The 72089-nt window shown below is 39.0% G+C and overlaps 3 protein-coding genes and 2 pseudogenes across 3 annotated transcripts; 4 read left to right on the top strand and 1 right to left on the bottom strand.

The window, feature by feature from the left end:
- The first annotated feature begins 25664 nt into the window (after window positions 1-25664).
- On the top strand, window positions 25665-26537 carry OR8H15 (olfactory receptor family 8 subfamily H member 15). The gene has a single exon (NM_001390442.1). The coding sequence runs from the start codon at window positions 25665-25667 to the stop codon at window positions 26535-26537; it is 873 nt and encodes a 290-aa protein (NP_001377371.1).
- OR5AS1BP (olfactory receptor family 5 subfamily AS member 1B, pseudogene) lies at window positions 31802-32652 on the bottom strand (annotated as a pseudogene).
- Window positions 39756-41703, top strand: LOC104974340 (endogenous retrovirus group K member 7 Gag polyprotein-like; annotated as a pseudogene).
- Window positions 41704-46772: 5069 nt separating this feature from the next.
- Window positions 46773-47729, top strand: OR5F2B (olfactory receptor family 5 subfamily F member 2B). The gene has a single exon (NM_001390451.1). The coding sequence runs from the start codon at window positions 46773-46775 to the stop codon at window positions 47727-47729; it is 957 nt and encodes a 318-aa protein (NP_001377380.1).
- A 22231-nt stretch (window positions 47730-69960) lies between these two features.
- Window positions 69961-70905, top strand: OR10AG63 (olfactory receptor family 10 subfamily AG member 63). Its single transcript, NM_001390191.1, has one exon. The coding sequence runs from the start codon at window positions 69961-69963 to the stop codon at window positions 70903-70905; it is 945 nt and encodes a 314-aa protein (NP_001377120.1).
- Window positions 70906-72089: the final 1184 nt, after the last annotated feature.

Below are 72089 nucleotides of genomic sequence, written 5' to 3'. Positions count from 1 at the left end.
AAGAGAAGAGAAAAGCAAAGGAGAAAAGGAAAGACATAAGTATCCGAATGCAGAGTTCCAAAGACTAGCAAGAAGAGATAAGAAAGCCTTCTTCAGCGATCAATGCAAAGAAATAGAGGAAAACAACAAAATGGGAAAGACTAGAGATCTCTTCAAGAAAATCAGAGATATCAAAGGAACATTTCATGCAAAGATGAGCTCGATAAAGGACAGAAATGGTATGGACCTAACAAAAGGAGAATATATTAAGAAGAGATGGCAAGAATACATAGAAGAACTGTACAAAAAAGATCTTCACGATCCAGATAATCACAATGGTGTGACCACTGACCTAGAGCCAGACATCCTGGAATGTGAAGTCAAGTGGGCCTTAGAAAGCATCACTATGAACAAAGCTAGTGGAGGTGAGGGAATTCCAGTTGAACTATTCCAAATCCTGAAATATGATGCTGTGAAAGTGCTGCACTCAATATGCCAGCAAATTTGGAAAACTCAGCAGTGGCCACAGGACTGGAAAAGGTCAGTTTTCATTCCAATCCCAAAGAAAGGCAATGCCAAACAATGCTCAAACTACTGCACAATTGCACTCATCTCACATGATAGTAAAGTAATTCTCAAAATTCTCCAAGCCAGGCTTCAGCAATATGTGAATTGTGAACTTTCTGATGTTCAAGCTGGTTTTAGAAAAGGCAGAGGAACCAGAGATCAAATTGTCAACATCCTCTGGATCATAGAAAAAGCAAGAGAGTTCCAGAAAAAACATCTATTTCTGCTTTATTGACTATGCCAAAGCCTTTGACTGTGTGGATCACAATAAACTGTGGAAAATTCTGAAAGAGATAGGAATACCAAACAACCTGATCTGCCTCTTGAGAAATTTGTATGCAGGTCAGGAAGCAACAGTTAGAACTGGACATGGAACAACAGACTGGTTTCAAATAGGAAAGGAGTTCATTAAGGCTGTATATTGTCATCCTGCTTATTTAACTTATATGCAGAGTACATCATGAGAAACGCTGGACTGGAAGAAACACAAGCTGGAATCAAGATTGCCGGGAGAAATATCAATCACCTCAGATATGCAGATGACACCACCCTTATGGCAGAAAGTGAAGAGGAACTCAAAAGCCTCTTGATAAAAGTGAAAGTGGAGAGTGAAAAAGTTGACTTACAGCTCAACATTCAGAAAACGAAGATCATGGCATCTGGTCCCATCACTTCATGGGAAATGGATGGGGAAACAGTGGAAATAGTGTCAGACTTTATTTTTCTGGGCTCCAAAATCACTACAGATGGTGACTGCAGCCATGAAATTAAAATGCGCTTACTCCTTGGAAGGAAAGTTATGACCAACTTAGATAGCATATTCAAAAGCAGAGACATTAGTTTGCCAACAAAGATCTGTCTAGTCAAGGCTATGGTTTTTCCTGTGGTCATGTATGGATGTGAGAGTTGGACTGTGAAGAAGACTGAGCACCGAAGAATTGATGCTTTTGAACTGTGGTGTTGGAGAAGACACTTGAGAGTCCCTTGAATTGCAAGGAGATCCAACCAGTCCATTCTGAAGGAGATCAGCCCTGGGATGGCTTTGGAAGGAATGATGCTAAAGCTGAAACTCCAGTACTTTGGCCACCTCATGCGAAGAGTTAACTCATTGGAAAAGACTCTGATTCTGGGAGAGATTGGGGGCAAGAGGAGAAGGGGACGACAGAAGATGAGATGGCTGGATGGCATCACTGACTCAATGGACGTGAGTCTCAGTGAACTCCAGGAGTTGGTGATGGACAGGGAGGCCTGGCGTGCTGTGATTCATGGGGTCGCAAAGAATTGGAAACAACTCAGTGACTGATCTGATCTGATGATATAATCCTTAAGCCCCCAAACCCCAAAGTATCTAAGAGGTTCAGGAACTTTCCCACATTCACTAGGTCAATGGCTAGCAAAGCTAGGCTTTGGGCACAGGCAGAATGTCTCTGAGTGTTCTTACTTTTAAAATTCATGTGTCATACAGCCTACCACCTTGCCCTACCACCTAGGTAAAAGATGAATACAGCCATTTAATCCTGGAGATTACCAAGTATAAGAAGAGGAGGAAATAAAATATGAATTTATAAGAACTTTTAATTGTTCAGCCAGAGTCCCTGCCAGGCATCTAATGCCTGGAGGAGAAAGGATTTAAATTCTGTAGAATCACTAATTAGGTGAGCTCAAGAACATGAAAAGAGCTCGCTAAAATGAGTTTGAATTTTATTCCCAAAGAATAAGGATTCATGGAAGGAATTCAGTGAAAGAGGATTAAGCTGTTGTCTGAATATCTGCCAAGTAGGCAGACCCTGTAGTAGTTGTAATTTGAGTGGCCAAATCTTCACTGTACTTAACAAATAATCTACACTGAACCTGTGAGTGGTGACCAGCATTACTTACCATGCTTCACCCTCTTCAGTGAATCTAGAACCATAGGGTAATGCTTGTGACCTTTCTTCTAAAGACCACCACACAAATAATGTTGCAGCCAAAATAGAAATGAATAAACGGGCTTAAGCACAAACCAGTCAAACAGGTCTGCAAGAGTTAAACAATCTGGGTTGTTATTTGGCTGTTGCTACTAACAGACATTTGTAGGTAAGACAAGTCTTTCACAAAGCTAATTACTCTCTGACTCCGTATGAATTATATTCTGCACCTGACATTCTTCTCCCCCAAGCTCCCTTGTAACAGTCTTGTGTTTTAAAACAGAAAGGTCACAGGTAGATAACCTCAGAGGCACTAGACTGTTAGTGAGCCACCTGATGCTGGCTTGACCATAGATTTTGCAGAAAAAAGGAAAAATGCAAGTCTTTCATCCCTCTGATCCTTTTCACCTGCCCCAGAGCATGAGCCCTGACTATAAAATCTCTCCCTACTTCCCTGAGAGGAAGGCACAGTTTTTGAGGTGCTAACCTTTTATGTCCCTTCTTTGCCTGGCAAAGAAATAAAGTTACTCGATGTCTTTTCTCCAAAACCCTGTCTCCATATTTCTATTCAGAAGCAGTGCCAAGATTTTGGCAACATTAATAAAGTGAGACAGGGAGTTAATCATGTTAATAAACTGAGGCATGTGAATCTCTCTCATGATGGGAACAGAGTTCAAATTGAGGATCCTGGCTGTGTAAGACCCCAAGAGTCATTCAAGTAGGTGACAGTGAGAACAGATTCAGGGAAAGAAGAAAGAAGGGCACCCAGATTTGGAGACGTCTTCTAACAGGAATAATTCTGATAATCCTTTCATGGCAATACCCTCCACAGTTCAAAGATGTATACATGTATGTGAGCATTCTTTGGCACTGCCTTTCTTTGGGATTGGAATGAAAACTGACCTTTTCCAGTCCTGTAGCCACTGCTGAGTTTTCCAAATTTGCTGGCATATTGAGTGCAGCACTTTCACAACATGATCTTTCAGGATTTGAAATAGCTCAACTGGAATTCCATCACCTCCACTAGCTTTGTTCGTAGTGATGCTTTCTAAGGCCCACTTGACTTTACATTCCAGGATGTCTGGCCTAGGTGAGTGATCACACCATCATGATTATCTGGGTCGTGAAGATCTTTTTTGTACAGTTCTTCTGTGTATTCTTGCCGTCTCTTCTTAATATCTTCTGCTTCTGTTAGGTCCATACCATTTCTGTCCTTTATCGAGCTCATCTTTGCATGAAATGTTCCTTTGGTATCTCTGATTTTCTTGAAGAGATCTCTAGTCTTTCCCATTTTGTTGTTTTCCTCTATTTCTTTGCATTGATCGCTGAAGAAGGCTTTCTTATCTCTTCTTGCTAGTCTTTGGAACTCTGCATTCGGATACTTATGTCTTTCCTTTTCTCCTTTGCTTTTCTCTTCTCTTCTTTTCACAGCTATTTGTAAGGCCTCCCCAGACAGCCATTTTGCTTTTTTGCATTTCTTTTCCATGGGGATGGTCTTGATCCCTGTCTCCTGTACAATGTCACAGACCTCATTCCATAGTTCATCAGACACTCTATCTATCAGATCTAGGCCCTTAAATCTATTTCTCACTTCCACTGTATAATCCTAAGGGATTTGATTTAGATCATACATGAATGGTCCAGTGGTTTTCCTACTTTCTTCAATTTAAGTCTGAATTTGGCAATAAGGAGCTCATGATTTGAGCCACAGTCAGCTCCTGGTCTTGTTTTTTCTGACTGTATAGAGCTTCTCCATCTTTGGCTGCAAAAAATATAATCAATCTGATTTCGGTGTTGACCATCTGGTGATGTCCATGTATAGAATCTTCTCTTGTGTTGCTGGAAGAGGGTGTTTGTTATGACCAGTGCATTTTCTTGGCAAAACTCTATTAGTCTTTGCCCTGCTTCATTCCGTATTCCAAGGCCAAATCTGCCTGTTACTTCAGGTGTTTCTTGACTTCCTACTTTTGCGTTCCAGTCCCCTATAATGAAAAGGACATCTTTTTTGAGTGTTAGTTCTAAAAGGTCTTGTAGGTCTTCATAGAACAGTTCAACTTCAGCTTCTTCAGCATTACTGGTTGGGGCATAGACTTGGATTACTGTGATACTGAATGGTTTGCCTTGGAAATGAACAGAGATTATTCTGTCGTTTTTGAGATTGCATCCAAGTACTGCATTTAGGACTCTTTCATTGACCATGATGGCTACTCCATTTCTTCTGAGGGATTCCTGCCCACAGTAATAAATATAATGGTCATCTGAGTTAAATTCATCCATTCCAGTCCATTTCAGTTCGCTGATTCCTAGAATGTTGACATTCACTCTTGCCATCTCTTGTTTGACCACTTCCAATTTGCCTTGATTTATGGACCTGACATTCCAGGTTTCTATGCAATATTGCTCTTTACAGCAACGGACCTTGCTTCTATTACCAGTCACATCCACAACTGGGTATTGTTTTTGCTTTGGCTCCATCCCTTCATTCTTTCTGGAGTTATTTCTCCACCGATCTCCAGTAGCATTTTGGGCAGCTACTGACCTGGGGAGTTTCTCTTTCAGTTTCTCTTTCCAATCCCAAAGAAAGGCAATGCCAAAGAATGCTCAAACTACTGCACAATTGCACTCATCTCACACGCTAGTAAAGTAATGCTCAAAATTCTCCAAGCCAGGCTGCAGCAATATGTGAACCGTGAACTTCCCGATGTTCAAGCTGGGTTTAGAAAAGGCAGAGGAACCAGAGATCAAATTGCCAACATCTGCTGGATCATAGAAAAATCAAGAGAGTTCCAGAAAAACATCTATTTCTGCTTTATTGACTATGCCAAAGCCTTTGACTCTGTGGATCACAATAAACTGTGGGAGATTCTGAAAGAGATGGGAATACCAGACCACCTGACCTGCCTCTTGAATATCTGTATGCAGGTCAGGAAGCAACAGTTAGAATTGGACATGGAACAACAAACTGGTTCCAAATAGGAAAAGGAGTACGTCAAGGCTGTATATTGTCACCCTGCTTATTTAACTTTTATGCAGAGTACATCATGAGAAACGTTGGACTGGAAGAAGCACAAACTGGAATCAAGATTGCCGGGAGAAATATCAAAAACTTCAGATATGCAGATGATACCAGCTTTATGGAAGAAAGTGAAGAGGAATTAAAAAGCCTCTTGATGAACGTGAAAGTGGAGAGTGAAAAAGTTGGCTTAAAGCTCAACATTCAGGAAACGAAGATCATGGAATCCGGACCCATCACTTCATGGGAAATAGATGGGGAAATAGTGGAAACAGTGTCAGACTTTATTTTTCTTGGCTCCAAAATCACTACAGATAGTGACTGCAGCCATGAAATTAAAATGCGCTTACTCCTTGGAAGGAAAGTTATGACCAACCTAGATAGCATATTCAAAAGCAGAGACATTACTTTGCCAACAAAGATCTGTCTAGTCAAGGCTATGGTTTTTCCTGTGGTCATGTATGGATGTGAGAGTTGGACTGTGAAGAAAACTGAGCACCGAAGAATTGATGCTTTTGAACTGTGGTGTTGGAGAAGACACTTGAGAGTCCCTTGGACTACAAGGTGATCCAACCAGTCCATTCTGAGCGAGATCAGCCCTTGGGATGGCTTTGGAAGGAATGATGCTAAAGCTGAAACTCCAGTACTTTGGCCACCTCATGCGAAGAGTTGACATTGGAAAAGACTCTGATACTTGGAGGGATTGGGGACAAGAGGAGACGGGGACGACAGAGGATGAGATAGCTGGATGGCATCACTGACTCGATGGACATGAGTCTGAGTGAACTCCGGGAGTTGGTGATGGACAGGGAGGCCTCGCCTGCTGCAATTCATGGGGTCTCAAAGAGTCGGACATGACTCAGTGACTGATCTGATACATGTATGTGCATTTCACAATCGCCTTCCAGCAACAGCAAGGCAGCGATTTCTGATGTCATTAGCTCTATTGCATAACGGGAGAAACTGAGATTTAGAGTAAGTGCAAAATCCAGTATGCAGAGCCAAGTTTTCAAAATCCAAGATCAGCTACATGTTAGAACAGATGACCCCCAAACTCTTGGAAGTAAAGGAGTGCAAAGTTCCTAATGGACAGACTTTGAAAAAAAATAATAAATAGTCTCAACTGGAAAGCTCAATACTGTACGTTCAATTTAGTCCCCAGTGTTTAGGATTCTCTTTAGAATTATCCTTAATCCAACAGCCCTTAAAAATAAATCCCCCATTTGTAAAAAAAGCAAAATGTCACTTTGCCACACATATAGAGAGGGATATTCTAACATAAATGGGACTTCCTAAAAAAATAATTCTTGTTGAATTTTTCTAAGCAGACACATGCTATATGTCTTGGAGGGAAAATCTAATCCTATATATCAGAAAAATACACCAGGAATTTTATCTTTGATTCTTTGCAGACTCCAGAAGAATCCTATTCCAGAAAATCAGGAGTGGAAATGAGTAGCAGAATCTGCTGACCAGGAGAGTTGGGAACACTTTGAACATTAGTATTTAAAACAATACCTCAGATATTGCCAATACTCTGAAATTTTTGCAACTGAAATAATTCACCTTAGTTACCAGTTAACACTTTGGGGAAAGGGGAAGTCATGTCTAGAACCATAATTTACCTTACTTAAGAATATCTTTGAGTAGAACAGTGGTTGCCAGGGAACAAAGGGTGGAGGAAATGTTGGTCACAGGGCACAAACTTCTAGTCATAAGAGGAATGATTTCTGAGGATCTAATGTACAGCATAGTGACTGCAGTTAACCATGTACTTGAAAGTTGTTGTAAAAGTTGATTTTGTACCTTCTCACCATAAAAAAGAAAACATGGCAGTTGTGTGAGGTGAAGGATGTGTCAACTAATCTTACTATAAATATTTGGCAATATATTTGGGTGTCAAATCATCACATTATGCACCTTAGACTTACATGTTATATGTCAGTTATATATCAGTAGATCTGGGGTAACAAAGAATATCATTGAAAGAGATATAAGAAAAGTCTGTTATATACCAATACAGAAATTACTGCTAATTAGAACAACACTCCATAGTTATGTATGTGAGTGCCTGTGCCTCTTGCCCTTACTTTGTGGGACAGCAGTCCTGTGCATCCTGTTTGGAGTTACCATCACTCATTGTTCACATCTCTAGTTTATATAATCCCAAATATGTTTTAGTACCAACTTGTCTTTTAATCTTGAAAATGGTAATGCTTTTTAATGTCTAGCAAAGATGTGACTTTGATTTAGTAAAACTGGCAGCATTTTGACTTGCTGAGAGAGGTGGTATGTCTGAAACTTGTGCTTTAAAGGCAATTTGGGGGTGTAAATAATACTTTATATTACAAAAGACATGTAGAATATACAACCAACACATATAACCACCAAATATAAAGCATCACCAGTACCAGTAAAGCTTCAGTATTATACTGTGCTATAATTAGTAAGCTCTTCACCTCAATATTTTTTTTTTTAATTTTGGTTGAAAAGTGTAGCTCTTGTGAATTCATGTTCATTAATGCATGATGTTCTTCTCTATGACATTGTTGATTTAATTATTACTTGTTTTATTTCTTTTTCATCTTTGTCTATTATATCAAATGGCTTGATTTATATTTATAAAATCCACATTCACAACCTTTGAATTTTAATGATGAGCTCAGTCCATTTTTATTTCCTTACTAATTCATTTGGACTTATTTATACATTCTCAGACTTCTATTTATCTTAATTTTTCCTATTATTATTTTTACCTTCTTTATTTTTATTTAGATTGATTGATTTTAAAAGGCCATTTATTCCCCTAAACTTTAAAAAAGTTTCACTGTTATCTTTTGTAATTTTTGAAAATACATCAGTTCAGTTCAGTTCAGTCGCTCAGTCGTGTCCGACTCTTTGTGACCCCATGAATTGCAGCACGCCAGGCCTCCCTGTCCATCACCAATTCCTGGAGTTCACTCAAACTCATGTCCATTGAGTCAGTGATGCCATCCAGCCATCTCATCCTCTGTTGTCCCCTTCTCCTCCTTCCCCCAATCCCTCCCAGCATCAGAGTCTTTTCCAATGAGTAAACTCTTCGCACTAGGTGGCCAAAGTATTGGAGTTTCAGCTTCAGCATCAGTCTTTCCAATGAACACCCAGGACTGATCTCCTTTAGGATGGACTGGTTGGATCTCCTTGCAGTCCAAGGGACTCTCAAGAGTCTTCTCCAACACCACAGTTCAAAAGCATCAATATTTTGGTGCTTTGCTTTCTTCACAGTCCAACTCTCACATCTGTACATGGCCACTGGAAGAACCATAGCCTTGACTAGATGGACCTTTGTTACCAAAGTAATGTCTCTGCTTTTAAATATGCTATCCAGGTTGGTCATAACTTTTCTTCCATGGAGTAAGCATCTTTTAGCCAGAATGTTTTCAGGCAGGAGAGACTATCCTCAATCAGGATACATTGTTGTTATATAATCCTTAGTACAGAGTTTAAACTGAGTTGTTTGTTGTGTAATCATCAGTTCAGGCTTTAAGATTAAAAACAAAACAAAACTTTTATGTGACTCAGACTAAGGAATGTAGAAAGAAAACCAGACTCCTCTCTTTTGGGGACCCCTAGACTTCATATCAACCTGCTTAGGAATTGACTCTCAACTTCCAAACTGGGTTCCCTCTTTTTCTTTTGGCTTCTTCTGATTGCAAGTCTCTTCAGTGTCTAATTTCCACCCTGACACAAGGGGGTGTAGGTGGTGGCCACTTATTTAGGCTCACTTGTTCAGTTGTGCTTTGGGGAGGGAGGAGCACTGCAAACAAATATCACTTGTGTGTGGGGGGAGTGCTCCCAGTGTCTGAGCCACACTGGGTTTGCCCCTGGTCATGGCATGTGAGCAGGTCTACACTGCTCAAGCTCCAGGTTGCTCTGCAGGGGAACTGTTTAAAGCAGGTCCTGGGTTGTGTGCACTTCCCAGGTCTAAGCCATTCAGGTTCAGGTTCTCGGGTACTCCACAAAGGCACAGACTCGGTTAGGCCTGCGTTTTTGTGCCCTTCCCAGGTCCAAGCAGCTCAGGCAACCAGATGCTTGGCGAGTGCACTATCCCAGGTTTGTGATGAGACTTATCACCTCCCCGGTCCCAGCTGCTTGGTTTCCCGGGTGCACAGCAAGAGCACTGTCTCAGGTGTGCTGTGTGTCTTCTCTGGGGAGGTGATCCTTGGCTGTGACCCTCCCAGCAGATGTCAACCGTCCAGGATCCCAGGAAGACTTGGTTAGCACAGTTTGGTGGAGGGTGGCATCTCAGGGGCCGAGATTGCCCCTCGCCTTTCAGCTCTGGCTGTCGCCCACCTGCCTCTCTGCCTCCAAGAGGGGGATGGGCTGGTCTTCAGCCAGCTAGCTCTCCTCTGATATTCACTCAGTCCTTTGTTCTGTGAGTGGACCAGGTTGTGCCTTAGGTTAGAGCTTTTTCCAGGAAAGTTCTCTCTCTCTCTCTCTCTCTCATTTTTTTTCTTTTTTTTCCCTCTCTCTGGCTATCCCACAGTTTGGGCTGCTATCTTATGTTACCTTCCTCAGATTGTCTTCAGGGAATTCAGTTCTGGTCCTTACCCTAAGCAGTGCAGCCTGTGACTCCCTGTTTAGCCCCTGCACACTGCTGACAGATGTGAGCATTTGGGCTACTTCTCCACTGGGAGTTGAGGTTTGGTGGATATTCTGTGTGTGTGTGTGTGTGTGTGTGTGTGTGTGTGTGTGTGTGTGTGTGTGTGTGTTTCCCCTCCCAGTTACGTTGCCCTCTGAGATTCCAAAACTCCCCACACACCCGTCTATGAGAGGGTTTCCTGCTGTTTGGAAATTATCCTCCTTCATGACTCCCTCCCCAGGATGGGTATCCATCCCTAACTCTTTTGTCTCTCTTTTTCTCTTTTATATTTTGTCCTACCTCCTTTCGAAGGGAATGGGCTGCCTTTCTGAGTGTCTGGTATCCTCCACCAGCATTCAGAAGTTGTTCTGTGGAAGTTGCTCAGAGTTCAAATGATCATTTGCTGAATTCGTGGGGGAGAAACTGATCTCCCCATCCTATCCCTCCACCATCTTAGGACCTCTGGGGGTTGGTTTTTAAAAATACATTTAGATTAATAAAGAGTGAATGCTGTAAAATTTATGATTGCTGGGCAGTGGGTGAGGATGGGGGAAGGGATAGTTAGGGTGTTTGGGATGGATATGCACACTCAATTATAAAAAATGTGTAGCCCATAAGGATCTACTGTATAGCACATGGAAGTCTGCTCAATATTATGTGGCAGCCTGAATGGGAGGACTGTTTGTGGGAGAAAGGATACATGTATATATATGGCTGAGTCTCTTCCCTGGTCACCTGAAACTATCACAACATTGTTTGTATCCAAATACAAAATAAATTTTAAAAAATATTAATGCTGTAAAATTGAAGAACATGAATTTTGGATCAAAGACACTAAACTTGACACTGTCTCTTACTGGGAAAAAAATAACAATCTCTCAATTTTTCAATTTTTCATCTAAAAATCTCAGGCAAAATAACTGTGTTAGATAGGTTAAAATATAATATAGATATAATGTGGTGTATCTTGTGTAACTTAATAAATTTGATTTCATCTTTCTTTTTTATACCAAGAAAAACTAGGCTTTCAATTAGCACATGCATTTCTCTTCAGTTCAGTCAGTTCAGTCGCTCAGTCGTGTCTGACTCTTTGTGATCCCATGGACATGACTGAGTGACTGAACTGAACTGAACTGACTGGACGAGTGGCTTGTCAAGGATTCCTGGTTAGGGAAGCTGGTGTTGATGTTCTAGTGGGTGGAGCTGTGACACTTCTGTCTGGAGTGCAATGAGGTGTCCAGTAGTGAGTTTTGAGGTGTCTATGGGTTTGGTGTGACTTTGGGTAGCCTGTATATTAATACTCAGGGCTATGTTCCTGCATTGCTGGAGAATTAGTGTGGTAAATCTTGCTCTGGAACTTATTGGCTCTTGGATGTAGCAGGGTTTCAGTGGAGGTATGGGGGCTTTTAGATGAGTTCTGTTGATTAATGTTCCCTGGAGTCAGGAGTTTTCTGGTGTTTTCAAGTTTTGGATTTAAGCTTCCTGCCTCTGGTTTTCAGTCTTATTCTTACAGTAACCTCAAGACTTCTCCATCCATATGGCACAAATAATGAAACATCTAGGTCAAAGGAGAAAAGATTCTCAACAGTGAAGCACACCCAGAGAGTTTTGCAGAGTTACATGGGGAAGAGAAGAAGGAGGAGGGAGATAGAGGTGAGCAGGAGGAGAAGAGGGGGAATCAAAAGGGGCAAGAGCAATCTAGCTAGTAATCAGTTCCCTATGTGCTCTCCACAGTCTGGACCCCTCAGAGAGGCTCACAGAGTTACATAGAGAAGAGGGAGGAAGGAGATAGAGGTGACCAGGAGGAGAAGAGAAGGAGTCTAAAGGAGAGAGCCAGATCTAGCCAATAATCAGTTCCTGAAGTATTCTCTACAGCCTGGGATCCCCAAAAAGATTCACAGAGTTGGGTAGAGAAGATAAGGGAGAGGGAGGAGATAGAGTTGACCTTGGGGAAAAAAAGAGGGTCAAAAGGGGGAGAGGGCAATCAAGCCAGTAATCACATTCCCAAGTAAAAATGGGTACTGATGATTGGATTCTTAAAGGTACAAAATTAATAACAAATGCCAAAAAACAAAGATTAAAAATTTAGAGTAGAGTAAATCTAGACTCTCAAAAATACAATATTAAAAAACAAAATCACAAAAATTCTTAAAAATATATATGGAATTTGCTTTAAAATAGGGTCTTTTAAAAAATAAGGTAATAGATTATAAAAATGAAAATTAAAGAAATAATAAAGGACTTAAAATTTAAAAATGATAATAGTAAAATATATCTATGAATTTCTCTTGAGCTGTTGTGTGCAGTGTGGGGTCAGTTCAGTTTCAGATAGTTCCTTGTTCTAGCTTATACTTATTCTCAAGGTCTATAGGCCCCCCTTCCAGTGTAGGCGGTGCTAATTATAGGGTTTTAGTATGTTTCACTTGTCACCTCCAAAGCAGATCCCTCTATTTTGGCTTCTTCTGTTTGCAAGTCTCTTCAGTGTCTAATTTCCACCCTGACACAAGGGTGCAAAGGTGGTCACTTATTTAGGTTCACTTGTTTAGTTGTGCTGTAAGGAGGGAGGAACATTGAGAACAAATATCACTGGCATGTGTGGGGAGTGCTCACAGTGTCTGGGCCACACTGGGTTTGCCCCCTCTCATGGCATGTGTGCTTTTCCAGTCTACACTGCTCATGCTCCAGGTTGCTTTTCAGGGGAACTGTCTAAAGCGGGCCCTGGGTTGTGTGCACTTCCCAGGACTAAGCTGCTCAGGTTTAGGTTCTTGGATACTCCACAAAGGCACAGACTCAGGTGGGCATGCATTTTGTGTCCTTTGCAGGTAGGTGCAAGCAGCTCAGGTGACCATGTGCTTGGCGAGCACTCTCCCCAGGTGGGTGGTTCATCTTATCACCTCCCCTGTCCCAGCCGCTTGTTTCCTGGATGTGCAGCTGGAGCTCTGTCTCAGGTGTGCCATGTGTCTCCTCTGGGGAGCTGATCTCTGGCTGCAACCCTCCTGGTGGATGTCAACTGTTCAGGATCCCAGGAAGACTTGGTTAGCAACTGGGAGCCTGCTCACAGTTTGGTGTAGGATCTCTGGGGCCGAGATTGCCCCTCGCGTTCTGGCTCTGGCTGTTGCCAGCCTGCCTCTCTGCCTCCAGCTGGTAATGGGCCAGTCCGCAGTTGGCTAGCTCTCTTCTGGTATTGCTCAGTCCTTTGTTCTGTGAGTGGGACAGGCTGTGCCTCAAGTTAGAGCTTTTCATGGGAAAGTTCTCTCTCTCTCTCTTTTTCCTTTTTTTCCGTCTCTCTCTCTGGCTATCCCACAGTTTGAGTTGCTATCTCAGGTTAGCTCCTTCAGATTGTCCTCAGGGCATTCAGGCCTGGTCCTTACCCTAAGCATTCAGCCCGTGCCTCTTTGTTCAGCCCCTACTTGCTGGTGACAGACATGAGCATCTGGGCTACTTTTCCACTGGGAGTTGTGGTTAGGTGGATATTCTGCAGGTTTTATTTATTTATTTTTCCCTCCCAGTTATGTTGCCCTCAGATATTCCAAAACTCCCCACAGACTGCCAGTGAGAGGGTCCTGCTGTTTGGAAACTTCTCCTCTTTCACGACTCACTTCCCTGGGTGGGTCTCTGTCCCTAACTCTTTTGTCTCTCTTTTTATATTTTATATTTTGTCCTGAAGACAATGGGCTGTCATTCTGGGTGGCTGGTGTCCTCCACCAGCATTCAGAGGTTGTTTTGTGGAATGTGCTCAGTGTTCAAATGATCTTAGATGAATTTGTAAGGGAGAAAGTGATCTCCCCATCCTATTCCTCCACCATTTTCTGTTTGTTTTTTATAACATACTTTCAAAATGTTAAAAATAAAGTTCAAACTCTTTTTTAGGAAATAAACATTTAAATTATTTTTACTAATTTAAAACCCTATACAAATTTATTTGTCTTGCATTATTTTCCCCTACTTGATTTTAAAAATTCCCTTCATATTTGAATGCCATGAAATTAATATTTTTGCTTATTTTTGCTCAGATATTCATCTTTTCTAAACTTTATATTTACAGCTATTGTTAATTTTTTTTTACTTGCATTTGATTAAGAATACACTTTTTGGTGCCTCTCTCCTCTTTTAAAAGCATATTCAGTCCAGTTCAGTCACTCAGTCATGCTCGACTCTTTGTGAGCACATAGACTACAGCACACCACGCCTCCCTGTCCAGCACCAACTCCTAGCGTTTGCTCAAACTCTTGTCCATTGAGTCGATGATGCCATCCAACAATCTCATGCTTTATCGTCCCCTTCTCCTCCCTCCTTCAATCTTTCCCAGCATCAGGGTCTTTTGCAATAAATCAGTTCTTTGCCTTAGGTGGCCACAGTATTGGAGTTTCAGTTTCAACACCAGTCCTTCCAAAGAATAATCAGGACTGATTTCCTTTAGAATTGACTGGTTGGAACTACTTGCAGTTGAAGGGACTCTCAAGAGTCGTCTCCAACAACACAGTTCAAAAGCATCAGTTCCTCAGCACTCAGCTTTCTTTATACTCCAACTCTCACATCCATGCATGACTACTGGAAAAACCATAGCTTTGACTAGATGTACAATCTTTGACAAAGTAATGTATCTGCTTCTTAATATGCTGTCTATGTTGGTCATAACTTTTCTTCCAAGGAGAAAGCATCTTTTAATATCCTGGCTGCAGTCACCATCTGCAGTGATTTGGGAGCCCCCCAAAATAAAGTCTGCCACTGTTTCCAACTTTTTCACTCTCTTCTTTTACTTTCATCAAGAGGTTCTTTAGTTCTTAACTTTCTGCCATAAGGGTGGTGTCATCTGCATATCTGATGTTACTGATATTTCTCCTGGCAATTTTGATCCAAGCTTGTGTTTCATGCAGCCCAGCGATTCTCATGATGTACACTGCATATAAGTTAAATAAGCAGGGTGACCATATACAGCCTTGATGTACTCCTAGTCCTATTTGGAACCAGTCTATTGTTCCATGTTCAGTTCTAACTGTTGCTTCCTGATCTGATTTCTCAAAAGGCAGGTCAGATGGTCTGGTATTTCCATCCCTTGAAGGATTTTCCACAGTTTATTGTGATCCACAACCAAAGGCCTTGACATAGCCAATAAAGCAGAAATAGATGTTTTTTAGGAACTCTTGCTTTTTCAATGATCCAGAGGATGTTGACAATTTGATCTCTGGTTCCTCTGCATTTTCTAAAACCAGTTGGAATATATGGAAGTTCATGGTTTTTGTATTGTCAAAGCCTGGCTTGGAGAATGTTGAACATTCTTTACTAGCATGTGAGATGAGTGCAATTGTGTGGTAGTTTGAGCATTATTTGGCTCAAAGAAATGCATTGCCTTTCTTTGTAATTGGAATGAAAACTGACCTTTTCCAGTCCTGTGGCCACTGCTGAGTTTTCCAAATTTGCTGGCACATTGAGTGTAGCACTTTCAAAGCATCATTTTTAGGATTTGAAATAGCTCAACTGGAATTCCATCACCTCCACTATCTTTGTTCATAGTGATGCTTTCTAAGGCCCATTTGACTTCACATTCCAGGATGTCTGGATCTAGGTGAATGTGAGTGACAACACCTTTGTGCCGGGGTCCAGCCCCAGTGGATCCAGGGAATTCGAAGCGGGGACGGCATTGGCGAGGATCAGGAAACAACTGCTTAATTAAACATTAATTAAGGATATAAAGAGTAATAGAATAAGGACAACTCAGTGAGGAAATTCAGTGGAGAAAAGAGGCTGAAATAAGGATAGCTCAGTGAGGAAATTCAGTGGAGAAAAGAGGCTGAATAATTCAGCCAGAAGGTGAGAGAAAGAACAACATGGGGAGACCAAGTTTTGGTGAACAAGGCCCACACTTTATTTTCCAAAGTAGTTTTTATACCTTAAGTTATGCATAGAGGATAATGGGGGAAGGGGTAGAGTCATGCAGTAAGCTAGGCTTTCTTCCTGCAAACTTATCATATGAAAAAGTTTAGGTGATTTGCATCATCTTCTGGCCCGGAGGCCTGTTAACATTTTAAGACCCTTTCTTCAGAAAACTTATTTTTCTCTAAAGCTGACTAGTCAGGCGCCACCCTCCAAAAGCATTAAAGTTGCATTCCTAAAGGGCAAAGGTGTGGTGGGCTACAACAAGAAAAAGAATTAACTCAAGGGTCCAAGGTTACAAACATTAAAACTACTACTTACACCAATCATATTAATCAATACACTGCCAGGGACACAGCAGGTAAGGGATATGGAAACTTAGCAGCAAACATTGGCCCAACAAGTGAAAAACCCTTCACCAATACAATTTCTAATCAATCTTTTAACTACTCAAAGGAATCTGTATTTAGACAGTTTAGAACATCTTATGCCTCTCACAGTTGGGAGGCTCTGAACAATCACATGTGGCCGGAAAAACCTATTCAGGCAGGCTAGAGGACTTCCAAAGGAGTTTGTAGGTTGAAACACTATCACACCCAGGAACTTTATTAATTGGAGCTGTAAGTTAACTCTGTTTTTTAGAGAGAGGTAATGGGGGACAGCCCCCCGTAAAGTTAGAAGGTGTAGGTGAAAGCACAAAGCAGAAAGTAGGCAGACTCTGGTTTTGGGGGTAGATGCTTGAGAATTTCCAGGGGGACTCCTGAGGCTTGATCCCGCCTTTGCGTATGCCGAACCCCCTTCCTCATGACATTTGCCACGGGCAGAGTTCCTCACGCTGGCTCCCTGCAGTGATAGAATTCCAGTTGAGCTATTCCAGATCCTGAAAGATGATGCTGTGGAAAGTGCTGCACTCAATATGCAATATGCAATATGCACTCAATATGCAATATGCCGGCTCCTGGCACCTTTGTGATTATCTGGGTCGTGAAGATCTTTTTTTTTTTTTTTTTTATAGTTCTGTGTGTTATTCCCACCTCTTCTTAATATCTTCTGCTTCTGTAAGGTTCTTCTCAGTTCTATGCTTTATTGAACCCATCTTTGCATGAAATATTCCCTTGGTATTTCCAATTTTCTTCAAGAGATTTCTAGTCTTTCCCATTCTAGTTTTCCTGTATTTCTTTACACTGATGGCTGAGGAATGCTTTCTTTTCTCTCCTTGCTATTCTGTGTAACTCTGCATTAAATGGGTATATCTTTCCTTTTCTCCTTTGCTTTTTGTTTCTCTTATTTTCATAGCTATTTGTAAGGCCTCCTCAAACAGCCATTTTGTTTTGTTTGTTTTTTTGTTTGTTTTTCTTTTTTTTATTTCTTTTTCTTGGGGATGGTCTTGATCCATGTCTTCTGTAAAATATTATGTAAAATGTTGATCCATATCTTCTGTAAAACTTCCACCCATAGTTCTCAGGCAGTCTGTCTATCAGATCTAGTCCCTTAAATCTATTTCTCACTTCCACTATATAATCATAAGGGATTTGATTTAGGTCATACCTGAATGGCCTAGTGGTTTTCCCTACTTTCTTCCATTTAAGCCTGAATTTGGCAATAAGGGGTTCATCACGTGAGTCACAGTCAGCTCCTAGTCTTGTTTTTGCTGAATGTATAGAGCCTGTCCAACTTTGGATGCAAAGAATGTAATCAATCTGATTTTGCTGTTGAACATCTGGTGATGTCCATGTGTAGTCTTCTCTTGTGTTGTTGGAAGAGGGTGCTTGCTATGAAGAGTGCATTCTCTTGGCAAAACTCTATTAGCCTTTGTCCTGCTTCATTTTGTACTCCAAGGCTAAATTTGCCTGTCACTCCAGGTGTTTCCTGAGCTCCTACTTTTGCATTCCAGTCCCCTATAATGAAAAGGATCTCTTTTGGGATGTTAGTTCTAGAAGGTCTTGTAGGTCTTCATAGAACCATTCAACTTCAGCTTCTTCAGCATTACTGGTTGGGGCATAGACTTGGATTACCATGATATTGAATGGTTTGCCTTGGAAATGAACAGAGATCATTCTGTCATTTTTGAGACTGGGTTTTGGACTCTTTTGTTGACTATGATGGCTACTCCATTCTTTCTAAGGGATTCTTGCCCAAAGCAGTAGATATAATGGTCATCTGAGTAAATTCACCCATTCCAGTCCATTTTTCACTTATTCCTAACGTTTCGCATTCACTCTTGCTATTACCTGTTTGACCACTTGCAATTTACCTTGATTCATGGATGTAACATTTCAGGTTCCTATGCAATATTTCTCTTTACAGCATTGGACCTTGCTTTCATCATCAGTCACATGCCCAGCTGGGTGTTGTTTTTGCTTTGGTTCTGTCTCTTCATTCTTTCTGGAGTTATTTATCCAGTAGCATATTGGGCACCTACCAACCTGGGGAGTTCACCTTTCAGTGTCCTAATTTTTTGCCTTTTTATAGTGATCATGGAGTTCTCAAGGTCAGAATACTAAAGTGGTTTGCCATTCCCTTCTCCAGTGGACCACATTTTGTCAGGACTCTCCACCATGACCCATTCATCTTGGGTGGCCCTACATGGATGGCTCATAGCTTCATCGAGTTAGACAAGGTTGTGGTCCACGTCATTAGATCGGTTAGTTTTCTTTTCTTGCAGTTTTCAGTCTGTCTGCCCTCTGATGGAGAAGGTAAGAGGCTTATGGAAGCTTCCTGATGGGAGAGACTGACTAAGGGGGAAACTGGGTGTTGTTCTGAGGGGCTGGGCCATGCTCTGTAAATCTTTAATCCATTTTTTTTTTTTTTTTTGTGATGGGTGTAGCTGTGTTCCTTCCCTGCTATTCACCTGGGGCCAAACTATGGAGGAGGTAATGAAGACAATGGCAAGCTCCTTCAAAAGATCCCCCTTCCCTGGTGGCTCAGAGCTTAAAGCGTTTGCCTCCAATGCGGGAGACCTGGGTTCAATCCCTGAGTCAAGAAGATCCCCTGGAGAAGGAAATGGTAACCCAATCCAGTTCTTGCCTGGAGAATCCCATGGATGGAGAAGCCTGGTAGGCTACAATCCATGGGGTCGCAAAGAATCAGACACGACTGAGCGACTTCACCTTCACCTTCAAAAGATCCCATGCACGTACTGCTCTACTCAGTGCCCCCAACCCTGCAGCAGGCCACCACTGACCCACAACTCTGCTGGAGACTCCTGGACACCCACAGGCAAGTCTGGGTCAGTCTCTTGTGGGGTCACTGCTCCTTTCTCCTGGGTCTTGGTGCACAAGGTTCTGTTTGTGCCCTCCAAGAGTCTATTTCCCAGTCCTGTGTAAGTTCTTGTGGCTCTATTGTGGGGTTAATGGGGATCTCCTCCAAAAAGACTTATGCCGTACCCAGGTCTGCTGCACCCAGAGCCCCAGTCCCTGCAGCAGTCCACTGCTGACCCGTACCTCCACAGGAGATGCTCAAACACAGTTCTGTCTCAGTCTCTGGGGGGTCTCTGGGTTCCTGATGCTCACGATGTTTGTTTGAGCCCTCCGAGTGTCTCTGGTGGGACTGGATTTGCCTGTGGGTGTCCAGGAGTCTCCAGCAGAGTGGAATTTGATTCTTAATGCAAATTCACCCCTCCTACAGTCTTTTTGGGACTTCTCCTTTTTCCCTTGTATGTGGGGTATCTCCTCCCAGCCACTCCAGCTCCTACTGTCTCACTGGGGTTTCTCTGACCTTAGACATGGGGTTCTCATCATGGCTGCTCCTCATTTTGGGTATGGAGTATCTCCCCTTCGCTACTTGCTTCAATGCTGCACAGCTGGTAAAAGCATATTACCTCTTCTTATATTTATGGGCATTTTTAATTTTTCTAGTCTATTTGACAAACTGTTATTTTACCTTGATATCAAGATAAAGGGATATATTTATACAGTGGCTTTTGTTCAGCTGCCAATTCGTATCAACTCTTGGTGACTCCATAGACTACAGTACATCAGGCTTCCCTGTCCCTCACCATCTCCCAGAGTTTGTCCAAGTTATGCTGTGAGGTACAGCATAAAACAGCAGAATTTTATTTCTTAATCACTATAATGTGCCTCTCTAAGTGCAAAGAGTTTATAACTTTTAAACATTAGAGATATCAAGAAAACACGTCATGCAAAGATGGGCACAATAGATAGAAACAGAAAGGACCAAACAGAAGTAAAAGAGAGTAAGAAGATGTGGCAAGAATCCACAGAAGAACTGTACAAAAAGTTCTTGATGACCAAGATAACCAAAATGCCATAGTCACTCACCTAGAGCCAGACATCCTGGAGTGTGAAGTCTAGTGGGCCTTAGGAAGCATCACTATGAATAAAGCAGTGGAGGTGATGGAATTCCAGCCAAGCCATTTAAAATCCTAAAACATGATGCTGTTAAAATGTTGCACTCAATATGTCAGCAAATTTGGAAAACTCAGCAGTGGCCACAGCAGTGGAAAAGTTCAGTTTTCATTCCAATGCCAAAGAAGGGCATGCCAAAGAAAGTTCAAACTACAGTACAGTTGTTCTCATTTCACATGCTAGTAAGGTGATACTCAAAATCCTTCAAGATATGCTTCAATAGTATGTGAACCAAGAACTTCCAGATGTACAAGCTGTATTTAGAAATGGCAGAGGAACCAGAGATCAAGTTGCCAGTATCCATTGTATCAGAAAAAAAGCAAGAGAATTCCAGAAAAACATCTACTACTGCTTCACTGACTATGCAAAAACTTTTGATTGTATGGATCACAACAAACTGTGGAAAATTCTTCAAGAGATGGGAATACCAGAACACTTTACCTGCCTCCTGAGAAACCTGTATGCTCGTCAAGAAGCAATGGTTACAACCAAACATGGAACAATGGATTGGGTCAAATTGGGAAAGGAGTATGTAAAGGTTATATATTTCACCCTGCTTATTTAACGTCTATGCAGAGGACATCATGTGAAAGGTACTGCTGGATGAAGCACAAGCTGGAATCAAGATTTCCAGGAGAAGCATCAACAATTTCAGTATGGAGATGATACTATCCTAAAAGCAGAAAGCAAAGAGGAACTTAAGATCCTCTTGATGAAGTTGAAAGAGGAGAGTGAGAGGCCTGGCTTAAAACTCAACATTCAAAAAACTAAGATCATGGCATCTGGTCCCATCACTTCATGGCAAATAGATGGGGAAAAATGCACACAGTAACAGATTTTATTTTCTTGGGCTCCAAAATCACTGTGGATGATGACAGCTGCTATGAAATTAAAAGACACTTGTTCCATGGAAGAAAAGCTAAGACTTGGAAGAAAATATAGGACAAACATAGTTAGCATATTAAAAGGTGAAAGATTTATATGATCTGAAGAGCAACCAGAGTATAGACAGTGTATTAAAAAGCAGAGACATCATTCTGTGGACACATGTCCATATAGTTAAATCTATGGTTTCTCCAGTAGTCATGCATGGATCTGAGAGTTGAACCATAAAGAATTATGAGCACTGGGAAATGATGTTTTCAACTGTGTGCTAGAAAAGACTCTTAAGAGTCCCCTTGGCAGCAAGAAGATCAAACCAGTCACTCCTAAAGGAAATCAATTCTGAATATTCATTGGAAGGACTGATACTGAAAGTGAAGCTCCACTGTTTTGGCCACCTGATGTGATGAACCAGCTCATTAGAAAAGACCCTGATGCTGGGAAAGATTGAAGACAAGAGGAGAAGGGGGTGATAGAGGATGAGATGGTCGGATGGCATCACCAACTCAGTGGACTTGAGTTTGAGCAAACTCCAGGAGATAGTGAAGACAGGGAAGCTGCTTTATTGCCATCCACATGGTTGCAAAGAGTTGGACACGACTTAGCAATTGAACAACAAGAATATGCATGTTTGTGTGTATGTGTATAAACATGAAGTACTAGGTGTAAAATATTCCTGAGGCTATTTGGGGTATATTTAGAGATTCTCATTCCTTCAGATTGGGCAGAAATTTTTCATTAAATCTATATTATTAAAAATAGAAACTGTGTTTTCCTTTTATTATTCCTTGACAAGAGACTTGAACATAAACCTTGTTTAATGTACTCTCCCCAGTATTGATACAAAATGACCCCTGGAAAAGATGAAATCCTCAGTACTGCCTTCACTGTGCATGAATCATTGAGAAGTAATGAAAGTTGAGTAATCCTATTTAAATATTTATTGAAAAGAACTGAAGGTAATCCATAAAGTACTTTTAGGAAAAAATATGTGTGCTTATATTTCTCTCTCTCAGACAAGATTGTAAGTTTTTTGAGAGATGAGTCTGTTTAGTCATAGTTTGACTATTGCTCTCCACAGCATGGAGCAAACACATATGCAATATTTATAATATTTTAATAAGTAAATATTTTCTTTGCTCTTTTTGGCTTATAGAAGCAAAGTGATGAATTTATTAAGATCAGTGATTCTACATTATTCGTGTTTATATCTTGCCTTGGAATTTGGACATTCCTGTGCATATTAGCAATCAAAAAACATTAGTTCAGTTGAAAATTCTATCTAGAATTCTTTCAAAAGCATTCAGTTCAGTTCACTCAGTCATGTCTGACTCAAAAGCATTGCTTACTGGTATGTTAAAAATGGCATAGGGATTAATGGACTTCTTTTCAAATGATATTTTTCTTTAATGGTTAGGATACAGAAATCAGTGTGCATAGATCTGTACTTGTTCATATGATTTTAGATCATTGGAGTCAACTGCTTAAGATTTCTTATGTATCATACATCAAAAAGAAACTTCCTGTAGTGATAATTGATCTTTAGTCTTGGGATAGTTGAAGATAATTCATGTGAAGTGTCCTGGGTGTGCACATATATACATTTGGTTTAAATTTTTAATTTTCTTCTCATATATGTATAACTAGTGCCTGATACCAGCAAACTTCATTTTACAATGAAATATTTTACATTACAAAGTATTATAAGTGACAACTGATGAAACATACTATGAATTATTTTAGGGATTTATTGATACTGTCTTAACTCATCACTCATTCCCTTTATTAATTTTACAGCTTTTTACATTAATTTATCATTTTTTAAATTAATTTATCAGTTTTTTTCTTCTAAGCACAATGTCTGAGTCAGATTACTTGCCTTTATGATATATAATCTATCTGTATATATATGGAAGTGACAATTTAGGCACTAAGTCACGTCTGACTTTTTGTGACACCATGGAATATAGCCCTCGATACTCCTCTGTCCATTGAATTCCCAAGCAAGAATGCTGGAGAGGGTAGCCATTTCCTTCTCCAGGGGATCTTCCCGCCCCAGGGATCAAACCATATTCTTCAGTATTGCAGACATATTCTTTACCATCTGAGACAATAGGGAAGCCCATATGCATATATAAATATGTATATTGTGTAGTTAAAACAGTAATGAATTAGGGAATGAAACTATACCATCATTAAATTAAGAGATGTTTAAAATCTCTAATGATATGACACAATGAATGGTATAAGAATAGTTTGAAATCAGGAAAAACACTAGAATGAACAAAATGAGTTTCAATGTTAAAAAATATTAAATAAGAAAAACTTTCTCCTCATATTTTGCATTTATCATGGTTTTTGAGGTGGCTTTTAGTTATAAAATAGGAGTGAATACTGAATATACAGTATAATAATGCTTATGCAAATCTGGAGGTATACAGATTAATACTCCACAACAAAAATAATTGGGAGAAATTCATTAAATTATTACAACAGTTTTGAATTGTTTTCATGTCATTCTTTGAATTTTGTTATATTTTAGTTTTTTTTTTTAGCAAACATATTTACTCACTTAATAGTATTACGCATTTAAATATAAAAGTTTTATTGTCAAAATGTATCATTCTGCCTCTGATGATTTCAGTCATAGAGTAGATATTTCTCTATAAATAGTTTCTCTACCACCCTGGGCATAAATTTAGAGCATCACAAAGGTAGACCAAACCATTAGGTTTTCATTTTGTGGCTCCTAAGGAAAAAGACAATTAGCTTCTCAAATCCAATCCTATCACAGCCGCTTTTGGTCCTTGAACTTTTTCCCTGTAGACAGGCAAAGACATCTTTCTTGATAATTGATTCACGGGGATGAGCAAACGTTTCATTATTAACAATTCCCAGTATATGAAGTACTCTGGAAATATTAGGATGAGATGAAAAGCCTTCTCTTTGCTAATGTACCTGAAGAGTGGATTCCTGAATTTTTTTTCAGGCATAACTTCCCGGAAAATTTTACATTTGATCAGAAACTGAATAAAATTTCTAGTCTGATTTATTTTCCCCTCAGAATAAAACAAAATGACTACACTAAAACTTAAAAAAGAACTTATCTCAAAGAAAACAAGTGTATTACAGAAATTGTCAGCTGACATGTTTTCTTTCTTTTTCTTTTCTTTTTTTTTTTTTTTGTGAGCAAAATTCGAGGTTGACATACTTCTAGATAGATAACATTGGAAGAAGTTTATTATCACCAGTCTTGGCTGCCAGTGAGTATTATTCTCAAAATTAGAAACTTTAGGTAGAATCAAATAAAATGGAGATATTTTCAGAATACGTGCACTGATATCACTTAAACTTTTCTCTAAGAAATGCCAAAATTTGTGGAATCAGAAATACAGAGTTGATGAAATCAGGGTCTGCAATTAATTTGCATGCTTAGAAATAAAATTATGGAAGAAATTACATTTTGAGTGATTAATTTGAAAAATATCACTATGCTGCTACTGCTAATATACTTCAGTCGTGTCTGACTCTGTGCGACCCCATAGATGGCAGCCCACCAGGCTCCCCCGTCCCTGGGATCCTCCAGGCAAGAACACTGGAGTGGGTTGCCATTTCCTTCTCCAATGCAGGAAAGTGAAAAGTGAAAGTGAATTCGCTCAGTCATGTCCGACTCTTAGCGACCCCATGGACTGCAGCCCACCAGGCTCCTTCGTCCATGGGATCTTCCAGGCAAGAGTACTGGAGTGGGGTGCCAATGCCTTCTCCGAAATATCACTATATTTGAAGATTAATATTAATACTTGTTCTATAATTTTAACATAACCTACTGAAGTATACTAAGGTTGAAATTTATATTTCATATCAAGTATATTAGGAAACAAGAACAGTGCATGGTGCCCTAAGACCATTCTATCATTGTTTATTATATGTGTATATATATTATATCTAACATTTTTTCACAGGTTTGCTGAAATCAATATTAATAAGAATATAGTATTGTTGGCATTCCTTTTGAGGTCAATCTAGCTTGGTAGAATTACAGATCCAACATTTAGTAGCTCTGACTCAGGTTCAGTTACTTAAATTCACTGTGCTCTTTTTCTCATATGAAGAATGGGAGAAACGGTACTACCTATGTATAACCTCATGAGAATTAAATGCATTAATAATGAGAATCATTTAAAGCAGCATCAGCCATTCTAATTATCCAATATACTAGCTTTTACTATATTATATCCAAATATTTACTTACCTCTATTTCTACATTTGGCCATCAATTAAGATTTTTTTCTTCCTACTCTCTACATCCCTCATTATTATCACTTTCTAGAAACATTAAACTAAGCTAAATATATCATGATGTTTCTGGAAACACAATTTCTGGAAACAAAATTCGTAGTAATTCTTGCTATGTATCATTCTGATTTCTCAACATTTTGGAGCATTTGGACACTATGAGTAGAAGGAATATCACACAAGTGTCTGACTTCATCCTCATGGGACTGACAGATTCTGAAGAGATCCGGCTGGTCCTCTTCACCCTCTTTCTCCTGATATACCTGATCACTGTGCTGGGGACTGTGGGGATGATCCTGATAATCCGCCTGGACCCCCAGCTTCACACACCCATGTATTTTTTCCTTAGTCACTTGTCATTTCTTGACCTCAGTTACTCAAGTGTCATCACCCCTAAAACCTTAGACAACTTACTGACTTCCAGCAAGTATATTTCTTACCTGAACTGCTTCATGCAGTTGTCTTTCTTTGTCTTCTTGGGAGCCACTGAATGTGTCCTTCTCTCCTCCATGGCCTATGATCGCTATGCAGCCCTCTGCAACCCTCTGCGTTACCCCGTTGTTATGTCCACCAGACGCTGCTGCTCTCTTATCTTTGGATCCTATTTGATTGGTTTTACCTCTGTCAGTGTTCCTTGCATGAGTAGATTGCATTTCTGCAACCCAAATGAAATTTATCACTTTTACTGTGATGGAAGGGCAATTTTACCCCTGTCCTGCACTGACACACATGACATCGAAATCATCATATTCATTTTTGCTGGTTCCACCCTATTGGTGTCTCTTATCACAATATCTGTGTCTTATTTGGCCATCCTGTCCACTATTCTGAAAATCACTTCCACTTCAGGGAAGCGAAAAGCCGCCTCTACCTGTGCCTCCCATCTCCTGGCGGTCACCATCTTCTATGGCACTATGATTTTCACTTACTTAAAACCAAGTAAGTCCTACTCCTTGGGAAAGGTTCAAGTGGCTTCTGTTTTTTTATACTATTGTCATCCCCATGCTGAACCCCCTTATATACAGTCTTAGAAACAAGGAAGTGAAAAGTGCTCTCAATAGAGTTATGCAGAAAAGAAAGGACTCCAAACAACGAAAATAACAGTGATGTTAAATTTCAAAGCTCATTTTTTTTTCATTCCTACAGTGTATTTCCTTGCTGTCTCTCCAGAAGCAAATAGTTTTTATCTATTTATTCTGTTGAACCAGTGTTGCCCGACTAAATATAATCTCTCATATTTCTAAGAATATACTTTTATAAAACTATATTATAATTGGAAACCAATGAAGCATGTCAAACTGTGGTCTAAATATACACATTTTTAAGGGCAACTGATTTCATACATGAACAAGTATACCTGTCAGCTTTTAAACTATGTCACATATTCCAGTGCTCCAACTTCATTGAATTTTATGATGAAACAGAGTTCAGTTTTGGGGACAATGATACTGATCTCAGAAATAATTTCCTTTACTTTATAGAGAAGCATATAGCAGAGTCATTATGAGCACTTGCTTTGGAACCAAACGTTCCAGAATTTAGATTCTAGGTCTGCTGTTCTATAACTTATGTAACACTAAAAATCACTGAAAATATAAGCCTCAAGTTTTAAACTGCATTAGATAAAAACAATTCCAGGTCCATATAGTTACCATAAGGGGCTTCCTGGTGGCTCAGTGGTAAACAAGTGGCAATGCAGGAGACGACCTTCCAATCCCTGGGTCAGGAATATCTCCTGAACAGGAAACGGCAACCCACTTCCAGTGCTCTTGCTTAGAAAATTCCATGGATAGAGAAGCCTGGTGGGCTACAACTGAGCAACTAAACACACATGCACACACACATCGTTACTGTAAAGATCAAATCAGTTCATTATGTAAAGCATTTAAGGCAGTACTAATAAATCCTGGCCCTTATCATTAGAATACTGATATCCCTCCAGTTTTTAGTGCACAATGGCTTTTTTTAATGAACATTCAGCTGTGTTTTAAGAATTATTTTTGATTGATTTAATGGACAAACCCACAAACAATAAGAAAACACTCAGCACCTCAAAATTTTGGATTTAGAATGGACAGTGTTAAATATTGGAAAAAAATATTGAAACATTTAAGGAAATAGAAATGCCCTAGAAGTTATTAAGCACTTTGTATGTGTTCTTCTAGATTGACAGTTATGTATATATGTATGTTTATTATGTACATGAGCAATATTTCTGACATTTCCTATGTCCTTTTTGAGACTTTCTGTGTATATTTAAAAATATTATCTTTGATTATTCCTTTATCATTGAAATCTAAGATGGCTGTGTGTTTGATACATGAGAAAGATTCTCAGTTTGCAATTCTTTGGATACTAAATGTTAATGAATTCATCAAGTTAACATCTGCATGAAGTGCTATCATTTTGATAGCTCCCTTAAAATATTTGTTCATTTTTAAGATATGTATTTATTTATACCGTAGTGTAATTGCTTTACAATGTTGTGTTAATTTCTGTTGTACAACAGAGTGAATCACTTATTATATATATATATACATATATATATGTATATATATATATATATCCCCTCACTTTTGAGTCTCCCTACATGCCTTCATTGTGCATGAATTATTGAGTAGAAATGAGAGGAATTGGGCAGTCATATTTAAACGTTTATTGAAAGGAAGTGAAGATATATTTTATGAGGTAATTTTAAAATAATATGTGTGTTTATAATAATTCTCTCCAAAAATATTATAAACTCTTAGAGATAAGAATTTGCTTAGTCATTTTGTGCTCTCCACAATATGTAGCAAATGTATCACTTATTTAAAGTGTAAATAAATGTTTTCTTTGCTTTTGTTTGCTGGTGAAAGCACAGTGATGAATGCATTAAACTGAAGGACTCTACTTCATTCAAGTTTATACCACGCTTTGGTGTTTGCACACTCCTTTGGCTTCCCAGATGAGACACTAGTGGTAAAGAACCTGCCTGCCAATGCAGGAGACATAAGAGAAGTGGTTGGATCCCTGGGTCTGGAAGATTCCCTGGAGAAGGGATGGCAACTCACTCTAGTCTTCTTGCCTGGGGAATCCCGTGGACAGAAGTGCCTAGTGGGCTCTGATCCAAAGGGTCCCAAAGAGTCAGACACAACTGAAGAGATTTAGCATGCACACACATGCATATTAGTGCTCAAACGTATTAGCTTAGTTGAAAATTCTATTTCTGTAATTTTTTTCTTTTTCTAAAACGTCTCTGATTCATGTATAAAATATGGCCTGGTGATTAGCTGATAGATTTCTTTTCCAATTACCTTTTCCTTAGTAGTTAGGGTATGGAAATGAGTGTACACAGAATTTTATACTTTGTTCAGATGATTTTAAATCACTGGAGTCAACTGATTAGGACTTATACATCATACATCACACACACACACACACACACACAGACAAATTCCTATAGAAATAATCAGTCTTGAGAGTAGCTGAAGACAGTTCATGATAAAGGATCTGTATGGGCACAGTTACATGTTTGATTTTACATTTTTAATTTTCTTCTGATCTATATGACTGTGTCTGATTCCTACAAACTTCATTTTACAATTAAATTTTTTAGATTGTAAATTATTGTGACAACTGATGAAACAATAGTTGCATTACTTTAAGGACTTATTGAGGCTCCTGTCATTTTAAAATTAACATTTATTTACTATTCATTTATTTTTACTGTGATGGATACTATTGCTGCGCATGGACTTTCTTTAGCCCCTCCGCATGGTGAGTGGGGGCTCTTCCCTAGTTGTGGTGTGAGGGCTTCTGATTGCAGTGGCTTCTCTTGTTGAGGAGCACAGCCTCTAGGTGCGTGAGCTTCAGTAGGTGCAGCTCATGTGCTCCAGAGCCTGGGCTCATTAGCTGTGGCACACTCATGGGCTTAATTTCTCCATGGCATGTGAGGTCTTCCTGGACCAGGGATCAAACCAGTGTCCCCTGCATTGCAAAGCAGATTCTTAACCACTGGACCGCCAAGGAATGTGGTAGTTTTAACTCATCTTTGATTTTTTTTTTTTAACTCATCACTTATCCACTTTATTACTCCTATATATTTTATAGCATTAACTATACTACTGTTTTAACTACTGTTTTCACTCCTCACTTATCCACTTTATTAATCCTATATATGTTTTGTTTTTTTTTTTCCTTCTAAGCACAGCATCGGATTTAGTATCTGATTCAGTTCTGATTTAAGATTTTCATCATGGTCATTGAGAATAATTAAGCTAATTATATTCCCCTTTCTTTTTTTCTCTACCAGGGATTTTCATTCATTCATTTTAACTACAGTGTACATATTTTTTAAGTTGTATGAAACAAAATTACTGTTGAAGCTTATTTGTATTTACTGTGTCTCTAATTGTATTATTTTCATTTTCACTTGCATTAAATATATAGTCAACTGTAGAAAATTATAAAGATTTATATTTATTATCAATTAATCTCCATTTATGTGATTCAATATATCATTGATATGATCTCTCATAGAGCAGAAAACATGCCACAATTTTCTTGTTAATCATAAGAAGCAGAAATCTGTTTGTCCAGATTTATGATTAAATGCCCAAATACATTTTTAAAAATGCTATCTAGTGTAGTTTCCATCACTGTAGAATAAGGAGAGAAAGGAAAATATATGTGTATATATATTTTTTCTTCCTATATGAATATTACATACATATATTGCATAGTGAAATCTGTAATGACTTAGAGAATGAAATTATATCAATGAGTTAGAGAATGAAACTGTGTTAAATCAAGTTCAGTTAGTTCATTGCTGAGTCATGTCTGACTCTTTGAAACTCCATGGACTGTGCATGCCAGGCTTCCCTGTCCATCACCAACTCCAGAAGCTTGCTCAAACTCATATCCATCAAATCAGTGATCCCTTCCAAATATCACATCCTCTGCTGTCCTCTTCTCTTCCTGCTTTCAATCTTTACCAACATCAGGGTCTTTTCCAATGAGTCAGTTCTTCACATCAGGTGGCCAAAGTATTGGAATTTCGCTTTAGCATCAGTACTTCCAATGAATATTCAGAACTGATTTCCTTTTGGATGGACTGCTTGGATCTCCTTGCAGTCCAAGGGACATATTTGATCATTTGATTCTCAAATTATACATATACTAGGAAGATTACATATATTAGTTAATTTATATTTCAAACAAACCCATTTCAGTGGCAATATTTTATTGTCTTTATTTTCAGGATTATAATATTGTAATAAATCCAGTAATTTATAGCTCCACAATTACTACCAAATGCACAGTATTATATATTCATATTTACAAAGTATATTCCTTCAACTCTGTCAAGATAAAATAAAAAAGAAATTAGGACTCAAGGATTAAAAGCAACCCAAAAAAGGCTGATCATCAAAACTGAATCCAGAGAAAGAAGTATTCATACTTCAGTTGATTTACACTGTCAATTTACAGAAAACAGTGATCAAAGCAATTGTTGACCTCTTCCTGAAGATAGAGTCAGGAACATATGTGTAAAGAATTAGTAATGTATATAGTTAATAGTCTTTACGATCTTCACCAGGTATCCACAGTGAATATCTATTACAATAACCAATCTAGCCTAAACAGAAAATACATGCTATAATTTCACTCTCTCCTAATATAAATGTGACTATTGCTATATGTGTCTTCTATCTGATTTTCTGAGATCCATTGTAATCACCATTATCCATCATGAGTAATGTTAAATTTCCCTGACGGTAAATGTTCTGTAAGTGCTGAATCTAGGCTTATTTTCCCAAACACAGAAAACTGAATTTAATCACTTTTCTATCCATCCATTCATCTGATCCATTCATCCATTTATTCACTATACACACACACACACACACACACACACACGCCATACACCAAGCTGCATAGGTTTTGGAAAAATCAACCAAGATACATATCCCCAGCTGCTACGGACTTTCTCATATGGATATGTTAACAGACAAATCAACAAATTCCTTCAATATTACATGATAAAGAACATACCAAATCAATGTACAAAGAGAAATTATTATTTTAATTCAGAAATGTTTCACAGAGCAGAATTTTGGCAAGTAAATTTTTGTAAGAGAAGATAAAATCATTTTACAGTATGGAGGATGAAAAGTTATTTTTATTGCTGAAAGGCAGGAAAATGTTTAAAATATTTGACATATAGGGTGATGTACAGCTGATTATCAGATTGGAGGGGTAGGCTATGCCTTAAATATTCTCAAATAACTTTAAATCCTATTCATTTGAAAGTTCAGTTTCTGTCCAATAGCTTTCTGAGGGCATTTTTTACACCTTTGTTTCTGAAGTTGTAGATTACTGGATTAAACATGGGAAAGACAACCGTATAAAACACTGCAACTACTTTGTCAGTGTCTAGGGAGTAGCTGATACTGGGACGCAAGTACATAAACAGGAGTGTTCCATAGAATAAGGTGATTGCTATGAGATGGGAGGCACAGGTAGAGAAGGTTTTGCTTCTTGCACCTGAGGACTTGATGCTCAAAACAGTGAGGAGGATACAGACGTATGAGATAAAGATGACCACAAAAGCACTGGTCTAGATGAAGCTACACAAGGCAAAGAGCAGAAGCTCATTGAGGTAGGTGTCTGTGCAGGATAAAGCCAGGAGAGGTGGGATATCACAGAAAAAATGGTTGATGATATTGGAGCCACAATATGGCAGCCTGAATGTGAGGCAGACATGGACCTTTGAAGTCACACCCCCCTGAAGTACACCAACGCAATGCAGCAGACACAGACTCTCCCAGACACAAGAGCAGAATAGAGCAGTGGATTGCAGATGGCTGCATAGCGGTCATAGGCCATTGCTGCCAGGATAAGGCATTCAGCATCAGCAAAACAACCAAAGAAAAACATCAGTAGCACACAACCATAGAGGGAAATGCTTTGCTTGGATGCTAAGAAATTTGCCAGCATTTTAGGAGGGATTGCTGTTGAGTAGCTAATGTCTAAGAAAGACAAGTTGCTGAGAAAATAATACATGGGGGTTTGAAGGCTTGAATTGATATTAACTAAAATTATTAAACCTACATTTCCCACCACAGTTAGTGTATAGACTATGAGAAATACCAAGAATAGTGTAAAAAGCAAGAGAGTTCCAGAAAAACATCTATTTCTGCTTTACTGACTATGCCAAAGCTTTTGACTGTGTGGATCACAATAAACTGTGGGAAATTCTTAAAGAGATGGGAATACCAGACCACCTAACCTGCCGCTTGAGAAACCTGTATTCAGGTCAGGAGGTGACAGTTAGAACTGGACATGGAACAACAGACTGGTTCCAAATAGGAAAAGGAGTACGTCAAGGCTGTATATTGTCACCCTGGTTATTTAACTTATATGCAGAGTACATCATGAGAAACGCTGGACTGGAAGAAACACAAGCTGGAATCAAGATTGCCGGGAGAAACATCAATAACCTCAGATATGCAGATGACACCACCCTTATGGCAGAAAGTGAAGAGGAACTCAAAAGCCTCTTAATGAAAGTGAAAGTGGAGAGTGAAAAATTTGGCTTAAAGCTCAACATTCAGAAAACGAAGATCATGGCATCTGGTCCCATCACTTCATGGGAAATAGATGGGGAAACAGTGGAACCAGTGTCAAACTTTATTTTTCTGGGCTCCAAAATCACTGCAGGTGGTGACTGCAGCCATGAAATTATAAGATGCTTACTCCTTGGAAGGGAAGTTATGTCCAACCCAGATAGCATATTCAAAAGCAGAGACATTACTCTGCCAACAAAGGTCCGTCTAGTCAAGGCTGTAGTTTTTCCAGTGGTCGTGTATGGATGTGAGAGTTGGACTGTGAAGAAAGCTGAGTGCCAAAGAATTGATGCTTTTGAACTGTGGTGTTGGAGAAGACTCTTAAGAGTCCCTTGGACTGCAAGGAGATCCAACCAGTCTATTCTGAAGAAGATCAGCCCTGGGATTTCTTTGGAAGGAATGATGCTAAAGCTGAAACTCCAGTACTTTGGCCACCTCATGCAAAGATTTGACTCATTGGAAAAGACTCTGATGCTGGGAGGGATTGGGGGCAGGAGGAGAAGGGGACAACAGAGGATGAGATGGTTGGATGGCATCACTGACTCGATGGACGTGAATCTGAGTGAACTCCGGGAGTTGGTGATGGACAGGGAAGCCTGGTGTGCTGCGATTCATGGGGTCACAAAGTGTCGGACACGACTGAGTGACTAAACTGAACTGAACTGAACTGAGAGGTAGATAATCTGTGAATCCAACAAGTAGGAACTCAGTCTGCATGGTATAATTATTCTCCAACATCTTCTTGGTTATCTTGTCTTTCTCATCTGAAATAGATGGCATCAGAATACACGAATTGATTTGAGTGATTGATTAATAAAGGATACTTTTATTCTTCCTTCTAAAGAGGCAAAGATAAGGATAATAAAATCACCTTTAAGGCATTTTCTGTGATGTATTTGGCTTCTTTTCTTTTTTCTTTTTTTGTCACTTTATTTAAAAAATAATTAAAATCTTCATTGATGCTAGAGAATGTTATTCGGGTATGATGCTTTAAGAGGCAGTGACTTTAAAAACTGTGCACTTTAAGAGATGGTACTGAATCCTTTCAAGATGAAAAATAATTAATTTGGCTGAGTTGATAAGTCCTGGTAGAACCAGAAGAGCTGGCAAAGGCCTTATAGGTCAACCCCTATTTTTCAGATCCTAAAATCATATTCTTCCATGTACAGGAAAGTATAGTTGAGAAAAATTCTAGGGAGAATGCTCCCACAGATAAACTGGATAAATCTATAGATAACTGTGGTCTTGGGAGGTAGTTTAAAATAACAGATAAGAGCATATCAGTTATGTAAGAGATGACTGGGTTGAAATCTTAGCTTTGCTACATATAGAATATATACTAATTGGTTATGTGATCTTAATAAAGTCATTTAACTACTCTGTGATGATTAGAGGAAAAACAAGTAGATATTTGTAAAACACTTACATAACTGGTACATAATACACATTAACGTATCTTTACTTTTAATTGCTTATTCAGTAGGTTGAAATGCCCAAACAATTGTCTCAAAATTCATCTTATCTTTTTAAAATTTTATTTATTGAATTTAATTGGCAGATAATTACTTTACAATATTGTGATGGCTTTTGCCATACATCAGCATGACTCAGTCATAGGTATACATGTTTCCCCTCATCCTGAACCCCCCTCCCAACAAAATTCATGTTATCTTTGACATCATGGGTACAGGATCTGCCTTCTCTTAAAAATAAGACCCATTGTGTATGTGTGTGTGTTCTATACAAATAAACTGCTTGGTTTCAGTAAATCTTTTACACGTGCATATAATTGTTGCTTTCCTTTCCCTAGTTTATGTCTCTTTCTTGACTCTAGAGTGTGGATATAATGGTGTCTGGTGTGAGGTCACAGGAACATTCTTTTGAAGGACAACCGTGTCTCTGTACTTATTAATTAACTTCTAAACTGAGACTATAATGGGAAAATGTATTATATAGGCAGAAGGAGAAATTACCAAGTGAAAAAACCTTAGGATGAATGTCAGTGAAAAATACGGTGAGATGGAATATCTTGCAGGCAATTAAAGATATGTAATGTTGGCTTAAGTCAGTAACACTATGGTGAGTAAGAAGAGAAACAAATAATGGGGATCTATTCTCTGTTATGTGTGGGAACCCTGTAATTCTCCCTGCTCCAACAATATGACCTGCAATCTTCTAGAGGATCCAGTCTTCGTCGGGAACTAGATCTTTAAAAGCAAAAAGTTGATTGAAAAAAGATGAATTCAAACTCTTAAATGAGAAAAATAATAATGTATTTATGTTGCACAGATGTCATTTCTATGCTTATAATATTCAGATTCTTATCCCTAACTCTTTGTCTTCCTTTTTTTAATGAATCAATTCAATAATCATGAAAAGGACTTTCTTGAATTTTCTTATGTGTGCATGTGTGTGTGACTCTCTAACAGCCTGTGTCCTCTTTGATTTTATATCACTGGAACAAAAAGGCCCCAAAATAAAGAGAAAAAGCAAGTTTCTGGAGTCCTGGACTCTAATCCTGGTTCTACTACTTTATTTTATTTTTATTTATGTCATCATATCTTCATTTATAAAATCAGACCTGCTGTATTTACTTTTATGCTTGTCATCTAAAGCAATATATATATATATGTGTGTGTGTGTGTGTGTGTGTGTGTATATATATATTCAAGAACTTCATAATGGCTTACTAAACTTTTATACTTGTTTGCAGATTATTAGCAGGAATTGCTGATTCAGACAAGTTTGTTAAAACTGGAAACAACAAATGAACAGACATGCTGCAATAAAAATGTTGTAAACTCTAAACAAACATAAATCGAGTATAACTGCCACTATCAATAAAACAACCAAGGCAAACTATAACTTGTTTTCTTGAATGGTTTTAATTTGGGTTTTCTAAGAACTGTAGCCCTGATATATTCACTGTGATACCTAGTTACTTGCATTAAAGATGATACTGATAGTGGTGAAAGCAGTAAACAATAAATTTATCAATGCATTTTACAATCATTTGGCATGCATCATTTCATCAAATCCTCGTATTATTCTATGGATAGATATTTTTCTATCTTTACAAGTAATAAAACTGAAGCATAGAAATGTAATTAAATTTTCAGAGTGTACATTGACAGACGCCTATTCTCACTTCTTAACTGAAGTACTATGGTGGGTCTGATGTTGAAAGATTTTCTACTGCTGTAGGAATTTTATGATATATCATTTGAATATAGAATATCAGTGTGGTAAAGAACCTCAGCCATTATTTGACGTTCTTATATTTCAGATGCCACCACTACAAGATCATTCAACATGTGGCATGTCCACTAGTGACTTGAAAGAGTATATCATATCCAAAAACAGGTTATGAGATCAAAGTCTGATTTTTCTTCCTTAAGCCCCCATGAAAATTGAAAAACTGTCTAGAGAGTTTCTGTAGTCAGTTGTTGAATGGGAGACTGAGCATTCCACAACAATGTCACTTCTTTTGAAAGATTCCTCTCATATAACTTTGAACTGAGATCTTGATTAATCTAACATAAGCTGAGCCCCACTGATTCCCAAGGAGATCTTATGTGACAAAGCTACTTCTAAAAACTGCCCATGGGTGGATTTTCATTTTGCTCTCCTGCTTAAAGTATTAAATGTAAAGTTTGCCCTCTCTCTTCTTTTCAAATTGTGTTGTACTGTAGTAATTAAACACACACAGGATATGGACACACAGGATATGGAGTCAGGCAAAATTTAGTTTAACCTCAGATGTGACATTGAATGTTGTATAAGTCATTGAACTTCTCTATGTATAAACTTCTTTATTTCATTTAATTAGCGTAATACATGTGTGCTTTCTAAGTCCCTGCAGTTATGTCTGACTTTGCCCAACTCTGTGGACTATATAGCCCACCAGCCACCTCTATCCATGGGATTCCACAGGCAAGAATCCTGAAGGGGGTTGCTATTTCCTCCTCTAGGGGATCTTCCTGACCCAGGGATTGAACCCAAATATCTTATACCATAAAATTGAAATCAGGATTATGTTGGAAACCTTATGACACTTTACAGGGCTTGCTATATTATCAGTTCAGTTCAGTTCAGTCACTCAGTCGTGTCCGACTCTTTGTGACCCCATGAATCGCAGCACACCAGGCTTCCCTGTCCATCACCAACTCCTGGAGTTCACTGAGACTCACGTCCATCGAGTCAGTGATGCCATCCAGCCATCTCATCCTCTGTCGTCCCCTTCTCCTCCTGCCCCCAATCCCTCCCAGCATCAGAGTCTATTCCAATGAGTCCACTCCTTGCATGAGGTGGCCAAAGTACTGAAGTTTCAGCTTCAGCATCATTCCCCCCAAAGAAATCCCAGGGCTGATCTTCTTCAGAATAGACTGGTTGGATCTCCTTGCAGTCCAAGGGACTCTCAAGAGTCTTCTCCAATACCACAGTTCAAAAACATCAATTTTTCGGTGCTCAGCTTTTTTCACATTCCAACTCTCACATCCATACACAACCACTGGAAAAACCACAGCCTTGACTAGACGGACCTTTGTTGGCAAAGTAATGTCTCTGCTTTTGAATATGCTATCTAGATTGGTCATAACTTTCCTTCCAAGGAGTAAGCATCTTTTAATTTCATGGCTGCACTCACCATCTGCAGTGATTTTGGAGCCCCCAAAAATAAAGTCTGACACCGTTTCCACTGTTTCCCCATCTATTTCCCATGAAGTGATGGGACCAGATGCCATGATCTTCGTTTTCTGAATGTTGAGCTTTAAGCCAACTTTTTCCCTCTCCTCTTTCACTTTCATCAAGAGGCTTTTGAGTTCCTCTTCACTTTCTGCCATAAGGGTGGTGTCAACTGCATATCTGAGGTTATTGATATTTCTCCCAGAAAGCTTAATTCCAGCTTGTGCTTCTTCCAGCCCAGCTTTTCTCATGATGTACTCTTCATATAAGTTAAATAAGCAAGGTGACAATATACAGCCTTGACGTACTCCTTTTCCTATTTGGAAACAGTCTGTTGTTCCATGTTGAGTTCTAATTGTCACCTCCTGACCTGCATATAGGTTTCTCAAGAGGCAGGTCAGATGGTCTGGTATTCCCATCTCTTTCAGAATTTTCCACAGTTTATTGTGATCCACGCAGTCAAAGGCTTTGGCATAGTCAGTAAAGCAGAAATAGATGTTTTTCTGGAACTCTCTTGCTTTTTTGATGATCCAGCGGATGTTGGCAATTTGGTCTCTGGTTCCTCTGCCTTTTTTAAAACCAGCTTGAACATCAGGAAGTTCATGGTTCATGTACTATTGAAGCCTGGCTTGGAGAATTTTGAGCATTAGTTTACTAGCATGTGAGATGAGTGCAATTGTACGGTAGTTTGAGCATTCTTTGGCATTGCCCTTCTTTGGGATTGGAATGAAAACTGACCTTTTCCATTCTGTGGCCACTGCTGAGTTTTCCAAATTTGCTGGCATACTGAGTGCAGCACTTTCACAGCATCATCTTTCAGGATTTGAAATAGCTCAACTGGAATTGCATCACCTCCACTAGCCTTGTTAATAGTGATGCTTTCTAAGGCCCACTTGACTTCACATTCTAGGTTGTCTGGCTCTAGGTCAGTGATCACACCATCGTGATTCTCTTGGTTGTGAAGATCTTTTTTGTGCAATTCTTTGTATTTTTGCCACCTCTTCTTAATATCGTCTGCTTCTGTTAGGTCCATACCATTTCTTTCCTGTATCGAGCCCATCTTTGCATGAAAAGTTCCCTTGGTATCTCTAATTTTCTTGAAGGGATCTCTAGTCTTTCCCATTCCGTTGTTTTCTTCTATTTCTTTGCATTGATCACTGAGGAAGGCTTTCTTATCTCTCCTTGCTATTCGTTGGAACTCTGCATTCATATGTTTATATCTTTCCTTTTCACCTTTGCTTTTCGCTTCTCTTCTTTTCACAGCTATCTGTAAGGCCTCCTCAGGCAGCTATTTTGCTTTTTTGCATTTCTTTTCCATGGGGATGGTCTTGATCCCTGTCTCCTGTACAATGTCATGCGGGGAGCTGCCCGTGAAAACGGGGTCATTTGTCCGAAGGACACAGCTCTGGGAGCTGCCTCAGTCCTTGAGGGTTTGCTTGCAAACATAGCTCTCTGTCCCACCACCCCAGAGATTAGGCGCTTATTTACTACAAGCACCTGGAGTTCTGTGCAAACTTCTCATGCACAGGGAAATGTTACCTGGTGTAAGAAATAATAACAGGGAGCCATTCCCATGCTCTCAAGATTTCTTGTGACTGTTTGTAAGATGTATAGGCCAACCAAGAAAAAATGTCAACTGTCTTGTCTTTCTCACACTCTTCTGTATAAATATGAGGTGCTGAATAAAGTTGGTGTCAGACTGCGTCCCTTCGTGGAGACGTGTCTGAACCTCTCGACCCCATCTTTGTTGTAGTCTCTTGCTTTAGTTTCTTTCTTAGCCCCGCCGTGCACGTTCTCGGGACCTGATCGACTTTGCTGGCTGGCACCAGCAGGTGGCGCCCAAAACAGGGACTCAAGAATCGGAGGGCGACCACGGCCGCTGCCCGCCAAGATTGAGGTAAGTAAAAAGGAATTCCTAATTAATTAAAGTAAAGGGCAGGGAGGGTGATTGTCGAGAGTAATAAATCATGGGACAAGGCAATAACTGCCAGTTATTTGTACATATGTTGAAAACTATGTTAAAAGGTAGGGGAATTCATGTAAATAAGTTACAGCTAGAGAAGTTTTTACTTTTTATAGAGAAGTTTGTCCCTGGTTTCCAGAGGAAGGAACAGTTAGTCTGGAAACTTGGAAAAAGGTAGGAAAACAATTGCAGACATACTATTCCTTACATGGTCCCAATCGTGTTCCTGTGGATGCTTTTTCTTTGTGGACTCTCGTAAGAGACTGTCTGGATCCTGAACATGAGGGACATAAAATTCAAACAGCTCTCAGGGATTCCACAGAATCCGAAGTTGCAGAGCCTTCCGCCCCTCGGCCTGAGCTGCTTTATGCTGTGCCTGAGGGAGCAGCTTGTAAGGCTGGAGGGAGTGATGATGTGTTAAGGTCTGATGAACAGGAAGAGTTAAATGAACAAGCGGCTCAGTACCATAGAGAGGATATGCCTTGGGAGATGATGGTTAGCATTCAATCCCCCTCGGGAAAAGGGGAATTAAAGCATTCAGGGCTTTCAGAAGAACAGCTGGAGAATTTAATTCAGAGGATTGTTATAGCAGTAAAAAAGGATGCACAGGGAGACTCCCACTCCAACCAGCCTACTCCTCCAGCATATCCTCCCTCGGTTCTTGCTGGACTCGATCCACCTCTGCCTTTTGTAGAGCTGCGAGAGCTTATATCTATGCCTGCTTCTTGGCCCGGTGAAAACATAAAAATTAAAAGTGAGATATTATTATCTCCTCTTCAACAAGCGATTAAGCGAGCTAATGAAGAAGGAGAACATATTCCTGGGTTTTCAGGAATCTATCCAGTATTTGAAAATGCTCAACGGCAGAGGTATTATGAACCGCTGCCCTTTAAGCAACTGAAAGAGTTAAAAATGGCTTGTGCACAATACGGCCCAACTGCACCGTTTACTCAGGCTATTACAGAGGCTTTAGGAAATCAAAATCTGCCACCTAATGATTGGAAACAGGTTGCTCGAGCTTGTTTATCTGGAGGAGATTATTTACTATGGAAATCTGAGTTTGCTGAGCAGTGTGGGATCACAGCTGATATCAATCGGCGACAGGGACTGAACACCACTTATGAAATGATGGTGGGAGAGGGAGAATATCGAGACACTAATAGTCAACTTAATTATTTGCCTGGAGCCTACCCTCAGATTAGTGCTGCAGCTCTACGAGCATGGAAAAAACTTCCAAATTCTGATAAAAAGACTGAAGATTTATCTAAAATTCGCCAGGGGCCAGATAAACTATATGAAGATTTTGTTGCCCACCTGCTTGAGACAATTAATAAAATGATAGGAGATGAACAGGTGGGAATGGTGTTGGCTAAATTGGGTTATTGCCTTAGCTGGTTTTAGTGGACGGCTTGATAATCATTATCCCTCAGATAAAATTTTGCAATTTGCTCACTATCACCAATTTCTCTTCCCCAAAATCGTTGTTTCTCAGCCCCTTGCCAACGCCCTAACTGTATTTACTGATGGTTCTTCTAATGGAATAGCTAGTTTGATTATACAGGACAATACTACCACCTGGCGTACTAATTATAAGTCTGCTCAAGAAGTAGAACTATTTGCTGTTTTTCAGGCTCTATTACAAATTTCTGCTCCATTTAATTTATATTCTGACAGTCAATATATCATAAGAGCCTTAAACACTATTGAGACTGTTCCATTTATTGGTACCCTGAATTCTACTATCCAAACTCTTTTTCGTGATATACAACATTTAATTTGTTCCAAAGTTAATAAATGCTATTTTGGTCATATTCGTGCTCACTCTGGGCTTCCTGGACCTTTAGCACGAGGCAATGCTTTGGCTGATGAAGCTACACGTATGATATTTCCTTCATTGGAACAAATGGCAAAAACTTCCCACAGCTTACACCATCAAAACAGCAATAGTTTAAGACTTCAATTTGGCATTACTTGAGAAGCTGCCAGACAGATTGTTAAGCAATGTCAAACATGTCCTCAATTTTTTAGCGTCCCTCATTATGGAGTTAATCCTCGAGGATTGTTGCCAAACGATATATGGCAAATGGATGTTACCCATATTCCTGAATTTGGTAAACAAAAATTTGTTCGTGTTACTATTGACACCACTGGAAAAACCACAGCCTTGACTAGACGGACCTTTGTTGGCAAAGTAATGTCTCTGCTTTTGAATATGCTATCTAGATTGGTCATAACTTTCATTCCAAGGAGTAAGCGTCTTTTAATTTCATGGCTGCACTCACCATCTGCAGTGATTTTGGAGCCCCCAAAAATAAAGTCTGACACCATTTCCACTGTTTCCCCATCTATTTTCCATGAAGTGATGGGACCAGATGCCATGATCTTAGTTTTCAGAATGTTGAACTTTAAGCCAATTTTTTCACTCTCCACTTTCACTTTCAACAAGAGGCTCCTTAGTTCTTCAATCTCTGCCATAGGAGTGGAATCATCTGCATATTTGAGGTTATTGAAATTTCTCCTGGCAATCTTGATTCCAGTTTGTGCTTTATCCAGCCCAGCATTTCTCATGAAGTACTTTGCATATAAGTTAAATAAGCAGGGTGACAATATATACCCTGACATACTCCTTTTCCTATATAGAACCAGTCTGTAGTTTCATGTCCAGTTCTAACTGTTGCTTCCTGACCTGTATACAGATTTCTCAAGAGGCAGGTCAGGTGATCTATTATCCCAATCTCTTCCACAATTTTCCAAAATTTGTTGTGATCCACACAGTCAAAGGCTTTGGCATAGTCAATAAAAGAGAAATAGATGTTTTTCTGGAACTCTTTTGCTTTTTCAATGATCCAACAGATGTTAGCAATTTGATCTTTGGTTCCTCTGTATTTTCTAAATCCAGATTGAACATCTGGAAATTCATGGTTCACATATTGTTGAAGCCTTGCTTGGAGAATTTTGAGCATTACTTTACTAGCATGTGAGATGAGTGCAATTTGTAGTGCAGTAGTTTGAGCATTCTTTGTCATTGCCTTTCTTTGGGATTGGAATGAAAACTGACCTTTTCCAGTCCCGTGGTCACTGCTGAGTTTTTCAAATTTGCTGGCATATTGAGTGCAGCACTTTCCCAGCATCATCTTTTAGAATTTGATATAGCTCAACTGGAATTCCATCACCTCCACTAGCTTTGTTCGTAGTGATGCTTCCTAAGTCCTATTTGACTTCCCATTCCAAGATGTCTGGCTCTAGGTGAGTGTGAGTGATCACACCATCGTGATTATCTGAGTTGTGAAGATCTTGTTTTGTACAGTTCTTCTGTGTATTCTTGCCACCTCTTCTTAATATCTTCTGCTTCTGTTAGGTCCATACCATTTCTGTCCTTTATTGAGCCCATCTTTGCATGAAATGTTCCCTTGCTATCTCTATTTCTCTTGAAGAGATCTCTAGTCTTTCTCATTCCATTGTTTTCCTATACTTCTTTGCATTGATCATTGAGGAAGGCTTTCTTATCTCTCCTTGCTATTATTTGTAACTCTGCATTCAAATGGGTATATCTTTCCTCTTTTCCTTTGTTTTTTGCTTCTTTTTTTTTTTTTCACAGCTATTTTTAAGGCCTCCTCAGATAGCCATTTTGCTTTTTTGCATTCCTTTCTCTTGGGGATGGTCTTGATCCCTGTTTCCTGTATAATGTCATGAATCTCCATCCATAGTTCATCAGGCAGTCTATCAGATTGCATCCCTTAAATCTATTTCCCACTTTCACTGTATATTCTTAAGGGATTTAATTTAGGTCATACCTGAATGGTCTAGAGGTTTTCCCTACTTTCTTCAATTTCAGTCTGAATTTGGCAATAAGGAGTTAATGATCTTAGCCACACTCAGCTCCTGGTCTTATTTTTTGCTGACTGTATAGAGCTTCTCCATCTTTGGATGCAAAGAATATAATCAATCTGATTTCAGTGTTGACCATTTGGTGATGTGCATGTGTAGAGTCTTCTCTTGTGTTGTTGAAAGAGGGTGTTTGCTATGACCAGTGCATTCTGTTGGCAAAACTGTTTGAGCCTTTTACCTACTTCATTCTATATTCCAAGGCCAAATTTGCCTGTTACTCCAGGGATTTCTTGATTTTCTACTTTTGCATTCCACTCCCCTATAATGAAATGGACATCTTTTGGGGGGTGTTTGTTCTAAGAGGTCTTGTAGGTCTTCATAGAATCAGTCAACTTCAGCTTCTTCAGCATTACTGGTCAGGGCATAGACTTGGATTACCACGATATTGAATGATTTGCCTTGGAAACAAATGGAGATCATGCTGTCATTTTTGAGATTGCCTCCAAGTACTGCATTTCAGACTCTTGTTGACTATGATGGCTATTCCATTTTTTCTAAGGGATTCTTGCCCAAAGTAGTAGATATAATGGTCATCTGAGTTAAATTCACCCATTCCAGTCCATTTTAGTTCCCTGATTCCTAAAGTAGTGATGTTCACTCTTGCCATCTCCTGTTTGACCACTTCCAATTTTCTTTGACTCCTGGACCTAACATTCCAGGTTCCTATGCAATATTGCTCTTTACAGATCAGACTTTGCTTCTACAACCAGTCACATCCAAACCTGGATGTTGTTTTTGCTTTGGCTCCATCCCTTCATTCTTTCTGGAGTTATTTCTCCACTGATCTCCAGTAGCATATTGGGCACCTACTGACCTGGGGAGTTCATCTTTCAGTGTCCTATCTTTTTGCCTTTCCATACAGTTCATGGGGTTCTCAAGGTCATAATACTCAAGTGGTTTGCCATTCCCTTCTTCAGTGGAACACATTTTGTCATAACTCTCGACCATGATCCGTCTTTTGGTTGGCCCTACATGGCATAGCTCATAGTTTCATTGAGTTAGATAAGGCTGTGGTCCATGTGATTAGATTGGTTAGCTTTCTGTGATTGTGGTTTCTCTCTGTGTGCCCTCTGTTGCCTTCTGCCTGTTCCTAGCATCTTACTGTAATTTCTCTGATCTTGAACGTGGGGTATCTCCTTCCAGCTGCTTACCGCTCCAGCATGTCGCAGCCTAAGAGGGAGTTTAGGAGTATACAATTAAGAGGGACAAGCTACTGTGTGTTAAATAGATGACCTATAAGGATGTATTGTATAGCATAAGAAATTATACCCACTGTCTTGTAATTTTTTTAAATTTTGTTTATTTTTAATTGGTGGAAAATTTTTATTGGTTTCTTCTGTATAACACAAATCCATTATAATTATATATATATATATATATAATTATGTATGTAATTTATACTATATATAATTTATAATTATGCACATATTTATACATAGATATGTATATATAGGATAATTATATCTAATAAAATCAGGATATGTATATATGTCCCCTTCCCTCTTGAGCCTCCCTCCCCTTCCCCTACCGTACCCCTCTAGCTCTTTGAATAGAGTATAATCTGCCAAAATACTTAATCACTATGCTGTTCACTTGAAATTAGTACAATATTATAAATCAAGTATACCCAGATTTGTAAAGTTAAATGTTCTTAATCCATTGTCTTAATGCTCATGGTATAGTATTCTTTTAAGCAAACGGTGTAGTTAGTGTCCCCTTTGCATTTCACTCAAGAACAGAGTTAGAAGTTAAACTGACCCAGACCAAAGGAGGAGTACACACACATGCACACAAAGGGACATATAATAATTTTGTTGTGGGTTATGTACCTTTTTGATTAAGCTTAACTGATAAATAAAGAGGCAATTAAATATCCAATTAAAATTATTATATTTTACCTGGACAAAAATTTTTAAATAATATAGAGATCAGAAACCACTTTATGATCAAAGTGCCACATGCTTTATTTCATTTATTTTCATATGATCCAAGTGCCACTTAATGTTTTATACAGTTATCTGCATATGATCATATTTTAATTGCTTTGAGACTGAAGCTTGTGTCTTAAGAGGACTGACTCACAATTAAAACCTATAATCTAGTCCCCATGGTTACCCAACCCTCTTTAAAGAAAGCAAAATAAAAGGGCAGTCATGTGTACATTCTCAGAAGGTGGCTTGAAATTTTTGCAGAGATAATTCAAAGTTTTATGACTTTTCATTTCATTAAAAAAAATGTAAAGCTTTTTATTTTAAATTTCACCTGAGCGTATTAAGAATTCTAATAAGAAATAAAATAATGGACAGCACAACTGAGACTCTAAGCAGGAAGCTGTAAATACCTGGTGCTGCCATTCCCTGCTGTGGACAGGTACAGTATATGCAACTACGTGGAATTAATTTGATAGCATGCTTTGTAACGAGTGCAGTTGCTTTGGTCCACTTGAAAAAAACTACAAAAGCATTCTCAAGAATGTCATAGATGTCAAAATATTGGTTATTTGCAGTTGGCCCTGTGTTTGCTGCTTGAAGAACACCGGAGTGATTTCCGGATGGTGATGCATGAATTTTGCTGTTGAAGAATGTACAGAGAAGTCTTGATGAGAAAAGAAGACATTTGAGTTAACCATACATGCTTGTGCAGAGGATGAGAGAGAACTCAGCAAAAATAGCTCTATACTTTGCATTTTGGATGTGAGTGGGTTAGAAGAGAAAGAATAGAATGTATATGCTGCATTTTAGAACCTTAAATGGACTATACGGACTTTGACCAGCAAACAGGGAGTTCCACAACCCAGATTCAATACAGACAATTGGTTATTGAATTCCAGTGCTTGTTCATTTGCCCACTAATTTCCCCTTTACTACAGTCACTCCGGGAGTTGGTGATGGACAGGGAGGCCTGGCGTGCTGCAGTCCATGCAGTCTCAAAGAGCCAGACATGACTGAGCGACTGAACTGAACTGAACTGATAGTCACCCTGCTTACTCTACTATATTATCCCAGGATTTTATTTTTTCCATGTGTTAGTAACTTCATTAATATTCCTACTATTTCTTGTGAAATTTGGACAATGACATATTTACAAGGAATACAAGTTTAAGCATACAACATCTTTAGTAAATGGCTAGAAATAATTGTACTTTGCTGACAGAGTTCATCCTGTTGGGTTTAGCAGACACACTGGAGCTACAAGCTATCCTTTTTTCTCTTTTTTTGGTGATTTACACACTTACAGTTGTGGGAAATATTGGAATGATCCTTTTAATCAGGACTGATTCTCGACTTCATACACCTATGTATTTCTTCCTGGCAATTCTGTCTTTTGCAGATGTTAGTTATTCATCCACTATCACTCCAAAGATGCTGGTAGACTTTTTATCAGAGAAGAAAACCATCTCCTTTGCTGGCTGCTTTCTGCAGATGTACTTCTTTATAGCCTTTGCTACAATTGAATGCATCCTTTTTGGGTTAATGGCCCATGACCGCTATGTGGCCATATGCAACCCTCTCCTTTACTCCTTGATCATGTCCAGGACGGTCTGCCTAAAAATGGCAGCAGGGGCTTTTACAGCAGGACTGTTGAACTCTGTGGTTCACACAGGTTATGTGAGCAGCTTGTCATTCTGCAATTCCAATGTCATCCATCACTTCTTCTGTGACAGTCCTCCAATTTTTAAGCTCTCATGTTCTGACACACGCCTGTATGAAAGCATCTTGTCCACTTTTGCTGGTGTGAATATAGTTGGGACTCTGCTGGTGATCCTCACCTCCTACTGCTACATTCTCTTCTCCATCTTCTGTATGCATTCAGGGAAGGGGAGGCACAAAGCATTCTCCACATGTGTATCTCACCTGACAGCCATCATTCTGTTCTATTCCACCTCCATCTACACTTATCTCAGACCTTCCCCCAGCTACTCCCTGAATCAGGACAAAGTCGCTTCCGTGTTCTACACAGTGGTCATCCCCATGTTGAATCCTCTGATCTACAGCCTCCGCAACAGGGAAGTGAAGAAGGCTTTATGGAATGTAATTACTAGGAAAAGGGTCCCTTCATTTCTGGGGTTATTTGGTTAATTTTCTGAACTAAATGGAGTATTTAATTAACTTTAAAATACCGGTTGAAGCTTACTATGATTGTGGACTTCATTTTCTTAACTTAGTAAAGTACATATTGAACTTTAAAATGCTGGATCAACATTTTTCATTAGACTATTTTCTAAGTAATCATGTTGTGCTGCTGCTACTGCTGCTGCTAAGTCGCTTCAGTCATGTCCGACTCTTTGCAATGCCATAGATGGTAGCCCACCAGGCTCCTCCGTCCATGGGATTTTCCAGGCAAGAGTACTGGCATGGGGTGCTTGTATTTATATCCAAATATATGAATCCAACTGGAGATGGAAATTGCAACCCACTTTAGTATTCTTGATTGGGAAATCCCATGAACAGAGGAGTCTAAAGGTTTTCTCTGTCCATAGGGTTGCAAAGAATTGGAAATAACTTAGCAACTAACCCTCACATCCAATAAGATAAGCTAAATTATCAAATTCATATGAAACTCTAAAACTTTCATCTAATTGTTCTATATTTCCAATGGGTTCTCAAATATATGATGTGTTTTAATGAAATTTTGGTTAGAGAATAAAAAGACTAATTATTGGGCTTCCCAGGTGGCACAGTGGTAAAGAATCTGCCTACCAGTGACAGAGATGCAGGGGACATGGGTTTGACCCCTGGGTCAGGAGGACCCCCTGGAGAAGGAAATAACCCACTCCAGAATTTTTACCTGGAAAATTCCATGGGCAGAGGAGCTTGGTGAGCTGCAGTCTGCCATGGGGTAGCAGAGAGGGAAATGACTGAGTACCTTATCATTTAGAGACAAAAGTTACAATATCATAGGATCTAATCAACAAAGGTCCATCTAGTCAAGGCTATGTTTTTTCCAGTAGTCATGTATGGATGTGAGAGTTGGACTGTGAAGAAAGCTGAGCAGTGAAGAATTGGTGCTTTTGAACTGTGGTATTGGAGAAGACTCTTGAGAGTCCCTTGGACTGCAAAGAGATCCAACCAGTCCATTCTAAAGGAGATCAGTCCTGGGATTTCTTTGGAAGGAATGATGCTAAAGCTGAAACTCCAGTACTTTGGCCACCTCATGTGAAGAGTTGACTCATTGAAAAAGACTCTGATGCTGGGAGGGATTGGGGGAAGGAGGAGAAGGAGACGACAGAGGATGAGATGGCCGGACGGCATCACTGACTCGATGGACATGAGTCTGAGTGAACTCTGGGAGTTGGTGAGGACAGGGAGGCCTGGCGTGCTGCAATTCATGGGGTTGCAAAGAGTCGGACATGACTGAGTGACCGAACTGAACTGAACTGAATCATATAGAGTATTTTTAAGGTCCATTTAGCTTTTCCTTTGGCCTTGTTTGTCAGAATTCATGATTAGTATTAATAAGAGATATTGCTATATTACATATGTCAAAAATGCTTAAAATTGATTTCCATTTTAAGTTTTTGAATTATTTCCCCAAGAGATGCTTAAGTCATATTTCAATACTCAACTTTTAATTGTAGCAGTAAACCTTTTATTTCCCTTCTTCCCCTCATGAACATATATGTTCATTAAATAATAAGTATGAACTTATGCAAACATATGCTATCAAGAAAATTGCTGACTGACTAGAATGCACCAATTAAAGTAGCACTCTTTGGATTCCTTCCATTCTCCATAGATTTTCCAATGCTTTTCTCACTTTCTCTCTCTCCCAGACTGAGACATATACACAAACCACAAGCAAACACATTCAACTATGGCAATTTTTAAGCAGTACATGGCTCCAAATCAGGTAGGTCAATGCTCAGTGAATGAATGTGACACATATTCTGTATAACAAGTTCATGGATTTCCTGCATATGGGAATCTGTTATCAAGTTAGTAATAAACATGAGTTAAGATGTGATATGTCTTAAAGTTAAGCATTATATGGAGTTAGCTAGAAATCTGGCTTAGTAGGACTCTGGAGGAAACTGAGTAGGAGCCCAGACTTGCTAAGGAGACAAGCCCTGAGATTTGCTGTCAAGCTAACCTTATGGCCTGGCATGAAAGGTCAGTCCATTCTAACATCCATCGCCCTATGGTCCACATAGTTGATCTTCACTAAAGGGATATTCATGAAGCCATCAATGTTGTTGGTTCATCCCTGGATCCTGCTCTCACCCCACAGGTCCAAATGGTTATCTGGTCCTGGAGGCCATGCTGCAAACTAATCAGGCTGTTCTCAGAGATGGTTCACTCCTTCACTGAGTGACTCAACCACATTTTTCTGTACCAGCTGGCTGCTCATTGGCTGTATTTTTCTGCTTTCCCTGTCCTGAGTATTCAATGAAATCATATACATGGTCAAGATATTTCATTAATAAATATCAATATTATATTCCTTGCATCAAATGCTTTAATTTCTAGTATATTTTAGAAATAGAAACAATGTTTGGAAGGTTAAATCCATTTATGCTGTGATTTAGGGCTTCCCCAGAAGCACTCTTTAACAAGTGGTGCTGGGAAATCTGGTCAACCACTTATAAAAGAATGAAACTAGAACACTTTCTAACACCATACACAAAAATAAACTCAAAATGGATTAAAGATCTAAACCTAAGACCAGAAACTATAAAACTCCTAGAGGAGAACATAGGCAAAACACTCTCTGACATACATCACAGCAGGATCCTCTATGACCCACCTCCCAGAATATTGGAAATAAAAATAAAAATAAACAAATGGGACCTAATTAACCTTAAAAGCTTCTGCACATCAAAGGAAACTATCAGCAAGGTGAAAAGACAGCCTTCAGAATGGGAGAAAATAATAGCAAATGAAGCAACTGACAAACAACTAATCTCAAAAATATACAAGCAACTCCTCCAGCTCAACTCCAGAAAAATAAATGACCCAATCAAAAAATGGGCCAAAGAACTAAATAGACATTTCTCCAAAGAAGACATACAGATGGCTCACAAACACATGAAAAGATGCTCAACATCACTCATTATCAGAGAAATGAAAATCAAAACCACAATGAGGTACCATTTCATACCAGTCAGAATGGCTGCGATCCAAAAGTCTACAAGCAATAAATGCTGGAGAGGGTGTGGAGAAAAGGGAACCCTCTTACACTGTTGGTGGGAATGCAAACTAATACAGCCACTATGGAGAACAGTGTGGAGATTCCTTAAAAAACTGGAAATAGAACTGCCTTATGATCCAGCAATCCCACTGCTGGGCATACACACTGAGGAAACCAGAAGGGAAAGAGACACGTGTACCCCAATGTTCATCGCAGCACTGTTTATAATAGCCAGGACATGGAAGCAACCTAGATGTCCATCAGCAGATGAATGGATAAGAAAGCAGTGGTACATATACACAATGGAGTATTACTCAGCCATTAAAAAGAAAACATTTGAATCAGTTCTAATGAGGTGGATGAAACTGGAGCCTATTATACAGAGTGAAGTAAGCCAGAAAGAAAAACACCAATACAGTATACTAATGTATATATATGGAATTTAGAAAGATGGTAACAATAACCCTGTGCACGAGACAGCAAAAGAGACACTGATGTATAGAACAGTCTTATGGACTATGTGGGAGAGGGAGAGGGTGGGAAGATTTGGGAGAATGGCATTGAAACATGTAAAATATCATGTATGAAATGAGTTTCCAGTCCAGGTTCAATGCACGATACTGGATGCTTGGGGCTAGTGCACTGGAATGACCCAGAGGGATGGTATGGGGAGGCAGGAGGGAGGAGGGTTCAGGATGGGGAACACATGTATACCTGTGGCGGATTCATTTTGATATTTGGAAAAACTAATAGAATTTTGTAAAGTTTAAAAATAAAATAAAATTGTAGTTAAAAAAAAAAAAAAAAAGAATCTGCCTATTAATGCAGGAAACACAGGTTTGAACCCTTGGTCAGGGAGAACACCTAAAGAAGGAAATGGCAACCCACCCCAGTATTCTTTCCTGGGGAAGCCCATGAACAGAGGAGCCTGGTGGGCTACAGTCCATGGGATCACAAAGAGTCAGACAAGACTGAGCAACTAAACACCAAATTCTGAGTTTTAGGTTTTATGCATATCATATTTTTGAACCTTGTTCTCTAATCTCTCTAAGTCTGCTAAGTCACTTTAGTCGTGTCCGACTCTGTGTGACCCCATAGACAGCAGCCCACCAGGCTCCCCCGTCCCTGGGATTCTCCAGGCAAGAACACTGGAGTGGGTTGCCATTTCCTTCTCCAATGCATGAAAGTGAAAAGTGAAAGTGAAGTTGCTCGGTCATGTTCTACTCTTAGCGACCCCATGGACTGCACCCTACCAGGCTCCTCCACCTATGGGATTTTCCAGGCAAGAGTACTGGAGTGGGGTGCCATTGCCTTCTCCAAATCTAAGTCTAGTCTCTTATATTTAGTACTTTCATTTGCAAAGTCTTCAAATATTTCCAACTTTGGAAACTATTACCACTTAATTATATTTGTTAATTTTAACTAACTGAATATGTACTGCTTATGTAAGTCAAGATTATTTATTTAGCCTTTAATTGCTTGTTAAAATTATTTTTAAATCATATTTTCTTGCTCATTCAAAGAATTTGTGTAAAATATATTCAAAATATATATTTTTTTAATTTTCTTTGACTCAAAAGAAACTTAGATTGTAAAAGCATTGAGACCTCTAATTTTGAGTTTGATTTTATCCTTCTCTTCTTTAAAAGACAATATTTATTAAACCCTCCCTTATGAATGTAGCATTCTTTTGTGCCTTTGGCTATTTGCATTTCATTCTGTTTTTCTAATGTCCCTGTCTTTTATTTCACTTAAACGTTTAACGTTACCACCTAACACTTATCAACCATGTATTGCCTTATTCAAGGGTTTGTGAGTGTTTTATTTACTAAAGTTAATGAATTTTAAAACCCATGCCTTTATGCTTTGTTCAGTCAGTATTCATCAGCAATTCTGGGAAATCAGAGACTAACTTACAAAACCTGTGAATGTCATAAAGTTGGAAAATTAAGCAAACACACTGGAAAGGATGAAATAATCACAAAGATTCAAATATACAACCTCCAAAAAAAAATGAGACTATTGGAGTCCTGTATTTAGGAAGAAGAAATGTGCAGAGACAGTAGGTATTAATATATAAAAATAATGTTTTATTTACATTAGCTAAATATAAACTAACATACCCAAAAATAATTTTCATTGGTTCATTTAAAAATGGGAAGTCTTACATTTTGTAAACAGCTATTAGGTAAAGGGTAGTGGTGAGGTTAAGTGAAGCAATAAGCCTGTTTAACTTCATACAACTCAATTAAGTTAAAACATAGTGTATTATGCTTCAAAAGACAAAGATCAGTGATATTATGTCAAAAGGACAAAAATTAATGGTCACGTGTATGGAAAAAAGTGAAATATAAAGTTGTTGAATAGATTTAAAAATATTCAATCTGTAGTAAAAGAAAGCACAATGAACTTTATTGAAAATATGTAGATTTATTGAAATATATAAATTTATAGAAGCAATTTTAAAACAAATAGTCTTTTAGAAACTGTATGGAATATATCTCAAATAGAAGGTGTGGTATCAGAAAGCAGAAATGTGGTCATTTGTTGTTAAACTTAGGTATACTTTATTTCTTTGGCTGGGAAATTGGTATGTATCATCTTTTTATCTTTAAATTTTGTGATTTTAATCCTACTGTGAAGACACTGCATATACCTACACTTCATTCTTAAGTCTCAAAATAGTTTGTGGGATGTTTTAGTTACTTAATAAAAATTATTACCCTAGAGTTGTTACTAAAGAAGGATGAATCTTGGCCAAGGAATTTCAAGTTTTTGCAAACAAAAGATCAACTGGTTGAAGAGCTATGTCAAAAACTTGGTTTCTGAATTGGGCTCCAAGTCTTCAACTTCCTGAAATTGTATGATCATTGTAACCTTGTGTTGTAAAACAAATAAACCTATAAGATATCATTCATTATGCATATTTGTGTTAAGTCTGTTTCAGATCCATTAGCACACTGGTAAGAGAAGACAGAAAAATGAAAAGAACATACAGACTTGGAGAGTATATGGAGATACAAAATTTATCTAAAGGCAACACTGACTCTTGCTTTAGTATAAAAAAAAAATCATTGCCAAGATGCATAATTCAGAGCAGTTTTCCCTACATTTTCTTTTGGATGTTTTATGGTTTCAGGGCTTATATTTATCTTTAATCAATTTGGGTTGATTTTTGTTCATGCTGTAAGATAGGTGTCCAATTTCATTCTTTTACAAGTGGTTATACAATTTTCTCAGTATTATTCATTGGCGAATTGGTCCTTTTCCCACTGAGTGTTCTTGGCTTCCTTGTCAAATATTAGTTGACTATACACAAATGTTAGTTGACTATACACAGCCGTGCTGTGCGGCATGCAGGGTCTTAGTCCCCCAACCACAGATCTAACCCAAGCCCCCTACAGTGGAAGCATGGAGTCTGAACCACTGGACCACCAGGGAAGTCCCTAAAAGACTTGGTCTTAATGCTCACGAGGGGTCCAAGAGATAACATTTTAGGCCTGCAAGGAACAGAAGTAGAGTATTATTTGCAATAGCAAAGACATGGAAGCATCTTGACTGTCCATTACTGGATGAATAGGCAAAGAAAATGTTGTATGTGTATGTACATGCACACACAAAATGGAGTTATTAGCCATAAAAAAGGAAACCTTGTGATTTGTGACAACACGGATGGACCTTGAGGGCATTATGCTAAGTGAAAAACTAACCAATCTGATCACATGGACCACAGCCTTGTCTAACTCAGTGAAACTATGAGTCATGCCATGTAGGGCCAACCAAGACAGACAGGTCATGGTGGAGAGTTCTGAAAAAATGTGGTCCACTGGAGAAGGGAATGGCAAACCACTTCAGTATTCTTGCCTTGAGAACCCCATGAACTGGGTGAAAAGGCAAAAAGATAGGGTACTGATAGATGAACTCCCCAGGTCGGTAGGTGCCCAATATGCTACTGGAGATCAGTGGAGAAATAACTCCAAAAAGAATGAAGAGACGGAGCCAAAGCAAAACAACATCCAGGTGTGGATGTGACTGGTGATGGAAGCAAGGTCCAATGTCATAAAGAGCAATATTGCATAGAAAGCTGGAATGTTAGGTCCATGAACCAGGACAAACTGGGAGTGGTCAAACAGGAAATGGCAAGAGTGAACATCAACATTTTAGGGATCAGGGAACTAAAATGGACTGGAATGGGTGAATTTAACTCAGATGATCATTATATTTACTACTGTGGGCAAGACTCCCTTAGAAGAAATGGAGTAGCCATCATAGTCAACAAAAGAGTCTGAAACCCAGTTCTTGGATGCAATCTCAATAACAACAGAAGGCACACCATTGAATATCAGGGTAATCCAAGTCTATGTCCCTATCAGTAATGCTGAAGAAGCAGAAGTCAAACGGTTCTATGAAGACATACAAGAACATCTAGAACTAACACCCAAATTGCTAATGCTAAGTCACTTCAGTCGTGTCCGACTCTGTGTGACCCCATAGACGGCAGCCCACCAGGCTTCCCCGTCCCTGGGATTCTCCAGGCAAGAACACTGGAGTGGGTTGCCATTTCCTTCTCCAATGCATGAAAGTGAAAAGTGAAAGTGAAGTCGTTCAGTCGTGTCTGACCCTCAGCGACCCCATGGACTGCAGCCTTCCATGCTCCTCCATCCATGGGATTTTCCAGGCAAGAGTACTGGAGTGGGGTGCCATTGCCTTCTCCAACACCCCAAAAAGTTGTCCTTTTCATTATAGGGGACTGGAATGCAAAAGTCAAGAAGTACCTGGAGTAACAGGCAAAGTTAGCCTTGGAATACAGAATGAAACAGGGCAAAGTCTAATAGAGTTTTGTCAAGAGAACACACTGGTCATAGCAAACACACTCTTCCAACAACACAAGAGAAGACTCTACACGTGCACATTACCAGATGGTCAATACAAAAATCAGATTGATTTTATTCTTTGCAGCCAAAGATGGAGAAGCTCTATGCAGTGCCAAAAACAAGACTAGGAGCTGACTGTTGCTCAGGTCATGAACTCCTTATTGCCAAATTCAGCCTTACATTGAAGAAAGCAGGGAAAACCACTAGACCATTCAGGTATGACCTAAATTAAATTCCTTTCATTACACAGTGGAAGTGAGAAATAGATTCAAGGGATTATATCTGAGAGACAGAGTGCCTGATGAACTACAGACAATGTTTGTGACATTGTACAGGAGAGAGGGATCAATATCATCGCTAAAAAAAGAAATGCAAAAAAGCAAAATGGCTGTCTGAGGAGACCTTACAAATAGCTGTGAAAAGAAGAGAAGTGAAAAGCAAAGGCGAAAAGTAAAGATATACTCATTTGAATAAAGAGTTCCAAAAATAGCAAGGAGAGATAAGAAAGTCTTCCTCAGTGATCATTGCAAACAAATAAAGGAAAATGATACAATGGGAAAGACTAGAGATCTCTTCAAGAAAATTAGAGATACCAAGGGAACATTTCATGCAAAGATGGGCTCGACAAAGGACAGAAATTGTAGGCACCTAACGGAAGCAGAAGATATTAAGAGGTGGCAAAAATACACAAAAGAACTGAACAAAAAAGAACTTTATGACCCAGATAATCACAATGGTATGATAACTCAGCTAGAGCCAGACATCCTGGAATGAGAAGCCAAGTGGGCCTTAGGAAGCATCACTATGAACAAAGCTAGTGGAGGTGATGGAATTCCAGTTGAGCTATTTCAAATCCAGAAAGATGATGCTAGGAAAATGCTGCACCAATATGACAGCAAATTTGAAAAACTCAGCAGTGGCCACAGGACTGGAAAAGGTCAGTTTTCATTCCAGTCCCAAAGAAAGGCAATGCCAAAGAATGCTCAAACTACTGGACAATTGCACTCATATCACACGCTAGTAAAGTAATGCTCAAAATTCTCCAAGCCAGGCTTCAACAGAGTGTGGACCATGAACTTCCAGATGTTCAAGCTAGTTTTAGAAAAGGCAGAGGGATCAGAGATTAAATTGCCAACATCCACTGGATCATCAAGAAAGCAAAAGAGTTCCAGAAAAGCATCTATTTCTGCTTTATTGATTATCCCAAAGCCTTTGACTGTGTGGATCATGACAAACTTTGGAAAATTCTTAAAGAGATGGAAATATCAGACCACCTGACCTGCCTCTTCAGAAGTCTTTAGGCAGGTAAGGAAGGAACACTTAGAACTGAACATGGAACAACACACTGGTTGCAAATAGGAAAAGGAGTACATCATGCAGAGTTCATCATGAGAAACGCTGGGCTGGATGAAACACAAGCTGGAATCAAGATTGCTGGGAAAAATATCAATAACCTCAGATATACAGATGACACCACCCTATGGCAGAAAATGAAGAAGACCTAAAGGGTTTCTTGATGAAAGTGAAAGAGGAGAGTGAAAAAAATGGCTTAACGTTTAACATTCAGAAAACTAAGATCATGGCACCTGGTCCCAACACTTCCTTGCAAATAGATGGGAAACAGTGGAAACAGTAACAGACTTTATTTTGGGGGGCTCCAAAATAACTGCAGATGGTGATTTCAGCCATGAAATTAAGACTCTTGCTCCTTGGAGGGAAAGTTATGACCAACCTAGACAACATATTAAAAAGCAATTACATTACTCTACCAGCAAAGGTCTGTCTAGTCAAGGCTATGATTTTTCCAGTAGTCATGTATGGATGTGAGAGTTGAAGTATAAAGAAAGCTGAGCACCTAAGAATTGATGCTTTCAAACTGTGCTCTTGGAAAAGACTCTTGAGAGTGCCATGGTCTTCAAGGAGATCCAACCAGTCCATCCTAAAGGAGATCAGTCCTGAATATTCATTTGAAGGACTGATGTTGAAGCTGAAACTCCAATTCTGGCCACCTGATATGAAGAACTGACTCATTTGATAAGACCCTGATGCTGGGAAAGATTGACGGCAGCAAGAGAAAGTAACGACAGAGGATGAGAAGGTTGGATGGCATCATTGACTCAATGAACACGAGTTTGTGAAAACTCTGGGAGTTGCTGATGGACAGGGATGCCTGGCATGCTGCAGTCCATGGGGTCACAAAGAGTTCCACACGACTGAGTGACTGAACTGAACTGATACATATATGTTTCTTCATGGTCTCTCAATTCTGATCCATTTTTTTTTTAACATGAGTACCATACTAGCTCAATAACTATAACTGTCAAATATCATTTGAAGTCTGGAAGTGTGATCACTCCAGATTTGCTCTTGCTCAAAATTCCTTAGCTGCCAAGGGGTTTTACATTGCTCAATGTATAAGGAAACTTGATGTAGTTGGGTGCTATTAATGAACACTTTCTTTCTAAATACTTTAGCAAATTACATCTCTCAAAGTAAGCTGCAATATGAAATGAATTGTTTCTATTTCTAGTACTTTTTTATTTCTCCATTTACAAATCCATCCGTGAAACTTTAAAATCAATTTGAATCCAGCAAGCAGCCAACTTAGTCATGCTACAAACAGACCTGACATGGGCAATCATGTCATGACAAAGAAGATGAAGAGAATGGAATCACAAAATACACTTTTAATAAGAGGAAGTGGAATGGAAGAAGAGACTGATGACAAGATATTTGTGGGATGTATTCAGGAAAAAATCTCTTGGACAGAATCTGAACTCAGTGACTCAGATTTTAGCATTGATGTCCTTTATGTATGGATGTGAGAGTTGGACTATAAAGAGAGCTGAGCACTGAAGATTTTATGCCTTTGAACTGTGGTGTTGTAAAAGACTCTAGAGAGTCCCTTGGACGGAAAGGAGATACACCCAGTCAATCCTAAAGGAAACTGATCCTGAATATTCACTGGAAGTACTGATGCTGAAGCTGAAACTCCAATACTTTGGCCACCTCATGTGAATCACTGATTCATTGGTAAAGACCCTGATGCTGGGAAAGATTGAAGACAGGAGAAGGGGGTGACAGAGGATGAGATGGTTGGATGGCATCACTGACTTGATGTGCAAGCTCTGGGAGTTGGTGATGGACAGGGAAGTCTGGCATGCTGCAGTCCATGGGGTCACAAAGAGTTGGACACGACTGAGCAACCTAACTGAACTGAACTGAACCTACCAGGTGTGAGCTGATAGCTCTTTTGTGGTTTTTATTGGCGAGGCCCTGCTTATTAGTGATGTTGAGCATCTTAATACACTTGTTGACCATTTATATATATTCTTTGGAAAAATGTCTTCAAATAATTTGCCAAGTTTTAATCTTTTTTATTATTTTTTTGCTATTGAGCTGCATGAGTTTCTTATATATTTTAGATATTAACCTTTTATAGAATATATGGCTTGGAAATATATATTTTCCATTTGAAGATAGCCTTTTTATTTTGTTGATGTTTTATTTTGCTGTACAGGAGATTTTTAGTTTGATGCGGTTCCACTTGTTTATCTGTGCTTTTGTTGCTTAAGATTGACTGGTTTGATCTCCTTGCAGTCCAAGGGACTCTCAAGAGTCTTTTCCAACAACACAGTTCAGAAACATCAATTCTGCAATGCTCAGCTTTCTTTATGGTCCAACTCTCACATTCACACATGACTACTGGAAAAACCATAGCTTTGACTGCACAGACTTTGTCGACAATGTTATATATCTGCTTTTTAATATGTTGTCTAAATTAAAAGACGCTTACTCCTTGGAAGAATAGTTATGACCAACCTAGATAGCATAATGAAAAGCGGAGACATTACTTTGCCAACAAAGGTCCATCTAGTCAAGGCTATAGTTTTTCCAGTGGTCATGTTGGATGTGAGAGTTGGACTGTGAAAAAAGCTGAGTACCAAAGAATTGATGCTTTTGAACTGTTGTGTTGGAGAAGACTCTTGAGAGTCCCGTGGACTGCAAGGAGATCCAACCAGTCCATTCTAAAGGAGATCAGTCCTGGGTGTTCTTTGGAAGAAATGATGCTAAAGCTGAAACTCCAGTACTTTGGCCACCTCATGCGAAGAGTTGACTCATTGGAAAAGACTCTGATGCTGGGAGGGATTGGGGGCAGGAGGAGAAGGGACAACAGAGGATGAGATGGCTGCATGGCATCACCGACTCGATGGACATGAGTTTGAGTGAACTCCGGGAGTTGGTGATGGACAGGGAGGCCTGGCATGCTGTGATTCATGGGGTCGCAAAGAGTCGGACACGACTCAGCGACTGAACTGAACTGAACTGAGGTCTGTCAACTTTTCTTCCAAGGAGCAAGCTCTTTTAATTTCATGGCTGCAGTCACCGTCTGCAGTGATTTTGGAGCCCAAAATAAAATCCTATGTCACTGTTTTCAGTGTTTCCCCACCTATTTGCCACAGAGTGATGGAACTGGATACCATCATCTTAGTTTTTTGAATGTTGAGTTTTAAGCCAGTTTTTTCACTTTCCTCTTTCACCTTCACCAAGAGGCTCTTTAGAACTTCAACTTCTGCCATAAGGGTGGTGTTGTCTGCATATCTGAGGTTACTGATATCTCTCCCAGCAATCTTGATTCCAGCTTGTGTTTCATCCCGCCCGGCATTTCATATGATGTACTCTGCATATAAATTAAATAAGCAGGGTGACAATATACAGTCTTAATATACTCCTTCCCCAATTTTTAACCAGTTTGTTTTTCCATATCTGGTTCTAACTGTTGCTTCTTGACTTGCATACAGATTTCTCAGAAAGCAGGTCAACTAGTCTGGTATTGCCATTTCTTGAAAAATTTTCCAATTTGTTGTGATCCTCACATTCAAAGACTTTAACATAGTCAATGAAGCAGAAGCAGATGTTTTTTCTGGAATCCCTTGCTTTTTCTGTGATCCAATAGATGGCAATTTGATTTCTGGTTCCTCTACCTTTTCTAAATCCAGCTTCAACATGTAGATGTTCTTTGTTCACATGCTGTTGAAACCTAGCTTGGAACATTTTGCACATTACTTTGCTAGCATGTGAGATGATTGCAACTGAGTGGTATTTTGAATATTCTTTGGCATTACCTTTCTTTTGGAGTGGAATGAAAACTAACCATTTCCAGTAGGTTATCTGCTATCAAAATGAAAAAAAGATTTTAAAAAAGTTGGCAAATATGGTTATAAGAGAATCCCTGTACACTGCTGGTGTGAATGTAAATTGGCAGAGTCACTATAGAAAGCTTCTGCACAACAAAGGAAACTATAAGCAAGGTGAAAAGACAATCTTAAGATTGGGATAAAATAATAGCAAATGAAGCAACTGACAAACAGCTAATCTCAAAAATATACAAGCAACTCCTGCAGCTCAATTCCAGAAAAATAAACGACCCAGCAAAAAATGGGCCAAAGAACTAAATAGACATTTCTCCAAAGAAGACATACAGATGGCTCACAAACACATGAAAAGATGCTCAACATCACTCATTATCAGAGAAATGAAAATCAAAACCACAATGAGGTACCATTTCATACCAGTCAGAATGGCTGCGATCCAAAAGTCTACAAGTAATAAATGCTGGAGAGGGTGTGGAGAAAAGGGAACCCTCTTACACTGTTGGTGGGAATGCAAACTAGTACAGCCACTATGGAGAACAGTGTGGAGATTCCTTTAAAAACTGGAAATAGAACTGCCTTATGACCCAGCAATCCCATTCCTGGGCATCCACACAGAGGAAACAAGAATTGAAAGAGACATGTGTACCCCAATGTTCATCGCAGCACTGTTTATAACAGCCAGGACATGGAAGCAACCTAGATGTCCATCAGCAGATGAATGGATAGGAAAGCTTTGGTACATATACACAATGGAGTATTACTCAGCCATTAAAAAGAATATATTTGAATCAGTTCTAATGAGGTGGATGAAACTGGAGCCTATTATACAGAGTGAAGTAAGCCAGAAATAAAAACATCAATACAGTATACTAATGCATATATATGGTATTTAGAAAGATGGTAACGATAACCCTGTATGCGAGACAGCAAAAGAGAAACAGACATATAGAACAGTCTTTTGGACTCTGTGGGAGAGGGAGTCGGTGGGATGATTTGGGGGAATGGCATTGAACATGTATAATATCATATATGAAATGAATCACCAGTCCAAATTTGATGCATGATACAGGATGCTTGGGGCTGGTGCACTGGGACAACCCAGAGGGATGGTACGGGGAGGGAAGAGGTAGGGGGTTTCAGGATTGGGAACACGTATATACCTGTGGCAGATTCATGTGTATGTATGGCAAAACCAATATAATATTGTAAAGTAATTAACCTCCAATTAAAATGAATAAATGTATATTTTTTTAAAAAAGAAAACAATATAAATGCATTTCAAAAATAAAAATATACAATAATTACTATATGACACAGCAATCCATTTCTGAGTAAATATTCAAAAGCAATAAAATGTCTCAAAGAGACCTCTGAACTCCCTTGTTTAATACGAAATTATTCACGATAGCGAAGATAGAAGAACAATGTTTTTGTCAACAGATAAATGAATAAAAGTGGTGTGGTATTATATGCAATGAGTTATTATTCAGTGTTAAAAAATAAAGAAATCCTGGCATGAATAATAACATGGATGAACCTGGAGGACATAATGCTAAGTGAAATAGGCCAGACACAAAAGACATATACTGCATGCAGTGCTTATATGTGTAATATACATTAAGAAAACAGAACTCAGGAATGGAGAGTAGAAATACTGATTGCCAGGGTGAGGGAAAGAGGGAGCTGTTGTTCAAAGGATGCAATCTTTCTGCTATAAAATAAGTTCCAAGGGAGGCTTTCCAGGTGGTGCTGGTGGTAAAGAATCCACCTGCCAATGCAGGAGATGCAAGAGATGTGGGTTCAGTCCCTGAGTTAGGAGGATCCTCTGGAGTAAGAAACGGCAACCCATTCCAGTACTTTCACCTGGAGAATCCCATGGACAGAGGAGCCTGGCAGGCTACAGCCCATGGGTCGCAGTCAGACACAACTGAAGCAACTTGGCACGTGGCACACAAGTTCTGTGAATCTCATGTACTTCACGATGACTGTAGAGATTAATACTGTCAACAAAATTTGCTAAGAGAAAAAACAGATGAGGTGATAGATATGCTAATTTTATTTTGGTAACTATTTCACAATTTACAGATATTTTAAATAATCACCTTGTGTACTTTAAATATATTACAAAGTTACAATTTGTAATACTTTTACATTACAGCTTTGCCAATTATACTTTAATAAATCTGGAAACAAAACAGAACCATTATATTAATGTTTAAACACCACTCCTTAATTCCTACCATGACTCTAAAAACTTCAAATTATATGAACAACTTGATTGAACAAGGAAAATTTACCAGAATTATTTTGTTTTTCTGTCTCCTCAAGAAAATCAAAAGTTAATTTAATTTGTGTTTTCCTTTACATATTTCATCTCTAGTTTTGAATGTTCATGCCAGTTACCCTTGAATAGAAATGCCATCAGGCCCAGCAATCAGATTTAGTATCTTTGTGATCAGCTCCAGGAGACTTTACCTTCCACGGAAAAGCAGTATAAAGTAGACCTAGACGTGATCTACAGTTCATGAGGTAGTGGCCGTATTCACGTTTTCACTTCTTCAATAGCAAAAATTTGACTTTCTTCCATAAAAAATGACAGATCAATATTTTTAAAATTTTTTCACAAAATAGTCATATAGAAACATCATATATTCCAATAATACAGATTTAAGGCATTTCCACTTTTCACGATTACTGAACTACCTTTCTTCCCATTGGATCAAAAATAAAAGAGATCATGACAGATGTGATTACTAATTTGGAAAGACTCAATGATGAAGGTATAAATCATTGAGTCCTTCAAAAGTCACATAGTTCTCTAGCTAGATGGTGCAATACTTGGAGTTGAATGTGCATCAGCAAATAAGACAAATGCCCTAGAATCAAGGAATTATGACAAGAGAGAAAGTCAGATCATGGAACAAATTTTAAAACATAATATAATAAAGGTCAAACTAGCTATTAAATAAAGAACACTACAATAGAAATGTTTAACTTCACTTGAAAGAATAATGGGTTACTTGTCATAGAATGTGACATATCAGCTCTACCTCAGAGATGAACAGGTGATTGACAGTCAGACCCTGTCACCACTTTATAGGCTGTAAAGTTGTCTGTGTCTTGTGAAGAGTATAGCACAACACCTGATACAGCTAGATATTTATTGAACACTACAATAAATGTGAAGAGGTGACTCATTGGAAAAGACCCTGATGCTGGGAGGGACTGGGGGCAGGAGAAGAAGGGGACGACAGAGGATGAGAGGGCTGGATAGCATCACCGACTCGATGGACATGAGTCTGAGTGAGCTCCGGGAGATGGTGATGGACAGGGAGGCCTGGCATGCTGCCATTCATGGGGTCACAAAGAGTCGGACACGACTGAGCAACTGAACTGAACTGAACAATAAATAAAGTGCTTCCCTGGAGGCTCAGAGGTAAAGAATCTGCCATGAATGCAAGAGATGCAAGATCGATCCTTAGGTCAGGAAGATCCCCTGGAGAAGGAGGTGGCAACCCATTCCAGTAGTCTTGCCTGAGAAATCTCATGGACAGAGGAGCCTAGCAAGCTACAGTTTATGGGATCCCCAAAGAATCAGACACAACTTAACAACTAGACAATGACAACAATAAATAAATAAATAGGTAAAGGCTGACTACATGATGGTAAGGAATCATTCTGCAATGCAGGAAACCTGGGTTCAATACCTGGGTCTAGAAATTCCTTGGGGAAGTGAATGGCTAGCCACTCCAGTATTCCTGCCTGGAGAATTCCATGGACAGAGGAGTCTGGGGGTTACAGTCCATGGCATTGCAAAGAGTTGGACATGACTGAGTGATTGAACTGAACTGAACTGACACAGCCTACCGAAGATTCAGAGCAACAATAAAAATTCAATCCATCCTTTCTCTCTTACTAAGTTTAAAGCCTTTGTGTCATTTTCCAACTTGACCAACTTCAGTAGAAAACTTGAAACTCTGTGTACTATATTCTCTTGTGAAACTGTGTACTATATCCTTTTGTTAAAGCTTATTTTTTCTTATGAATATACTTATAATTAAAGAAAAATCCTATACATGGCATGAACAGAGGGCCATAACTCATAAACAAATTAGATAATGCATGAACACTGGATAATTTGCAAGATATAGCCTGTGAAGTTAAGAAATGGTGCATTAATAATTAGAAACTTAGTATCCAATGAATTCATACACAGATATAGATCAAATTTGAGATTCTGAATGTCCTATTCAGCCTTTCCCAGCAGGAGAACTGCTCTACTTTCCTAAGATGTAGAGTTTGGGGAGATAGGGAAAGGGGAGTGGCCAAGTGGCTAGAGCTCCTCAGAGCATATTCCACAGAGAGAGAAACTTCAAGGCAGCACTAATTGACCCAGAGGCTGTCATGGTTATTTTTTAAGTTATCACTTGATAAACAGTTTATTGAGTTTAAAAATACAGCATGTCATGAAGAGAAGATTCTCCTCAACAAATCAGAGGGTACTTTTTATACCTAAGTTGTACTGGTTTAAGCAAATTATGAACTTCAAGCAAAGTTAAGAATGGATGAATTTGTTACTTGAATACATCAGACATTTATATTAAAAAGGCCATATTTTCTGTAATAGAGCAACATGTGGTGATTTTTAAAACAAAAGGTAAGCAGCTATAATTTTGCCCTGGTTAATTTATTATAGCATGTTTTTAATTCAACAATCAAAAGAAATACAAATTTTTTTTCCAAAAAAGATTCGTTTATGAGATAAATCTTCTGAACTTGAGATATACAGACAGTATATTGAATTTTGATTAACAAAATGGGCTCTGGTGTTACACTGCTGAATTTGGCATCATCTAAATCACACACTACCTTCTTGACATTGCACAATTTACTTAACCTTTCCTTTCCTCTGGCTTTTTATGAAAATGTGAATCATTAGAGTACTTATTTCATTTATATTGCAATACATGAGATAACAAACAAAGTTAGCACATAATCTGTTTAAATGTTGATAGAAATAAAACATTTATTTCAGATAATCACACCTCTCTCCTTTCCATTGCTGATCGTCAGTGTTCTTGCCTGGAGAATTCCAGGGACAGGGGAGCCTGGTGGGCTGCCGTCTCTGGGGTCACACAGAGTCGGACACGACTGAAGTGACTTAGCTGTAGCCATAGCCATTGTTATTTAGTCACTAAGTTATATCCTGCTCTCTCGGATCCCATGGAATATAGCCTACCACCTCCACTGTCCATGGGATTTCCCAAGCAAGACTACTGGAGTGGTTTCCATTTCCTTTACTGGAGAACCTTCCCAACCCAGGGATCGAACCTGTGGCTCCTGCCTTGGCAGGTGAATTCTTTACCACTGAGCCAACAGGGAAGCCCATTGCTATACTTGTTTCTGCTAAAATAGAAAAAAATGGTAAAGGAAGGACTGAAGTTCCCATGTTGGAATTGCCAACAACGATTAATTGTTAGTGGAGAGAACAGATCAACTTCTGGAAAGAGAATAATCAAAAAAAGTTATTTATGGGGATGTTTCAGATATTAAATAGGATTTGAGTTAGATTTTTTATTTAATTTTGCTTTCTATAACATAGCCTCCTTGTCTCGTGTTTTCTTAGTACAACTGTAAGAATTGGCATAGATAAGAGAAAAAATACATTAAAAGTCCTGAAAGTTAGAATGTTTTTTCCCAAGATACTGTTTTTTGTCTGTACCTACCCAGCATAAAGTAATTACTAAATTTAACTCAGTATTCCTGACAAAACACTGCCTTGTACATCTTTTCTCTCCCAGGCTGAGAAAAATTCCACTCCAGGGCCGGATACAAAGTGGCTAATTTCCGAAAGAGCCAAAACTTAGTTTTAAAATAATAATGATAAATACAATAAGCATGATGATGATCATAAGAAAGAACGCCCTATAGGACTACAACCATCCATTCAAATCATAGTTAACATAGTTGATGCTACTTGCCCCTCAAAAAACTGAGTTACATCTTATTATTACTGTATATATTTTCAACTAAGAAAAAACAAGCTCTGGTAATTTAAGTAAAGATATATTACAAGAATATATCTAAGTGTCATTTTAAGTTATTCAATGTCAGAATCTTTGGTCAGTGAGTACTTGAATCTGTTTAAATGGACCATGATTGCTGAGATGAGTAGAAAATCTACATGCATGCAGTTGCCTGTCAAGAAATCCTTATACATAAGCTGTTCACCTATGTAAGTGCTTGACCAGTTTTTGGAATATGAAACTGAGTAAGTATATGAGTGCATTTTTTTTTCCTGGAAAATATTTTACTATATTTTCTTAAAAGTAACAATAAAAGAATAATTCTGTGATACCCTAAGATATGACAATCTTCCTCAAGTTATTTTCTGGACCTCCCGTAATGCCTTTAATTCTCACTGCATAGACTCCACACATCCTAGGTTTCTGTCTGACTCATCTATCTGAAACCACACTAATTTCTGAGTTTGTAATGACAGAAACTAAATTCATATTATTTATGCTTAGTGTCCATAGTATATAACACACTTTTTATTTAGCATCCACTTAGTAATAACAGCTTTCCCCAATAAACTACAATATATATGACAAAATATATATTGATTTACTGCCTCATACATTCAAACAAGGGTTTACCAGGTGGCTCAGTGGTAAAGAATACGCCTGCCAACACAGGAGTCGCAGGGAGGAGACGTGGGTTTGATCCCTGGGTCGGGAAGGTTCCCTGGAGGTGGGAATGGCAACCCATCCAGTGTTCTTGCCTGGAAAATCCCATGGACAGAGGAGCCTCGTGGGTTACAGTCCATGGGGTAACAAAGAGTCAGACACGACTCAGCGAATGAAGACACACAGACACATTCATACAAACATCTGTGTCACTGAAAATTTAATCCCCCCTTTCCTCAGCTGGTTTTTAAATGCTATCATCTCTGAAGAAAAATAAAACATATATACATACATAGAGATATAAAATCTTGAAGGTGTGAGATGATATAACATGCAAAAGTAGCTACCCAAAAGTGCAAAGAAGAGGAAATAAAGAGCAAAGAGATCAGAAAACGTAAAGATAGAGATGACAAGAGAAGATTCAGAGAAGCACACTAAGTCTGAGTTTGAGCAACATACCATTAATACTTGAACTAGAACTTCTCAGGCCCTTGTTCCCTTCTCTTGACACTTTTGAGCTATAGACAGAGATGAAACAGGAGGGAACTTCTGCCTTTAGAATTCACTCTGAAAAATTAATCACTGACTTAAAGATAATTCACTACAATAAGAAGGGAAAAACTTGAAATTAATGAGAGCTAAGAAGTTAAAGTAGAAATGGTAAATATTTGAGTTGTCTGGGTTTTGTGTCAACAGTGGGAAACTGGAGAGCTCCTTAAAAAAAGAGAGGGGAGTTGTGCTCTAAAGGAAGCAAAGGCAAATTAGGGAAATGAAGGTAAAAGTTAAAAAGAATGTATGACAGTGTGGATCTAGGAAATTGCAGCAATCTGTGAAAAAAGTCACAGTTTAGCATTAATGCAGGTTGGCTGGAAATCACAAAAAAATGATTTTGAGGAAGCAGTCTGGTGATGGAGAGACTAAATTTATTTGGTGAAAATGCTTAAATATTAAAAGGAGTTGATTAGAGAAATGGTACAGTGCATTTAGCACTGTGTATTTCAGATTCAGATATTTAGAATATACATTACTCATTCACAATACGTTATACATATATATATATAATATAATGCCTATATTAAGAAACTCATATTTAAAGATAAGAAAACATACAAATGGACATCTTACATTTTGTCTGGCATGAACTCTGAGATTAAATTCTCTTAGACATTTTATTTTGCCTTTTTCTTATTTAGTTACCCTGTGAAGGCTATAATCTTTTAGTTTTTGTTGTTTAGTCACTAAGTCATGTCTGACTCTTTTAGACAGTATGCACTGTAGCCTGCCAGGCTCCTCTGTCCACGGGATTTCCCAGGCAAGAATACTGGAGCACGTTGTCATTTCTTTCTCCAGAGAATCTTCCCAACCTAGGGACTGAACCTGTGTTCCCTGCGTCTCCCCCACATTGCAGTCAGATTCATTACCACTGAGCCGCCTGGGAAGCCCCCATAATCTTACTTAAGTACTTTTAAAGGTCTAAAATTTGGTAAGCAGGTTTATCGGTCATTAAGATTGTTGAGGCGCCATGGTAGGGGTGAGGACGTATTCCAACAATTCTTACTGACTTTATGTCAGGTTCTAAACTTCAAGTGAATGTGTGACCCGCCATGATGTTTTATTTCTAATATTAATTTCTATGATATATTAAGTGGTATATTGCCCTCTATGATGGAGGCAAGTGGAGAGTTCTAATTTTTTTTCTATCTGGGATCTAAGCCTCTTTCCCAGCAAGTGAGTGACCCAGGCTGACCTGAGCTCCATCTTGCAGTTGAGTTTTATGATCACCATGCCCTTTGGTTATCTGAGATGGAGCTCACTTCAAATCAGATGTGAAAGACTCTTATAAACTAATTGCAAATTAGAAGGTGCTAGGCAGAAAAAATACAGCTAAAAAGCAAATGGAGACCAGGAAGGGGAAGTATATTTCTTTAGAGAATGTCCCAAGTTACCTAGAGCTGTTCTTATCCTGAGAATAGGCTACTTTTCATGTTTGCTCTTATTTTACTGTTGTCTGTCTTGCTGTGTTATTCATATATTCAAAATCTCTCACATGAGTCAAAAGAACAGAACTCAAGATTTTTTTGTTTTTACATAGTGGAAACTGAGGATATTGGATTTGATATATCTTAAACACAAAACAAATAAAATTTTAAATGGATATATATATTATATTGTGTGTGAGCATGCATTAATTCCCTTCAGTCATGTCTGACACTTTGCAACCCCATGAATCCCCACACTCCTCTGGCCATGGGATTCTCCAGGCGAGAATACTGGAGTGGGTTGCCATGTCCTCCTCCAGAGGATCTTCCCAACCTAGGGACTGGACTTGTGTCTCTTACATCTCCTGCATTGGCAGACAGGTTCTCTATATTCTATCAGTGAAGTTAAAATCATCAATTTATTTTAACCCATTTCACTGCTGGTTCCAGTGAATTGTAGTGACTTCTAACCTTTTGTTCGCAGATGGGATCCAGAGGACAAAATCCCCCACAGTGGAACCAGACTACATTGGTGGATTTCATCTTGCTTGGCTTCTCTGATATTCCCGACCTACAAGGATTTCTTTTTGGGGTGTTTTTGATCATGTATATGATTATTCTGATGGGAAATAGTCTCATTATCACAATAACCAAGATGGATCCTTCCCTCCAGACTCCCATGTACTTTTTCCTAGGGAATTTTTCTTCCTTGGAAATATGTTATGTATCAGTCACTGTCCCAAGGTTATTAATAGATCTTTGCAGTCAAAGCAGAAATATATCCTTTCTGGCCTGTGCTGCTCAAATGTATTTCTTTCTGGTGTTTGGAGCCACTGAGTGCCTTCTTCTGACTTCAATGGCTTATGACAGGTATGTCGCCATTTGCAACCCACTGCTGTACCCTCTCCTCATGAACAGTAGGTTGTGTATCCAACTGGCCGCTGGCTGTTGGGTCAGTGGAGTTCCAGTGCATATAGTGTTAACCTACCAGATCTTCTCTCTACCCTTCTGTGGCTCTAACCAGTTGAATCACTTCTTCTGTGACATACCTCCAGTGCTTAAGCTTGCCTGTGGGGACACCCTTATAACTGAGACATTAGTGTATGTAATTGCTGTTCTAGTTGTCACTGTTCCTTTTATGTTGATTCTTGGATCTTACGTGAGAATAATTGAGACCATCTTGAAGCTGCCTTCAGCCACTGGGCGAGCCAAGGCCTTCTCCACCTGCTCCTCCCATCTCATGGTTGTGGCTTTATTCTTTGGATCAGGACTCATTACATATTTAAGACCAAAGTCCAGTCATTCTAAAGGAATGGACAAATTTCTCTCTCTTTTTTATACCATTGTCACACCAATGTTTAACCCCATGATATATTGTCTGAGAAATAAAGACGTTATGGTAGCACTGAGAAAATTTTTACTGAAATGAATTGTAATATGACTCAAAACCATCACTTCATAAAATTTGTTTCTTATTTATTATAGTCTCCATGCACTAATTTCTGTTCTTTTCCAATTTTTCTATGAATCTTAATTATTATAGATAAGTGATATCATGTCTAGATTAAATAAAGCCTCCTGCTATTTTTAAATAACAAATTTACCCCAAACTCAGTTCAAGGTATTGAAATTTCTGAAATAACACGTGGTGGTGTTGGTTTAGTCACTAAGTCTTATCTGCTTCTTGTGGCCAGGTTGCTTTGTCCGTGGGATTCTCCAGGCAAGAATAGTGGAATGGGTTTCCATTTCCTTCTCCAGGTGATCTTCGTATACCAGGTATCGAACCCGGGTCTGCTCCATTGCAGGCAGATTCTCTACCAATTGAGCTACAAGGGAAGCTCTCATAGCAGTTATTAATGGTTTTTGTTGGTGTTGTTGCTTTTTAACATTCAAGAACATTGCCTATATGCGTGCATGCATGCTCTGTTGCTCAGTCCTGTCTGACCCTTTGCAGCCCCATTGTCTGCAGCCCCCAAGCTCCTCTGTCAATGGGATTTCCCAGGCAAGAATACTGCAGTGAGTTGCCATTTCCTCCTCCATGGGATTTTCCTGATCCAGGCACCCACCCATGTCCAACCACCTGGGAAGTCCCAATGCCTACATATTCTGATAAATGAGATTGTTCAAGCTTATATCCCAAGTGCCAACATATTGTCTAAAAAATAATAGACTAAAATAATGACTTATAACAAAGTATAGCAGGCCTAGTACTTTTTGCCCCATTTGAAGATGAGCACTTGAACTGAAAATACGACATCATTTTTCAAGACATAAAATGTTAACTTAGGGTAGATATACCTCTGATGACTTCACAGAATGATGGGAAGAAGTAATAATAACTTGTTGCATTTAAGTTCAGAAAGTTTTTTCCAGATTTTCCTTGTGAGGTGTGGCAAGGCAGGTCAGGAAGTTTGGTTTTTTTTTCACTGCAAAACACCTCTCATGAAGACAACCCTGGAAACCAGTTTCTGGAGTGAGGAAACTAGACAGTGCGGGGAGATGGCCTCTAATGCTGCCAGTGCAGATGTGACCACAGTGATGGACAAGAGTGGTGCCTGAATGATCGCCAGTCACTCCAAGTGTGTATAGAAAGCTGCGAGTCCTGTAGGACGA

Source organism: Bos taurus, chromosome 15 (assembly GCF_002263795.3).
Source record: "Bos taurus isolate L1 Dominette 01449 registration number 42190680 breed Hereford chromosome 15, ARS-UCD2.0, whole genome shotgun sequence".
Lineage (NCBI taxonomy): Eukaryota > Metazoa > Chordata > Mammalia > Artiodactyla > Bovidae > Bos > Bos taurus.
The sequence above is the reverse complement of the archived record's forward strand: the minus strand, read 5'-3'. Positions and strand labels throughout refer to the sequence as shown.

Coding starts and splice junctions, on each gene's coding strand:
- OR8H15 (NM_001390442.1), top strand. CDS start 25,665: ATGAGTAGAAGGAATATCACACAAGTGTCTGACTTCATCCTCATGGGA.
- OR5F2B (NM_001390451.1), top strand. CDS start 46,773: ATGGCTAGAAATAATTGTACTTTGCTGACAGAGTTCATCCTGTTGGGT.
- OR10AG63 (NM_001390191.1), top strand. CDS start 69,961: ATGGGATCCAGAGGACAAAATCCCCCACAGTGGAACCAGACTACATTG.